Source organism: Lacerta agilis, chromosome 10 (assembly GCF_009819535.1).
Source record: "Lacerta agilis isolate rLacAgi1 chromosome 10, rLacAgi1.pri, whole genome shotgun sequence".
Lineage (NCBI taxonomy): Eukaryota > Metazoa > Chordata > Lepidosauria > Squamata > Lacertidae > Lacerta > Lacerta agilis.
The window spans coordinates 26404886-26476585 of NC_046321.1; the positions used below are offsets into that span (position 1 = coordinate 26404886).

Sequence of the window (71700 nt, forward strand, 5' to 3'; positions counted from 1 at the left end):
ACATGCCTCAGTGGCATATCACATGCTCCCAAAATTCAAGAATTTATTCAAGAATATATATTAATATATGACAATGGGCTCCATTTATAAGTTCCTGGGTAACCACTTTCAAGATTAAAATGCAGCGATATGCTTCCCACCCTGTGTCATAAATCTGGTTCCTATTACCATTTCCATTAGTTACTAGGGGCTGTACCCCTGCCCTCTTTGCTCACCAACCCCTTACAACTCACCAACCCCCCTCCCCCTTACAGCTAGCCCCCCTAAACCCACCCCCTTTCCTTATACTGCAGTAGCACCCAGTGAGGCGGTAAGGGTGGGGCTCTGTTGCTCTCCTGGTTTCCCAACCCTACAGGGTGGGGGTCACTATTGTGTATTGAGAGGGGGAGAGGAGAGTTAAAATGTAAGACCCATTGCCTGTTAAAAGCCTTATGTTCCCTTTCATTTTCTTTGATGACGTTTAACTGATGGTGTTGATGCTTTCTTGTTTTCAGGGACAGTTCAGAATTCAGACCGAGTGATGGCCATAATGTCCCTGAAGATCCCTCAGGGTCAGGTAGGCCTCCGAAGAACTCAGCACCTGGCTGGAAGATGCAGCTCTGCAGAGATCATTGGCTTGGCCTGAGTTCTGAATCATAGACTGGGGAAATGCAGGCCTATTGTCTTCCACAGAGCCTGTAGAAGGGTCTACACTTCCAATTGCTTCTGTTCCATCAGTATTGCTGCCAGACGATTCCCAGACACATGAAAAGTCCATGGAATACTTTTCCGGAGACTTGTGGGGGTGAGCAATGGCCTCACTCCCTTCTTTGTTCTCATCCTGTTTCACTTCTGATGTCACAGGGAAGCTCTCCACTGATGGAAGAGTCCTTGGACAATCTCCAACCTTCTGGTTTGGGACCTTTGCTTCTTGCAGAAAAGACTCACTCTCCTGGTCTGCCATGGTGCTGTAGGCAGGTGGCGGTGACCTGTTGTCCCACGTCTCATGGATCACTTTGTAGGAGTCAGGGTCGCTGTCCTCATTGCCACTGATCTCTTGAGTAAGAGGGTCGTAGGTGAAATACACCTTGCAGGGCTCAATCTCGAGGGAATCATCGGTGTGGAAGAAAAAATAGCCCCGGTTGGTAAAGCAGCTGGATGAAGAATGTCCACTAGTCTCTGGTGCATCCGTATTAGTAGGATGTTCCTTGGGCAGGAAGAGGCAAGGCTCTTGGTTGCCTTTCTGCATCACCTCAAGCACAGAAACATCCGGAACTGCTGCACCCAGGCAGAAGGAAGACATGGGCGCTGGTGAGGACAGCCACTTCTGTTGGTTTTAGTGGGGAAGCACAAAGAGAAAATAAAGGGTAACGTTCAAACAGCTGCGATGCCACCATCAAAGAAATAAGCAGAAGTTGAGAAGTGCTCCATTGAACTCATTCAGAATAGCTTTCCCTGATCTTTAATCCAGGGAACTGGATCCAGTTGGCAGGACCCACTTTGACGGGTGAGCTGTCCCTTTTTGTATAACACCCTGATTTCTAACTGATGCAGGGTGGTTTAAAAATATGTCAACAAATAATAAGTCCTGCTACTTACAATAAGGGAAGAGATGTGTTTCAGTTTGCATTTTCACATGACTCTACCAAATTTGCACTTCCTTGAAACAACATGTGGGCTGAAAAACAGCTCCCTCCTTCAACATTCACACTTCTCTGAATTTTGGGATGCAGTTCTCCATGCAAATAATGTGTACAAAAATGCATTATATTAAGGGAAATTGTACACAAACGTCAGTATATCAGGAGAAATGCACACTATTATTATTTTTTGTGGTGACTATTTTTTTCAATAGCACCAACGTGGGAATGTGGCAAAATCAACGTAAGGCTGAAAAAATATGAAACTGAGAAAAAAAAATTGAAATTGACGGATTAATCCCTACCACAGATATGCAATATCTGTGTGGATTACGATTTGTCTAAATTTACCAATAGCAACCTTCAAACAAACGAAAATCAGATTGAATACAAATATTACAATAGGAGGGACTGAGAGTCTTTGTGGTGCCACACAAAAAAACATGCAAAGTGAAATGTTGCAAGCTGCACTTAAGGTTGGATAAATGAGGAGCTTAAGATAAGCAAAAACTACCCATCCCGAATTATAGGCAGCAGTCTTGTCCTCCATCTCCTTACCCCCTCAACCTCCAAGTCCTCCTTACCTGGATATCTCCTCCATGGAGAGCAGTGAGAGATGGGAAGAACTCAGCGGGGTCTGGCAAATGGATCTTCAGCACCTTCCTTAAACTAAAGCAAACACAGCTTAGGGTGAGAAGGCTGCAAAGGGAATGTGGGTTTGGACAACAGTATAACTAAGCATAGCCAGGAATGGAGGAGGGTGGTGGACTAGTCGTGTGAATGTTCGGCCGCTCTTTAACCAGGCCTTTGGTTGATGGACATCTGATGCCCTTTTAAAGGGGGGGGGGATTATTAGGTTGTCTTTGTTCTTATTTTTATTAGTGGGCGTTTTATATTGTAATTTTATGTTGTGAACCGCCCTGAGATCTACAGGTATAGGGCAGTATACAAATTTAACAATTAAATAATAAAAAATTGTAATTTGTTCAATTGCAAAAAGGCAAAAAGGGTATTAACAGCAACATAAAGCCTCTGCCTAGTAGGTAAAAGACCCCTGGACAGTTAAGTCCAGTCAAAGGCGACTATGGAGTTGCGATACTCATCTTGCTCTCAGGCCAAGGGAGCCGGCGTTTGTCCACAGACAGCTTTCCGGGTCATGTGGCCAGCATGACTAAACCACTTCTGGCACAACGGGACACCGTGACAGAAACCAGAGTGCATGGAAATGCAGTTTACTTTCCTGCCACTGTGGTACCTATTTATCTACTTGTGCTGATGTGCTTTCAAACTGCTAGGTTGGCAGAAGCTGGGACAGAGCAATGGGAGCTCACCCCGTTGTGCGGATTTAAACCACCGACCTTCTGATCGGCAAGCCCAAGAGGCTTGGTGGCAGAGCCGTCTTAAGGGGATCTGCCGCCCTGGCGCGGCTATCCCTCCGGCGCCCCCGCCATGCCGCCTCTCCGCCGCCTCCCTCCCGCGCTTGCCGCCCCTTGGGAGGGGGGTGGGCGAGCGGGGGGTGAGGGGCGTGGCGCTGGAGCGGCGCGGGGCTCTGCGCGCCCTTCCAGCGCTTCCGGGATGGGAGGCGAGGGCGGCCGGCTCGCGCTCCCACTCCGCGCGCAGCTGGACGGCGCGGCGCTGCTGGGCAGCTCGCGCTGCATTGGGCGGGCGGCCGGCTGCACGCGGGAGCGCGAGCCGGCCGCCCTCGCCTCCCAGAGCCCCAGCTGGAGTGCTGGAAGGTCACGCAAAGCCCCGCGCCGCTCCAGCGCTCCAGCTGGGGCTCTGGGAGGCGAGGGCGGGCGGCTTACAGCCCGCCCGCCGGCGCGCGAGTGCCCGCCTGCCCGTGGGGGCGGGGGCGGGTTGGGGAGGAGGAGCCCGGTATGCCGGCGGGCTCGCGGGGGCGCCCCTGGGGCGCCCAGCACCCTGGCGCACCGCGCCACCGGCTTCTATGGATGAGACGGCTCTGCTTGGTGGTTTAGACCACAGCGCCACCCGCGTCCTTATTCTGAATGAAATCTAAGGACACATCATTTTCCCTCCTCCTCCTCAGCAACAACAGAAACAGAGGATTTGGATGAGATTTCTGACTTAGGTCTCAAAAATCTAGAGAAAACCTTGATGCCATTTTTCAGGCTGGTTCTGCCCATTCAGCAGAGTGCAGCGGTAGAAACATGAGGCAGTGGAGAAGACAGACTGTACTCCTTCAGACTGCACGTGTGGGGGGGTATTATGTCTGAAGATTCCCCTTCAGAAGAAAACTCCTTGCATGAAGAAAACTAAAGCCTAGGGAAGAAAGGTTCAAGATGAGTCCTTTCCTTGCTGAGCTAATTTTCTGCTTAGGAAGTGCTTACATCAAGGATCATTAAAAGTGGAATCTTCCAGCTGTAGTCAGAAGCTACAGCCCATTCTACCACCTCATTCCCAGCACATGCTGTTGATGTGCAGATTCATGCAAGAAGTGACCATTATCACAGTTTAGCTGTTGGCTAAGGAAGCATGGTTAGTGTCCCCAGATGGCAGAGTATGGAAGCAAGATCTCTGTTCTCTGTTACCGTTTTGATGCCGGTGATTTGCCCCTCAGGAAAATGGCGACGAAGAAGAGGGAGATGAAGACGAGACTCCCCAAAAGGGTGAGAAGAACTGGCAGGAGCAGACTTGGAGACGATGCATCCCCTACAAAGAGGAGGAATTAGCCATTCATGGAAGACAGTTGATTCCCATCTGAACCAAAGGAACAGGTGTATACAAACCGCCTCTTAAAATTATCCACCCTATTGGTGTGCAGAGACACAGAATTTCTCCAGGTGTGGGAGAAATTCAACAAACCAGGGTTGGTTCTTAACAGTGCTTGTTTCCTAAGATTCTTTTTGCACATGGTACTGCAACTGTGTTGTCAGGCTAGCCCCTTTCCTACAACCTTCACAGTGTCCTGGAAGAAGGGAGGTGGAATGGTTGGCATTAACACACACACACACACACCCCTACAGTGGAGAATATTCAGAAAAAGTTCTGCAAAGTGGCATTATTTTCTCTAAAGGGTTAGAAAAGAGAGGAAGCAATCTCAGAATTTTTCTCTGAAAAATGTTTTCTGGAAATTTTTGGCTCAGCCTTAATCCTCAGATGGAGTGCATGGATTTAAGGGTGTACAACTCAATGCATCCCTGCAATCCATTCAACAAAAAAAGCGGAAGGGAATATTTATACATGGGTGGCTAAAGCACTTTTTGTAGTGCTGCCTTGAATAATTAATAGCAAATAATATTTTGCACTTTTATTTTGTTGCTCTCCCCTTGCGAACACATACCTTGCTAACCCCTAAAGTGTCCCGGCATGGCTTCCAGATTAAAAGCAGATAAGTACAACAAGAAAAAAAATGAGAAGGGCCTAAAAATTGTACCTATAGAATAGGAATGGGGGACCTGTGGCCTGCCAATGTTGCTGGACTACAACTCCCATTACCCCTGAGTGCTGCATACTATTTTATGGGCAACCACAGAAGGGTTGGGGTTGTTTTTTTTTTTTTTGAATGCTTAATTTCAGCAAGCGGAGACTCAGGGGCAAGGGATCCTGTGGGCGACAGGAAATGCCCAGGGGCCCCATGTAGACAACCTTGCTGGAGTAAGTATGCTCAGGCCTGCAGCCTACGAGGATCAAAAAAGGTTTGGAGATGCATACTTTGAAGGGGGGAAATGTATAAAATTACACTTTTAAGCATGAATCTTCATGCAGTTTATTATTTTTAATGCAGTATCTCAAATTAATGTCTGAATGAGACTGAACTGACTTATGCGTGATCTTATGTGAAATTGACATAGGCTAAAAATAGCCCGATTTGCTCATTCCTAGAGTGGCAGGCTGTATGTGCAAAGGCCTGTGATAATGCAAGATGTTTTTACACTGACAGCTGCATTAGTCAAATTACAATGTTATAAATGTGTTATAACACAGTGGCACCAGATGGCGCTGCAGAGCTGAAATCTCAACTCAATATTTTTCCATTGTGAGCTTTAAAACGGTTTTTTTTCCACGGTGTTTACAGAGCGTTTTTTGAACAGCTGTGTAGATCTAGCCAGGGTGGAAAGTATATGCGTTTCTCGGAGATTCCCGCCCCCCCATGCTCCAGTACATAGATACACCCCTGATTACATGCTCAGAGCCTGTTTGACACTAAGTCCACCCCACCCCAAAATTTATAAAGGCTTTGGAATCCTTATCTGTCCCATTTTTCAAGTATCCTACAGGTTTTGTTCTGTGAGCCTTACCTTTATGGGTCGTCCATGTTACAGGCATGCTCCATTTGCTCCATGTGCTATTGTAAAAAGCCATGCTCGTTTTAACCTTCACACGAACAGCGGCCTCATACATTGTGTCGGGAGAAAGAGTCTCAAACTTCATCCACCTCTGATCCTGAATATTGTAGCCGAATTTGTAAGCCTGCAACAAGGAGTCAAAGATAGGGAATGGTTTTAGACCATGTGCACTCCTTGATTATACACAACATGTTTGTGCATTGCTGCCCTCTAGGAACATAAGGAGAACCCTGCAGGATCAGGCCCACGACCCATCTAGTGCAGCATTCTGCTCTCACAGTGGCTAGATGCCAAAGGAGAACCTGGCAATGGATGTAGTTCAAGGATAGTAGCCATTGATAGCGGGGCTCAGCCCCCTGCCCATCAATATTGAGGGGGCTGAAGTACCTTCCGCCCCCTATAGTTGGTGCCCCTGCATTCTCAAGAGGAGGTAGCATTTCTGCTGCACCTTTAAAATGTATCACTTTATTGTTTTGGATCTTGTATTAAAATGGCTTTCTGGGTCCAAGGAAAGGAAAGTGGACTGAAAATGAATAAACCAGATCAAATATTTGCCATCTATACAGATGTCTCCTCACGCTCACCTTGCTAGAATCTTTTTCTTTATATCGTATTTGGTACTCCACCTCATTTTCTAAATAATGTGAGAGAGCACAGAGCTTCCAAGTTAAATTGTAGGAAAGCTTGTCGTCATTTTCCATTTGGACGTTGCAAGGAGACCGCAGTCGAACTAAAGAGAACAAGAGAGGATCAGATTCAGCAGGTAACATTAACAAAGAAACTGCTGAGCTGGGTACACATTAACATTTGCTGTGGTTCCAATGCTCTCCCACCGCTGACTTTTGAACCTGTCTATACATGAAGTTACCCACAACTTATCCTGTCACTTCTCGAGAAATGATGTTGTTTGGTGCCTTTTCTCTGAAACCAGCTTCAATCTGAAAGGAAAACTTGAGCTGCACCCACTTGGCAGTTAAGCTGACGTGTGTGTATTTGAGACAGCCGTTGCACACGTGCAGATGACACCTTCACGACACCTTCAGGGGGGCTGCAGGGGCAGGGAAATCCAACAGGTAATGTGCACCAGGTGAAGGCTCTCTAGTGTATAGAACAGCATGCAAATAACAACTTGAAATGCAGACTTTTAAGCCTCTATTGTGTGCCTTAGCCAAAGGGAGCGATGAATGAATCTTTCAATTTCAGTTCTTCTCAGTTTCTGCTTTTTCTAATCTTCAGCTCAGCTCAAAACAGCTCCATGTCAATTTGCATTGTAAAAAAATCCTCCTCACGGAAATCTGCTAGCAATTAAGTGTGCATTTCTCCTACGATACAGAACGCATTGCCACATACTATTTTCCCTAATACATAATTTTTGCAAGCAGTTTCCCCTAACCCAATGCATTTTGTGTTATTTTCACACATGCATGCAATTTAAGAAAAAATTGTATATCACTTAACTGTAAATGAAACCTTAAAGCAGTTTGCTAAGACTATAAAATATTCTTTTTATTGTGTTTTCATGCACCTTTCCTACTAATAGACACAGTTTAATGCATTTCTAGGGGGTTGAGAGCTGCATCTCAAAATGTGGAGAAGTACAAATTTCTAAGGTTTGCTACACAGAATCATAGAAACATAGAACTGTAGAGTTGGAAGGGACCTCTGGGTCATCTAGTCCAATCTCCTGCAATTCATGACTCTCAACTAGATCATACATGACAGATGACCATTCAACCTTTGCTTAAAGACCTCCAAGGAAGGAGAGCCCACCTCCTCCTGAGGGAGTCCATTCCACTGTCCAACAGCTCATACCACCAGAAAGTTCTTCCTATGTTTAGTCGGAATCACCTTTCTTGTAACTTGAAGCCACTGATTCAAGTCCTACCCTCTGAAGCAGGATAAAACAAGCTTGCTCCATCCTCCATGTGACACCCCTTAGATATTTTAAAATGGCTCCCCTCTCAGTCTCCTCTTTCCCAGGCTAAACATACTCAGCTCCCTCAACCTCCCTCACAAGTCTTGGTTTCTAGACCCTTTATAATCTTGGTTGCCCTCCTCTGTAGATGTTCAAGCGTGTCAATATCCCTCATAAATGGTGGAGCCCAAAACTAGACACAGTACTCCAGGTGTGGTCTGACTAAGGCAGGATAGAACGGTACTATTACTTCCCTTGTTTTGCAAAGTGTAAATTAGGTAGGTTTGCATTAAAATGCAAGCTGAACTGAATGAACCTACGGCACTCCATATGTTGTTAAGTTACAATATCAATTATTATTATTATTATTATTATTATTATTATTATTATTATTATTATTATTATTATTATTTGTACCCCACCCATCTGGCTGGATTTCCCCAGCCACTCTGGGCGGCTTCCAACAAAAATCAAATACTCAGTCATTGGCTATCTTGGCTTGGGATGATGGAGGTTGGAGTTTCCCAATCCTTGTAGCAGGGTCTGTTGTAGCAGTAAGCCTCAATCTCTCAATGAAAACGGGCCTTGCTCCACTCTTCTCTGCATGACTGTCTCACAGATAGAAAATCAAAGCCAGTGGAGGAGCTAGCCCAGGTGGGGCCAGCTGCCCACGGGGAGGAGCGAGCCAGGGCAGGGCGTTCCACAGAGCCTCCAAGGAGTCTGCCTGCCTCCCTTCCACTCAGCCACCCTACAGCTGAGAGGGAGGCGGCGAGTGGACCGTTTGGGCAGCGAGGAGCCTGCACTCGCCTAAGCCACCACGTCTCTCCCAGGAGAGATGTGTGGCTCAGGCGCGCTACAGGCCCCACGGTGAGTGCCGCCCAGCATTTTGTCACCCCCCTCAGTGGTGACATCCAGGGTGGGCGCCCCTACTGCACCCCTTCCTCTGCCCCTGATCATAGCTACAATGCCTGCAGTGAGACAAACCACATTGTCCTCCCATTTAACTCACACCTGTCACTCATTACTGGAGGAACAATAAATGGAACATCTTTGCAGGTAGGGGAACTGAAAGAACAAAGTGTTTATTGCTGTACAGTCAGGAACCAATGCCACACCCCCTCTGTTTCTGTTGGGGGTGGGTCCCTTTACAGGAGTCACAGCTATAACAGCTATAGGGGAAGGGGAGAGAGAGAGAGACGTTTACCATTTACATTGCTCTCCCTTTTGACTTAATGTTTATTTGTGAAAATAATTTATAGACCACATTTTTATTTTTTTTAAAAAATATAGCAGGGTAGTGGAAAACATATAGAATTACAATGATATAAATAAAAACACCAATAAAATGTGTAAGGAGAAACATAAGAAAAGCCATGCTGAATCAGGCCAGTGGTCCATCTAGTCCTGCATCCTATTTTTACAGTGGCCAACCAGATCCCTGTGGGAAGCCAGCAAGCAGGACCTGAGCAGAAGAGCACTCTCCCCTCCTGGGGCTTCCAGCAGCTGGTATTCAGAGGCATTACTTCCACTGACAGTGGGCATACAACATAGCCACCAGGGCAAATAACTACATATTCTTTGGCAAAAGAGCCCTGCCCATCTAGGAAATGAAAGAGCTGAATGCTTGTTGATGCATGTTTAGGGGCCAGTGCGGCCCATCTTAAAGGAGTCACAGCCATAACAGGAGTGAGTTTATTGGGTTTGTTGTGGCTGATAATAAGAAGTTCCTCCACCCTGGCCATAGTACCTTGTCTGTCTCATTTACTGTCTGTTTGACGCCCAAGAACAAAAGATCTGATGGCGGGATAAGATACCACATGAAATGACAATATGGAATATGTGGTTGGGCTCAGTCCTACTCTTATCTTTGGCCCATTCTAAGTGATATGGACTTGGTGCACACACATAGTCCTTTCCTGACCTTGATGACTGCTAATGTCAAGTTAGTTACAAATAAAGCATCTCTTCTTTGCAACCTTATTTTGGTGCTACTTGGAAGGTGGTGGACTCTTGTTCATTGGAGGCTTTTAATCAGAGGAAGGGTGGCCATCAGCCATGGACTCTTTAGTTATGATTCCTGCATTGCAGGAGGTTGGATGAGATGGTCCTCTGGGTCCTTTCCAACTCTAAAATTCTATGATGCTACTTGTTATGGCTGAGAATTCATCCACCATTAACCTTGTCCTGAGGGTTTAGGTGCTGTGTGGCTGTTGCTTTCCACGAGTAAGTAAAATTTTATTACGGCCATTGGCCCATATCAAGAACAAATCAGACAAGCGAACAAAACATAGAATTTAAAACAACTTGACGTAAGACAATTAAAAAAAACACGAGGCAGCAAGACTGCAATTTAAACAATATCAAATCTAGCAACCCATCAAGAACAACATTTTACCTCAATTTAGTTAATACATATACAGCATAGGGATTCAGCTAAAACTTAATTTAAGAGTTGATTAATAACTTAATTTCTTCTTAATGATACTTAGTATTAGTTAAAGTATCGAAACTATGCAGTGACCCATTTCTCTTTTTCTGGGATAGGACATTTATCAAAAATCTAGCGACTGTAAGAGATCTACTCGGTTCCTCATCATTCAATAAATGAATTAATTTAGCCTCCTGGGTTCTATCAGCCTGTCCTATCAGAAGTGGGGACAGAAATCTAGACCGGGCTGCCGAATAAGCTGGGCAGGAAAAAAGTATATGCTGTAATGTTTCTACGGAACCACTATTACAGTTGCATAGCAATGAGATCTGGCCATTTGAGAGTCTGTTGTCCATGACATTAGAAGGAAAGGCATTAAATCTGGCCTTGATAAAGGCATACCTATGCGCCGCCACAGAAATAGAAGATAAGTAAGATGGTAATTTCGTTATTGGTGCTAACCCCAGGCTTGTTGGTGAACAGGTGCCACCTCCTGTCAGAATGTTAAGCTGGAGATCAACCTCCTTTAGCCTTATATTAACAGCTCTCTTGGCAGGGCCTAAATCCATTCCCAGTAGTTCAGATGGTGATAATCCAAGGGACACCAGTTTAGAGTGTAGAATTTTTGCCCAAGGGCTGGGGAAATTATCTCTCCAGAGACACTGCAGTAGATAATGGTTAGGGAGTCTATACCATAATGACAACCAATAACTAAACATGCGTTTCCATAGGGTGCTTTCAAGTGATGTTATATTCAATTCCAGACGTATCGCCGAGTTGCTTACACATCGGGGTAGTTTTAATAACCGTCTCAGGAACTGGTTTTGGATTATCTCCAAAGGGTTAAGATTTACAAAAGGCCCCCATAATGGGATCGCATAAGCCAATGTGGCGATCACCTTAGCGTTAAAGACTTTTAGTGCGGATGGGATGTGAAAGGCTCCATCTGAAAAGAAGAAACGCAAAAGCGCAAATGAAAAAGCTTTCGCTCTGTTTACTGTATAGGTGAGGTGTGCCTTCCAGACCATGTTATATTGCAAATATACTCCCAAATACTGGAATTTAAAAACTTGCTCAATAGGTGTTCCATTTATTTTCCAGTTATAAGATCTCCGACTTTTGGAGAAAATTAAAACTTTAGATTTGGCGTGATTTATCGTAAGAAGATTGGATTTGCAATATGAATCAAAAATATTTAATGCTCTCCTTAGGCCAACTCTAGAAAAGGATAGGACCACCGCATCGTCCGCATAAAGTAAAAGGGGACAACGATATTGGGCTAGACGTGGGGCATGAATAGTTTCCTGTGATTCTATCAATGGCGTCCTCATGTCACTAATAAAAAGATTAAAAAGAGATGGGGCAAGTATACATCCTTGGCGCACTCCTTTATTGATAGGAACTGAATTTGAAAGGTCGCCAGCAGGAGTAAGTCTCACCCTGGCAGCCGATCCGCTATGTAATTGGATTATCAGCCATAAAAGCCTTCTGTCTATTCCCCATCGGGCTAATTTTTCCCACAATAGTTCTCTGGGGATGCTATCAAAAGCGGCCTTTAAATCAATAAAGGCCGCACAAAGTTGTCCTCTTTTTGGGGAAGAGTATTTTTGAGCTAAGTGATGTAAAATTAGCACGTGGTCAGTGGTGGATTGATTGGGTCTAAATCCCGCCTGTTCAGAGCCAATCAATTTATTATCTTCCACCCATTTTGTAAGCTTTTTTAGCAAGTAACGTGCGTAAATTTTCCCAATTATGGACAGTAAACTGATGTTCCTGTAATTCTCTGGGTTTTCTGGTGCACCCTTTTTAAAGATCGGAATAATAATTGCCTCCTTCCATATTTTTGGAATCTTACCACTGTTGTTCACGGCATCGAACGTGATAGCTAGAACTTTTGCCCACCATTCTGCATGAACTTTTATAGGCTCCACTGGAATCAAGTCGGGGCCAGGAGCTCTACCGGTTTTAAATTCGGAGATGATATCTAAAATTTCAGCTGGGTCAATGGCTGGCCAGAGGGGGAGGTGGTCATAAAAATCGTCCTTTAAATTAATGTTGGTATTTGGTAAAGCAAAGTAACTCCTCAGATAATCTTCCCATACTGGAGCAGAGATAACTGTTAATGGGTATCGTCTGGATTTACTATTAACTAAAGCCCAGAATTGGCGGGAATTCCGAGACTTAGAGACAGCCACTAGTTCCTGCCATCGGTTCGATTGCCACTCCTGTTTAGCCCTTTTTTGCGTTTGTTTATACGCTATTTTTGCCTGGTAATATTCCTTAGGAAGCACTTCCGCTCCAGTGGCCTTGTATTCGTTATAAATGGCACCAAGAAGTTGCCTGGCTTGTTTACATTGGATAGAAAACCACGGGGCACCTATCTTGTAATGAACCCGATTAATCCGATGAGCGGGGACAGTAAAAAAGGACGTAAGGTCATTCAATAAGTTGGAAAATAGATTAATAATTTGATGATGTTGATGCAGGTTTGAACCAAACTCAGGATAAGATTGTATTACCGTCTGATGAAAAAATTCTGAATATTTTTGTGCCTGCGTTGCAGACCATTTAGATCCTTTGACTCTTATCGCCGCATTTATTCCTATGTAGGTAGGGTGCCTTTTTCCTACCAGTGCCCAATCAATCGACATTTTTGCAACTAAGGGAAGATGGTCGCTTAGTTGAACATTTTCAACTTTAAAATAAGAAAACTTTGGGAAAGCCTCTTTAGATACAATAAAATAATCAAGGACGCTGCTCATTGATGAACTTAAATGAGTAAATTCTCCTGGGATATCGGGAGGACAGTTCCCGTTTAGAACTGTTAAATTCAATCGTAAAATTAAGTGATAAAGGAGAGTGCCTGCCACATTCACCCTAGAATCTTTAGATTCCCTAAAAACATGGGTGGGGAGATCAAAAATTAGGTGGTCAGGTGTGATCCACCATTTAGAGTTACTAAGTGAGTCCCAGTTTGCTGCAATACGCGCATTAAAATCTCCTCCCATTACGGAGAGGGCGTTAGGGTATTTAGTATAACAGAAGGTAAGGTGGTCATCCAAAATTCCCCATCTAGAGTATAAATCTGCTGTTTGACCGCCTGGCGGAAAATATACGTTTGTAACTATTAACTCTACCTTATTACTTAAAATTAGACCTGAGATCGCGTAAGGGGGGGAGGATTTTATAAGAGTAAGTTTAGCGTGCAGTTTAAGTGAAATTGCTATGGCCAAGCCACCTCTGGCACGACCCCCTTTGAGTGATGGGCATGCAGGAAGTAAAAGAAGTTCATACCCATTCATTTCCATTAGTTCATCTTCCCATGTTTCTTGTAACAATATAATCTGGAATAGATTTAAAAACTTTAAGAATTCTGGGTCTGATTTTTTTCCCCTCCACCCAGCAATGTTCCAGCACAGAAATGAAAGTGTAGATTGATCTGTCTGGAAGTATGATGGTCAAGAAGGGAGGGGGAGGGGCTCAAGATTCATGGGATTTCCAGTTCTAATAAACTCAGTAATTTTCCTTTGACGCTTCCTTGGGCAGGTAATTTTATTTATAAGGCCCAAGGGGTCTTCTGTTGAGCCCATCTTCAGGCCTACTGATGTCTCAGAATCATCCCTCATTTGATGATTTGCCCTGAGGTCTGTTGGCTGTACTGGTTGCCTAGAAGGAGCTCTCTGCATAGGCACTGGTGTATTATTCAGCACTTTTCCTGATGCGGACGAAGATTCTTTCAGTGGTTGGGCTGGTTCAGCTGGTTCTGTTGCCGATTCGATGATGTCTATGGATGTATGGAGCCTGCTCACATTTGAAGAGAGTGGATGAATATGATTGCAAGGAGACACATCCATACGGGGCACTTTATATGGAGAGCCCAATTCGAGATCATTAAGCTCTCTCATTTTGTCCCAAGCAGATGTTGTGGCCCTATTGGCCTCAGAGGGATGTTTGGAGCTTGGGTCTGGTGGAGAGATTATCGCCTCCTGGTTATGAGAAAGTGGGTTCACCTCAGCAACCACCTGATGGCAGGGTGGAGTAGACACCTTCCCAACCCACAGATCCAGCTCATGATGGTATGGAGCACAGTCAGGGATGTTTTGTTTGGGTAGTTCCAGCTGTTCCTTCGTCAGTTTTGCCAGACAGAAACGAAGGGTATCAATTTTGTAGAGTATTTCGTTTTGAGCTTCTTGTGTAAGAGCACTATAAGAATGAAGTAAATTATTATCAAAGCTGTCAAGGATGATTCCCTGATTCACCGCATACATAGGTTCAGAAGAATCCAGCTTTTGAGGGACCTTAGCGGCCAAGTCAGTGGGATGGTTAACGGTTTCATCAGCCGAGATTATGTCAATTAGAGCGTGTTGGTCAGCCTTGTGTCGGAGAGAGTTTGGCAAAATTGCAGTTTGAAGAAAAAGTGGAGTTGGAGGTGCTTCATTTTTAAAATATCTTGATATTCTTACACCACTTGTGATCAGATGTTCTCTGCATTTATACACCAATTTTGCCAGTCCCCCGTCGCAAAATGTGACCACCGCTCTAGCAAGGAGTCCATTGAAATATAGATATTCCACTTGGGCCAAATCAGTAGGGTTATTGAGGATACCAGGTATGTAGATCTTTAGAAAGTTCAGTAGGTGAGCTTTACGCTCTTCTTGTGACAGAAGACCTGGGGGCTTAGGTTAGTTTGATAGAACAAGCTTGTTTTGGTACAACACCAATTTCCAGTTGTTATCTGTCAAAGTCCTCCTCTCAGGGGGCTTGGTTTTTTCTACAGATAGAACATGGGACCATGGGTCTTGGATCATAAGGTCTTGCTTAGAGTTAAGTGTTGGTCCAGGTGCTAAAGGTTCCAGGCATTTCAACGCAGCATCAGTGCGGGAATTTGTAGGAGGTTCTTGTTTGGATAGCTTGCTAGAAAGGTGTTTCTCAGTCTCCCCTCTGGACCTGGGGGTTGTGGTACTCTTGAGGAGATTAAAAAGTTTTTTAAAATCCATTTTTTTGTAGCGCCCTGCCTTAAAATTTTTAACATTTTTGCTCTTTTTAACATTAGGAGGTCTCCTTTTCAAGGCAGTAGTCCTGCAGGAACTCTTGGACTTCCTCAATGATTTGTTTTTGCAGGTGGTAGGGACAAAATTGTTGTTACTCAGTCCAACAATCACTCTGCCTGGTTCCTCACAGGAGGTTTTACAGATATCTGTCACTATAGTAAGGATTTTTGTGCAGGTAGTTAGATAGGATTTAATATGCTCAATGTCCTCAGTTAGGAGCATAAGCCATTTAATTACAGGTAAATCCTCATCATTTGTCTCTGTAGATTGGAACCATAAATCTTTTGGTGTTTTAGAGTTTCCCGAAGACAGTTCTGAAATTTGTTTTAACATTAATTCCTCCAATTTTTGGACTCGGGATAGTTCAGGAGGAGGTTGAGGATTAAGTCTCTGTTCTGGGAGCAATTCAGAGTCTGCACCAGGTGTACTAGAGGTTACTTTCAACTTTATCGACCCAGGGTTTTGACATTCCTCAACATTATCCTCTCTCTGCACTGCCACTGCCAGCCCTTCATTGTGGCTGAAGGGAAACTCCATACGAGAGGGGGGAGTTTCGGTTTTCTGCTGGTTCTCAAACAACTCCACCTTATCCCTCTTCTTGTGGAGCCGAGAGGATTTTAATTGCACTTCCCTTGAGGCAACTCTTTTGGAGAGAGGTCTTTGGTTACTCCTAGGGAAGCCTGAGGTTTTACAGCCACTCCGGGTTGTCACCATTATTTGATTGTTTACAATCAGGTTGGTAAGAATCTCACTTCAGTTCGTTAGCTGAGATAATAAAACAGTAAAGCAGGGAGTACATGCAGGGAAGATAAAGATGAAAAGCGGTCGCAGCTTTGGAAGTTTTCTTCTTAATTACCGTTCGGCCCCGACGCTCTCCCAAGTGGAGGACAAGAAAAACTCAAAACTAAAACTTAAAACAACCCCCTTAAAAACCTATGACTGAAATTTAAAACTCAATCTACACTTACTTAAACAAATAAAAATAAAAGTAAAACAAAGATAAAACCTAAGCAGCAGATAAAAACAGTATAAATCATAAAAACAGACCAGTAAAATACGGAGGTCAGAAGGGAGGATGTTGATAGTCCGCCATCTTAACTCCCCCCCCCACTTTCCACGAGTCTTTCTCCATATTAAGGTACACAAACAGCAACTGCATTCACACAATCAAATCCTGGTTTAATAATATAGGAACACAGAGACCATTGGTCCACTTAGCTCAGTATTTTCCACACTGATTGGCAGTGGTTTGGCATTCAGGCAAGTGTCTCTCCCAGTTCTATTTGGAGATGTGACCTTCTGCATCCATGGTCTATGCTATACCAATGGGTTACAGCCCTTCCCCAGGGATCTGCACAACTAACTTGCACCCACACATAGTCCAGTTGCTGCCACTTTACTCCTTCCACTGCCCAAGTAATGAAACAAACTCGGAACCTGCAGTAAAACCATGGTTTGTTGTTATGTGATAATTGGAAAAGTACGGCTATTGGCTTCTAAACAAGTCAGACTTTGGAAACCAACTTATATACCCTGGTACAAAGCTGGTTTCTGGATCTGGATTGTTTGGAAGCCATTAACCATAGTTCCCAGTTTTCATGTAACCATGCTTTCTGGTTTGTTTCTCCACCTATGCAAAGGAGGAACAATGCTGGAGCAAAGGGGCCATTAGTAGATGCATAGAGCTCAATCCCCAGATTTGATCATGTGAACCAAGGCAGGGCGCAGCCTTTGTTGTGTGTGTGAATATATATTTGGGGTTGGGTTTCAAGGACAGTTTGGGATTATAGCTGCCCAGTGGGTGCCTGTGCATTACAATGGATTGTGAAGCATCACAATGGCTTCCTAGAAGATGTATTTTTCCATCCAGGCAAGATTATTTGCCCTGAGATGAGCTCATCTCCTATTATCCACAGATGAACACTAAACTGGCTGTGTAGAAGCTGTCAAATGGGAGCTCAGGTGCAGTGAAAAGGCATGATATCAGAGTAGTCAACATGGTACCCTCTAGATGTTGATGGATTCGAACTCCCATCCGTCTGAGCTAGCATGGGACGAGGGGAGCTGTAGTCCAGCAACATCTGGAAGGAACCTTGTTATATGGTCCAAAAAGATAGCACAGTGCATAGCATCAAGAAATGTAGGCACTTTAAACTCACGGTTCTGAAAAGGACACATCCTTTGATTCTGCATCAAAGTCCAGTTCTGCCCAGTACGGCAATACACTTCCACAAGAATAGTGTGTGTAATAGTCATGTCAAATTTCTGAAGACAAATAAAAACATTGTTGTGATCATGATCAGTTATAGTATCATTAGGGATGTTGGAAATAATAGTTGGAAAGGCTGGTATCTATAATTTGAACCCATCAGCTGGTGAGTCAAAAATTCCTGATAGCTGTGCCACACCTGCTCAACCCACCACCCAGCTTCACAAATTATAACTGGAAGTAGCAATGGGTAAATGTGTTAGTTTTGGTTTCTCTCTCTCTGTTTCTCACTTTCCCAATTCAGTTCTCCACATTTCCATATCGCTTTCCTCCCCACCTCCCAAAGAGCCTTGATGAAAATTAATCAGCACTTTAGTATGAATTTATCCTAACACACACATTTTTATACGTAATTTTGCCTAACATGCACATTTTTACAAAGCAGTTTCCTATAATACAATGTTATTTTCATGAATACATGTATAGAATCAAAGAATTTGAGAGCTTGAAGGGACCCTTCAGGATCATCTAGTCCAATAAAGGACTATGCAGGAATATGTATCTGTCCCATATGGGGATCGAACCTGCAACCTTGGCATTATTGGCACCATGCTCTAACCAAGTGAGCTATCCTATTTCAGTTTGTGCATTATTTTGGAAAGTGCAAATTAGGTTCATCTTTAAAAGTGAAGTTAATCAATCTTCTTTTTCTCTCTCTTCTTCTTCTTTAGTGGTGAGTTGTTTTATTATGACATTAAATACTTTTGTAATTTTATGGATTGTGATTGTAAGGCCCCTTAAGAACCACTCTCATTGCAGAGAGGCAGCATATGAATGTAACAGATAAATAAAAAATAAAACACATATCCTAGGGCTCTTATATTAGTTTTCAGGCTGCAGTATAGATATATCCATAGAAGAATGGTATGAGGCAGCTGTGGGGAATCTTTGGCACTCCTAATGTTGCTAAACTACAACTCACATCAGCCTCACCAAGCATGGCCAATGGCCAGGGATGATGGGTGTTGCAGTTCACCAACATCTGGAGAGCCAGAGGTTCTCTGCACCTGATGTAGGAGGAATATCAGAGGAATGCTGCCACTTTTTCCTCCCCCTTCCAAGGAAGAAGGAGATAACTAAACAACATGGAGGGGACTAATGGTGGTATAACCTCTGGTTCCCAACATCCCAACAGTAAATAATTTTGAGTTATTCTCTGCTGCTGGGGCAGATATTTCAACTTTATGGCATAGATGCTCACAAAGGAAAAATAGACTAAAATTGTAGCAGAATCTAGGGCAGGCATAGGCAAACTTGCCCCCCCAGGTGTTTTGAGCCCGCCCATGCCTTTTCTTGATCTAGGGCATGGGTAGGCAAACTAAGGCCTGGGGGCCGGATCTGGCCCAATCGCCTTTTAAATCCGGCCCATGGGCAGTCTGGGAATCAGCGTGTTTTTACATGAGTAGAATGTGTCCTTTTATTTAAAATGCATCTCTGGGTTATTTGTGGGACATAGGAATTTGTTCACCCCTCCCCAATATATATATATATATATATATAGTCAGGCCCCCCACAAGGTCTGGGGGACAGTGGACCAGCCCCCTGCTGAAAAAGTTTGCTGAGCCCTGATCTAGGGGCACTTGAAAGACTAAATCATTGCAGCAAATGTATTTTCAAACTACTATAATGAGAGCAACAAACAGCTTCTCCTTGTTAGCTAGCATTTTCTTATTAGATTACCCACCAAAAGGTTCAGCTCACAGCTCCTGTTGGCTATACCTTGCAGTTGACATGTCTCCGGTCCTTTGTACCTGTCAGACCTGTAAGAAACAATTCCCGTGAGGTGCTCAGCTCCTCAAGCTTCATGTTTGGCGGCTGTTTCATACATTGTAAGGCAGGGCAGTGTGCATTACAGTAGCCCAATCGCGAGGTTAACCAAGACATGAATCATAGCAACCAAGCCATACTTGCTATGGCTTGCTCATGTATGCAAGCCTTGACATGTTCTTGTTGTCAGGCAATAAACCATTATGTGTGATGAACCAAGTCAAGTGCTAAATGAACTCTTAGAGGTTAGGGGGGGGGGGAGCTGCTATCTCCCAATATGCTTCTCCATATTCCAGCTGTCCTTAAAAGTACTAAAAGCACAGAGCAAATGATAAGGGATAGTCGAAACAAGATGGAACATCTCCTCAAACTGGTGGAGTAGCACAGAATACTGCAATAACTTTCAGAGGCAAACATACTGTAAATATTCTTTGCGATAACAGTCTTCCTTAGCTTTATCTGCACCACACATTTAAAGCAGTATCATATTAGTTTGAACAGACATAGCTTTCCCCAAAGAATGCTGGGAACTGTAGTTTGTTAAGGGTGCTGAGAATTGGCAGGATTCCCCTCACAGAGCTAAAATCCCTAGAGTTCCCTGGGAAGAGGGATTGATTGTTAAGTCACTTTGAGAACTGTAGCTCTGTAAGAGGGAACGAAAAGGTAAATGACCCCTGACAGTTAAGTCCAGTAGCAGACAACTCTGGGGTTGTGGCACTCATCTCGCTTTATAGGCCAAGGGAGCCGGCATTTGTCCGCAGACAGTTTTTCCGGGTCATGTGGCCAGCATGACTAAACCACTTCTGGCACAACAGAACACCGAAACCAGAGCAGCGCATGGAAATGCCATTTACCTTCCCACTGGAGCAGTACCTATTTATTTACTTGCAGTTTTTGGCGTGCTTTCGAGCTGATAGGTTGGCAGGAACTGTGACCGAGTAATGGGAGCTCACCCTGTCACAGGGATTCGAACTGCCAAACTTTTGATCGGCAAGCCCTAGGCTCAGTGGTTTAGACTACAGTGCCACCCGCGTCCCTGTAAGAGGAATAGGAGTCTCCTAACAGCTCTCAGCACCCTTTACAAATCACAGAACCCAAAATTCCTTGGGAGAAGTAATTGAAGTTTAAAGTGCTACGATACTGTTTTAAATGCATAGTACAGATGGGGCATGAGCTAAAAGGCAGCATATGATCCTTAAAAACAAAGACTGAAGAGAGTACAATAGTATTGATAGAACAACAAGGCTGTTCTTTATCATTCATAAATATGTTTCACACATTACTCACGTTGACTCAAGTTGAACCATGAGCTGGCATTGTGCTTCAGTGATATTTTTCATCGGGGTCCAAGTGCAAGAGAGAATCTCCACTGAGTCATAAAAGCAACCAAGACTCGAGGAATCTGTTAATGAAAAGGTGAGGCTAAATAGCATGGAGTTTCATTTGATGCTCTGTGAAAAATACTGAGATAGGATATTCTGTTTGGGGAGTATAAGAATGGTTTCACACAAGCTCAGAGAATTACTTTCATTTTGGGGCCCACCTGGACCTTGAATACAGGCAAGGACACCATCTTTTCCAACCAGAATTCCCTTGTCTTTGCCCACTGAAAACTGTTTTTAACGTTGTTATGAGGTTTTTTGGGGGGGGAGAGAGGAAGTAGGCTGCATGTAGAGGCCCTCCTAACCCCTGTTGTTAAAATATAGCCAGGCTAGCTTCCTGTTGGGGTGATAGCCTGGGTTATGGACCATTCAGGGAAACAAAGGAAAGGAGTTCTGTATGACATGGCAAATGGGTGGGGCCCCTCCTTCAACTCAGAGATAGTTAGAAAGATGAAGCCAGAGTCTGGAATTGAGTTGCAGTGATGTGAGCCAGAAGCAAAGCAGCAAGCCTGAGCAACATTTGATTTATTTTAACATGATGAATAAAATATTTTAAGATAAGGGGTTCAAATATTTTATAATTCATTTCTAAAAAATATGCATGGTATCTGATTATTCTAATTTCTGTGAGGACAAGCAATTCCTAGGTTACAAACTGAACTCTCCAATGCAAGAACAAGATACATTTCTTCCTTTAGGAGGTGCTGTTGTTACCAGAAAAGAAAAAGGTTTCAGTTTTGTTTTTGCATGCATGTGGTATGCATTGGTTGTGTTCCTCTTCACTAGGCCTCAAAGCACTGGAAGAAAATATAGAGCAACAAAAAGGGCCTGAAAGTATATACTTAATTACAGCTCAGAAAATGATTCTGATTAAATTTCGTGCCTACTCATTGAAACTTAGTCCCACTTCCTTCTTCAGTTTTTTTTAATGAGAATGTTTTTTTAAATACTGTGGAGAGGAAATATGAATAATTGTTACTTCTGGATTTTAAAAAATTGTTTTGTGGAGTTTTTTTTGTTCCACATAAACTAGTAAACAGTTCATGAGATTGTTGCTCCATTTGTTACAAATACAAACAAATATTATTTTAAAAGTAAATTCTGTTTGTAATAATTGTTTGGATACACTATTTTTCAACATGCTAGTTGTGATCATTTTATGCCCATTAAAATTGTCCATAGTTATATTTTATGTTTCTAAAGTAACAGAATGACTTTCAATCTGGGGAAGAAAAAAGAAGTGCTAATGTAGCATTTTTTTTCATTTTCCCCTGAAAATTTCCGTTTTTTTCTGGAAAAAAACAAACCCTGGGTTTTTCCCCGAGCTTCAAAATTTCTGGAAATTTTACATCTCTAGCACACTGCTCAGAGATTAGGGTGGTGTGCTACAATATGCTTTTCAAAAGGGCTTATCAGAGACATGTACAACAATTCCATCTATTTATGATATGGTACTACATGCACCCCAATCTCTAAGCAGTAATGGAAGTTGGGGTCTCTGTGCAAATTTTGGGTATGGTTTCCTTGGGGGCTTGTGGCGGCCTCTTCTTGGTATATGTATATATATGTATTTACACATACATACAAGCTAAGCATAAGGTTCAGAGTATTAACACTTCAACAGCTCTCGGTCCCCCATTAGGGTTCTGGAGGTCACCAAAGCTACTGCTTTGGATTCTCACAGAGAGCATATCAGGTCTCTATGTATTCCCAACTCTAGCTGTAAGAGTAGACTGCCTTTTATTCATATACACACAGCCAGGAGATTCACACTATAGCACAAGAGGGACATTTCAGATTTGGTAACCCTAGGGAAGTGTTGAACAAAAACGAATAAATTGGAATGATGTGTGGACGGTTCTGCATAATGCCACCACTAATGTAATACTATTGTGGCAACGACATTTTGCAACATACATCTGCAAAACCCCACACCAGCCTGGAGGGGTTGTATATGAGGGCACATTATACTCAAGACAGTAACCTTCCTCCAATTACTTAGGGTGTTCACAGGACTTGCCTTCAAAATAATTCCATTCATGTATCTTGCAAGGGAGATAATATATGCATGCCACAACAGAAGCCAAAATGTTATTATATTATATGGTGATAGAACTCACAGTTTATTATTCTACCTGTTATATGCTGACCCATGAGAAAAATGGTTAGCATACATCTTTCTGCAGTGGGTGGATCAAACATCTAACAAGATTGTGACAGAGTGATTATTAGATGAACCAGTTTTATAGAACTTATCATATGGTGCTGTCATTTGTCACAGGTGCCAAGAAATCACATGCACATTTTTAAAAAATGCATTTTATTAATGGCTTTTACAGAGTTCAGTTATATGAGCAGTGAATATAGTAGATATGGATTTTATCAATGACGTATTTTTGAATGCTATTGATTTATATCATATATTGTTGTTAATTCTGCAGAATGACTTAAGTGATGTTTGCAAAGGCCTTTGGCTATATGCAACAAATTTCATTACTATGGTAGGGGTGTTTGGGGCTTTTCCACCCTTCCCACATTAACTGGACTGCTGAAGAACTCCTGCTGTGGAACTTCAGTGCATGGCAGACAATTTCGGGGCCTGCTTTCTGGCACATTTGGGGAAACCTAAAGGAACCACTCTTTGCATATTCTGATACAAATCAGTCTGATCCTAACTTCCCTGGCCAGCGTGTGGATTGGAATAAAGCTATCCAGCTCACTTTTCTGAAGGCTGCAACTCAGTTTTCAGTTCAAAAAGGAATATCAAAATATGTTTTTAAATGTATATTTTGAGAGAAAATACATGTTCTATAGCTAGTTAAATAAATAAAAATGTTGTGCTTTGTTTTTAAACATTTGTAGCTTAATGTGAAATAGATTTATGCGGGAACACAGTAGAAGCTGTTGTGGTGAGGCAGAGCCACCCTCCCAACATCAGTGTCACTGCTGCCTACCTGGAGAAGGCCCAGGTGCAGCAGGCTGCAGACATGGTGCAGAGATACCGGTGAATGCCATCAAGATTGACAGGATGTAGAGCAGTGCTGGAGGGCTGGTCTTCATGACTGCAGAGTGAAACACTGATGGAGAAAAAGTGGCAATCAAGATGGAGTCCCAACAGCAAGCATACATATTCCCAGTGCTATTTTTCTAGAACTCACCATGAACACCTCCCTCATTCTCTTAGAATGGCAATGGCACCCACCTGAGAGGTGCCGAAACTGAGTTCCGGTGAAATCTGACTGATAAAAAGCCCTGCATGTTTATTTGCTAGGGACCAGTCCTACCATTAGGCAGCATGAGGCAATTGCCTCAGGTGGCAGGTGCTAGGACAGGGGTCCCCAAACTATGGCCCGGGGGCCGGATGCGGCCCAATCGCCTTCTAAATGCAGCCCACGGACAGTCTGGGAATCAGCGTGTTTTTACATGAGTAGAATGTGTCCTTTTATTTAAAATGCATCTCTGGGTTATTTGTGGGGCATAGGAATTCATTCATGTTTTCCCCCCCAAAAAATATAGTCCAGCCCCCCACAAGGTCTGAGGGACAGTGGACCGGCCCCCTGCTGAAAAAGTTTGCTGACCCCTGTGTTCCCTCCTGGCTGTTCCTCCTTAATCCCCTGTCCATTCCCCTCTGTTGAAGATCAGAGCTGGGACTCTTCTCAGCCTTTTCAGCTCTGCTGGCTGTTCCACTGTTGGTGTTGAAGTAAGATTTATATGCCAGTCCAGTTCGCTTCTCTACATTGAATGAATTGGCAGCGTCAGTATGCCCTTTGCCTTGGGCAACAAAATGTCTTGGTGCAGCTCTATTCCCTGTGGAAGGGACTTGACACACATGCGCGCGTGCACACACACACATATTAAACAGATGTGAAACAGCAAAATACTATGGCTCATACTTTCCTTGGGTTTTCCCTTGACCCCAGATTATCAGAAGATGACACTACTCCATCGATTAGGCCGATATTCAAATGTCTCCTTTCCTGGTTGCATTTCTCAGTAATTATAGACTAATCAGCAGTGATAACATTTAAACTTGCAGTGGAAGATTTCACAATCAAAGGCTGACTCAGAATGACTGGTTCAACACCGCTAAGAGCTGTATTCACTGTATTCTCACAGGGAGCAAGTCATGTCTGTGTCCCTTTTGGACTTAGGTCCAGGACTCCAGTGTATTTCTTTCATTCACAAACACCGATCTGTTGACATAATATCCAGCCAGGTGATCCTTTCTAACAGGATCTCTTACCATATGTTTCCAGGGCAACAAATCACCTGTACTTGGCCATCTCCTTAGTTACTCAACAGCCCATCATTCCAACAAAATGGAATCTACCAGGCTAACCTTGTTGAATCGGTTTGACCTGCTTAACCATCTCTTTTTACAACCAATTTCATAAGCGGCGGCAGGGCCCTACGCCCTCGCGCGCCGCCGCCATTGAAGAGGCCGTTGAGCGGCCCGATCCTGGGGGCTCCTGCCACCCTCTTGGGCTTAGAAAAAGGGGAGCCACTACCTACTTGAATTCCTGGAGAATTCCTGAATTCCCGAATTCCCGGAGAACCTGTGGGAGAGAAAAACCAAAGGGGCATGGCTGGGCGGCTCCGGCGCTTTTACCTGGCCCTTGACCCCACCCCCAGCCACTGTCCTTTGTCCACCCTGGCCGGGGGCAGGCCCAAGGGCCCACCTGAGTTGGGGGAGGGAACCTGCCCAGGCGATCCTGTCCAGTGCCGCAAACCCCGCCCACCTGGGGAAGGGAGGGCAGAAATTATTGAGAGATCATCCAGAAGCCCCCAACCTATTATAATATCCATTACAATTATAATACATTATAATTTATTTCTACATATGTCCTACCATTTTCTTTACATGAAAGCATGATACCCACAAGCATTAGTAGAACTTGTTTTATGAAGAGAGGAGAAGTGTGAATAAAACTTCTGTTCCTTGAAGAACTGAGCCCATGGCTGACTTGTAAAATGAGTACTGATTTCAGAAAGATAAGAATCAGATTGTAAGAATTGGCTTCCTAGATCACACAAAGGTTTAGCCTAGCCTAGCCTCCTTCCTCTAGAAGTGGCCAGCCAGATAAGCAGGGCATGCTGGAGTTGGTGATATTCCACTGTTTGTTCCCAGCACCTGGTGACCATACTGCTTCTGAACCCAGAAAAGCCATTGCTTGCCAAGATGGGTAACAGTCATGAACAGATTTATCCTCTATGAGTTTATCAAAGTCTATGCACATGTATATGGGAGCAAAGGCCTTTAGTTGGGTTTCCTTCCAAACAAGCATTCACACGCTTGTGCTGTCATCTGTTTTGAGGCCTCAGTTCATTCTGATAGGGCGACAATGTGTTCTTACTCTACAAAGGAGAGTCCTGCATTGGAAGAACTTCAGAAGACAACCCCGTTTGTAGGGCTGTCTGGTCCAAGTCAAGCTTAGAGATAACGAAGCATAAGAAGAGAGAGCAACAGCCTTGATCATATAATCATAGAATTGTAAAGTTGGAAGGGACCCTGAGGATCATCTAACCCAATCCCCCGCAAAGCAGGAATATGTAGTTGTCTCTCATGAGAATCGAACCTGCAACCTTGGCATTAACAGCACCACACTCTATCCAGCTAAGACAGCAACTCAGTTGGCACATGGGCAGCAGACTGAGCAAGCATACAGGTCACCTGGACATAGTCCTCCAAGCTATGGTGAGATGTATTAGATTATCATATTTATGAATCTCCATTTATGCATATAAACAGGGCTTTTCTTCAGCCAGAACTCACCAGAACTCAGTTATGGCACCTCTCAGGTAGGCACCATTGCCATTATAAGAAAACAAGGGATGAGTTCACGGTGAGTTCCAGCACCTCTTTTCTAGAAAAATAGCACTGCATATAAATTGCACACTTTATGCAAATAAAGAGCATACCCTCTTTTCTTTTTTTGGTGACGTGTAAGTGGTCACCCTACATTTGCAAGAAAGGGGGTGAAATTTATTCCCAAGAATTCAGCCACAGTATGTCAGGAAGCTGGAGCATTCATCTATTCATCTGACTAAGTCCCCTTGAAATAAATGGATTAAATGAATTTTGGTTAGCTTAAGTCTCAGTGTTCCCAATTGGATGTGCAGCACAATCGTACACATTATTTACTCAATGAGGTTTACCCATTAGCGAGTGGGAAACTTAGGCAGGGGTCCCATGAAGTTAAGAGCATTTGGAGATGGGACCAACTGTATGGCAGGTCTCCTTTTGTGCGTTGCCACAATAATTGAACAAGCACTCTCAGCCATGCCGAACCTGTCAGATCAAAAGCTCACTTGAAAAGCTTTTCTCTCTTTAAGTCATCCCTACACAGAGAACTGTTTAATACCTATGTACTTTACCTGGCTGTAAAATGGTGATCTTCGTCTCGCAGTCTCACGAGTCAGGTTGGAGTTGCCATGCCAAAGGCTGATTGCCCAGTGTACCCCACTATGAGGACAGCTGGTTTGGAATTCAGCCTGCTGCAGTGAGACCACTACCCTACAGAGTAGGTCGTTGATGGAATCGGAAAGGCGCGAGTTGTCAGCAGACAGCGAACTAGCTCCCTCTGATACTCACTCATTTCTGGTACTTACTCTCTGACACAGGAAACTGCAGCTCCTTTGCCATCTCAGAGCGAGATGAGGCCCTGAAGTATCAATAGGGCTCGCAAGGCCAACAGTGAGAAAGCCCCAGACCACACCACATCCCACTTCCTGATTTGTAAAGGTGATGTGTACGGGTGGGGAATCGAGTGTCAAAAAGCATCGAGCATAGAGTAGACTGAAACGATTGATAGATAAGAGACAGGCCTCTCCCCCCCATAGCCCCTTGTCAGGCTTGCATGGCCCTGGCAAGGGAGGAGGAGCCTCAGTTATACCCTCAGCCTGGAAGCCAAGACAATACTGTCTGGGGGCTCTGGAGGTCTTCTGCCTCAAGCCTTTGTCCATCCTTGATCAGGTCAAATGTCCATCTAGTGGTTGTGCCCAACCACATGCCTCTGGGAAGCGTGAACATAAAGCATGGTGCTCCTGGCCATTCCTTTCTGTTTGTCCTAGGATCTAATAATCAGACAATGTTCCTAACCATCTGAGCAGTTGAGCTCTTGACTAAGCTGCCTGGGAAGGTTGAGGTTGAATGTTTCCAAGAAGAGGCTAATGTTTGTTACATAAGGTTTTAAAGGGTGTGGGGCTCTTGTTTCTGTGTGATTCAAGGACACATATCAAGAAGTGTCAGCACTTCAAAAGACACATATGCATATGTGATTGACTGAGTCAGTTCTGAGCCGGGGCTATCCCCATTTAAATGATCTGCACAAAGAAGTTTTGCAATGACTAGTTCTATTTACTTAGCCTGTCAGCTGCAGTACTAGGACCAGAAGATCCCAGGAGTCCTCCTTCTTGTGCTCTGTTTACACATGCACATTGTTCATTGCTTGAGAAGTGCATTGTCAACTGAGGGGTTTTGCATGTGTGAAAGAACCATCACAGTTCAAATGGCCACAGGGGCTATTAGCCAAGAGGCAAGGCAAAAAGAGAATAAAAACACATCACTTGTAGCCAGAATGTCCACATCATCTCCAACTCAGGCCACATCTGCACCACACATCTAAAGCACTGGGCTTCTGGGTCCTCCACAGTGCCTCAGAGCAGCTGATCAGACAGACCCTCACCACCTCAAGTGGGAACTCCCCTTCAGCTGCATGTGAAAAGCCTCCATTTCTCCTTTAAGGCTGGGTTTGCTGTTCTACTTGCTACTGAAGCATCAACTTAATCTGCTCCAAGAGCACTGCTGTTCCATCCTCCATTTTAACACTTACCTCACAGGTCTTCTCCCAGGAAACAATATTCCACTTCTAATGTCAGTGCTATGTGCGCCCTAGTCTCTCTGAGTGGTGAAAGACATCATGGGTGCTAGCGTTTACCTCAGCTTCAGTTTCCTTGAAATTAAGGTCACTGGAGTTGGCTCTCTTGTCTTTTAGGTATATGGTTTTATTTATGCATATATATAAGCTGAGTTGTGGCAATCATGTTCCAGCAGCTCTTGCTCCCCCATTAGGTTTCCAGCGAGGCCCCCAAAGCCATAGCTTTGGTTTCAGTACAGGGAGCAAGTCAAACTTCTGTGTCTTCTCAGCTACCAGCTCCAGATGAGACTAGCCCAGAGTAGCCCTTGGCTCATCGTTCTTTATGGCAACACATCTGTACTTGGCCAACTCTTTAAAGGTAAAGGTAAAGGTACTTCTGACCGTTAGGTCCAGTCGCGGATGACTCTGGGGTTGCGGCGCTCACCTCGCTTTACTGGCCAAGGGAGCCGGCGTACAGCTTCCGGGTCATGTGGCCAGCATGACTAAGCCGCTTCTGGTGAACCAGAGCAGCGCACGGAAACGCCGTTTACGTTCCCACATGACCCGGAAGCTGTATTCCGGCTCCCTCGGCCAATAAAGCGAGATGAGCGCCACAACCCCAGAGACGTCCGTGACTGGACCTAACAGTCAGGGGTCCCTTTACCTTTACTTCTAAGCAAGCATGTATTCCTTGCATGATTATTCAGGGAAAGCCAGACAGAAGAGATGTATTCTCAGTAGAGCTTTAAATTTATTGCACAAACATGCCCATAAAGATAGAGACCAGAAGTTGCCCCTCTGCACACTGCAAACCGGATAAATTGTTGCAGGCATTACACACATGTTACAACTTATTATATAGGCTGCAACAGAATGCTTCTTTCAAAGTTAATTCCACTGAGGGGAGAGGATCCCTGGTGACACCATGGTGGGCCTTTGGGGACACATGTGTACCCGTAAGCACCACATTGGTAACCCATTATATAGACATATATTAGACCTACCGTATATTGCAAACAATACATACCCATCCCTAAATCTGCTTCTTACCCCTTCCCTGAAAAACAAACAAACCCTAATTTCTCTACAATTCTGTTTGTACTGGCTCATCCCACTTTTGCAAGGATTTTGGAAGAGCCAATAACATACGGTAAGCACTCTGAGATACAGAAAATGTTTTTCCTCTCACCTTCCAAACGTGAGACAGAATGGTGCTCACAGAGGTAAGTTCACGCATAGCAGTGCTTGTGCATTTATTTTTCGGCACCTCTCCCTCCAACAGCGATCTCGGTTGGTGAGTGCCAATAGGACTGCAGTCAAAACAGAGCCACTGTGAAATGAGAGGGAGGTATTTGCATGTGTATAGGAACCCTAAGCCTTGCAGAAGTAGGAAAGGTTTGGGGAGGGGTTTAAGGGGCAAACTCCCCCCCCCCCACAACTGCCCAAAGAGTACTGAGCATGCTTGGTGACCACAGAATACTTTCATGGCTTTCCCCAAATAACCCTGGGAATTGTAGTTTATTAAGGGTGCCAAGAATTGTTAGAAGACCCCATTCCTCACACACAGCTACAATTCCCAGAGTGGTTTAATAATCAACCCCTTTTTTGTGAAGAAAACTGTCTTATTGCTGCCCTCAGCCACCCAGTGCAAGAGCAACTGAAAAAACTACAACGTGGAGGCTTTTTAGCACCAGTAGAAACCGGTACTTCTTGGCACGGCATCAGGCAAACGTATTTGCATTGACCCAAAGCCATTGAACCAAACACTGAAGAGATGCTACTACCCTCTACCCGCAATAGATAGCATATTGTCATAACTTTCAAAAGCTAGAATCTTTTCAGTCTGAGACACAGAAAGGATTTTAGCATGCAAGACTAGATGAAGATTTCTGGCTGCTTACTACCTTTGGATGGCTTTGTATACCAATGGGGATTAGGAGAGCTCCATATGTGTTTCAGAGGAGACTATCCCAAGCACTGAAAGGGCTTCTTGGAGTGAAAATAAGAGCAGGTAATAATTGTGCTGCTCTCCTTCCGTATTTTGGATTGCTATGCAGAGTAGCCAACTGACCAGAAAGCACATCTGCTCTTGTGCCTTTAACACCAGTTCGATTTGCAGGACATAGCAGGCAAAGCTCTGCAAGCTGTGCAAAGCACAGGAGCGAAGTTGGGTTAAAAGCAACAGTTGCAACTCTGTGGGTATGTTTATGCATTGTTTCTTAGCATTTCCAGGAAGCTCTTTTCCATAGAACAATTGTTTCAAATTGAGCGCAACTCAGCAACAATATGCACCACTGCAGTCGCAGCGAAAACCCCCAAATAAGGACCTGTTTAGACTCTGATGGTGGCATCTATTCATAACCACCTCTCTGGACAACCTCCTTAGGCTCTTTGGACCTTGCAGTTGTTCACAGTCTTAGAAACCTCCCGGACCTCTGCTGCATGAAACTCTTTTCAGAAGTGATGTGACTCAGATTCTGAATCCACCATATCAAGGAACAGAAACCCGGGAGCTCCCCCCCCAATCATTGGCCTTTAATTACCAGCAATCAGTACATCAAAGAGCTATGCAGCCTGAACATTATTTGATAAAAAAAATATGCTAGAAACCTAAAGATCAACCTCACAGCCCGGCAAAGCTGGATGAGCACAGTAAGTGCTCAGTTTGTGTGAGATTGTCTGCTCCAAAGTAATGGCCACCATCTTGGATAGCTATAAAAGAGGATTATACAAATTCAGGGAGGATAGCGCTATCTGTCAGAGGCAGCGTGCCTTTGTATACCAGATGTGGGGAATCACAAGTGGAGAGGGTGCTTTTTTGCTCAATTCTTGCTTGCGGGTCTCCCATGGGCATCGGGTTGGCCACTGTGTGAGCAGGATGTTGGACTAGATGGGTCTTAGGCCTGATTCAAGAAGGCTTTTCTTATATTCTTTTGATGCTTTGGAAAGTATTTTTGGAGGCTGGGATATAAATCTTATGAAAATATATTAAAATGCACATAAATAATCAAACCATGAGATGTACATACTCTTCCCAGCTCTTTTCATGACTAAATTTCCACTCAACCAATATAATAAGTGAATCCAATGCTATATGGAGTGAACAGCTCTTTGGGGGAAAGAGTGACACCACCTCTGCATGCCTCCTGCTCTGCAAAGCAATGACCTCTGACCTCTGGTGAAAGTTCCCAGTACACAGGAATACCCCATCACAGGGCTGCTGTGTTTATGGAGTCCAAATCTTTTTAATCTGAAGTTTCAATACCTTGTGGTTTGTTGTTCCAAATACATGAATAGGATGTTCACTTCTCTGGATTTAGAACTACGACTGAATTGTTTGTTATTTGCAGGTAACTGGCTAGAAGTTTGCTTTTCCTGAAGCTCAAATTTGACAGCCCAAGACCAAAGGTTTTATGAGCTGCTATTTTAGGGACACCTTTTCTCTTCGCAGTTACCCTTCAGAAAAGCAGCCAAACAGAACACCAGTGTGTAACATCATTAAGGAGGTCACTGGCCTCTTAATACCTGTATTGACCTTTTGAATTTGTTGAATTCCTCTCCCTCCCTCCCTCCCTCCCTCCCCCCTCTCTCTCACACACAAACACACCTCTTTGCTGCAGACCCTGGGAGGAAGAGCGTGGGTGGTGGAGGGGGCTGTGGTCCCCATGTGTGTGAACTAAAGGCGGCCAAGGCATTGTAGCTAAAACAGATAAAGCGGAAAGTAACTGCAGTGTGGTGTGCATATGGGGCCACTGGCTTGGTGTTTGCGTCAATGACCGTTTCCGCTTTCCCTTTTACCTTCTCATCTGGCCATCTCAGTTTCCTCCCCTACCATATCTCCTCCACTATAGTCACTTCTAAAATTCAAAAATAACTGAAACCAGGTACATAAATAAATATGTTTGTGCGGTGACGAGTGGGGGGGGGGAGCAGTGCCCCTTATGTACATGCTTACACCTCTTCTACTACTTTTCCCTGTCTAAACCTGACATATTCTTGCTTTTCTGCCTCAGAATCTCAAGGCATGTTTTTCTCGAGCAGCTTCTGTAAGCATTGTTGCTTTGGTGCGAGTAGGATGGGCGAATCTGTCAATTTCAGTTTCTCTCCATATCTCATGTTCCCAATCTTAAGTCCAGCTCTCCACGTTTACACATCAGCCTGTGGTTCTTGTTTTTAAGGCCTCATGAAAATTCGTCACTGCAAGATCTCACTGGAAGAGGTCGCAGCCATGTGACACCAGTGGGGGTGTGTGGGGTGTGTGTGGCACCCATGAGGGCACCACCTTGCGGGATTCTACCACCCATGGTGGCTGCTTCAGCTTGCCTAATGGGAGGGATAGCCCTGCTGTGTCCCTACCCACCACTCGCACGTGGCCCTTGGGAGGTTGCCCGGGAGCCAAAGTGGGCTGAGAAAGATCTCCCACCCCTACTTCATGAGTCCCTCTATCCAGTCTACTGTGAAGCCAAGTACTTCTCCTCCTTTCTATGTCTTCCTGCCTTGCGTATTTCCTGCCCTGGTGGGTGGGTAAAGTGGAGCACGATGTACTTGACTCCTCCGGTAAATCAGGCTCAGGGGAAAGGTGTCCTGGAGGCTGGCCTCAGTCTCCGTGTTGGGAACTCTTGGACTCAGGCATCTCATCCACCTCTGCCTCAGAGTCATGGCAACTTCCTCACAGCTACACAGGAGGGAAGGGTGGCTGAGGCTTGCAAGCCTTGTGACTTTGTCTTACTGGCAACTGTTCATGTGAAATGTCTCTCTAGATGAGTGGGGAGAAAGCTTTTTCAAGAGTAAGAAACTCTTACAATTTCACATTTCTGAATGGTTGAATACCTACTGTACTGAGCCATCTTTTCCTGTTATGATTTTGCAATGAAGACTGGGGTTTCACTGGCTTTTGAAGTCAATAACTGCCACTTCACCTGCTAGCCACTCTTCCTTGCCCCCTCTCCCATTGATACCCATACTTGAGGTCTTAATAGAATTGGACAATGTGCTATCCAAACTGAGCAGAAGCAAAGCCCGGGAATCTCTATATTTGTTTATCCATTGCAGTCAGAGTTTGAGAGGCAGAGTGAGTGAGTGAGTGAGTGAGTGAGTGAGTGAGAGACTACTGTAAAACTGAAACCTAAATAAATAATGATCCAGATCTGGAAAATGGGGGCCCGTGCTAAAGAAGATAGTGGATTTCCAACACAACTTCATAACACCTTAAGACGCCATTTAGACTGGCACTTTGTTCCCACAATGGCCAACAAGATTTCTATGAGAACTTGAGTGGAAAGTGAATGCCTCTCATACTGTAGCTAACATACAGCCATCAGTGGCAACTAACAGCCTTACCTGCTGCAAAATCTTTACAGGTGGGTGAGGTATGCAGCCTAAATTGATGGTGCCTGCTAATCTTCTGGAACAATCACTTATTGTGTCTGATGCATCTTTTACATGCCTCATTGGTCTTGTTAGGGTGATAAATAATACTAGTAACCTCAGGCAGAAAGGGAAACAGGAAGTGGGCACAGACCACCCTAACAAGCAGGCAGTGTTGGCGGAAAAGAGTTGCAGGCACTGAGCCTCTCCAAGCAGGAGAACACATTATGCCTATATAAGCGGTAGGCTGGGCTGCTCTGGAGCTTAGAGCTGCTACCAGATTTCGCTTAGAGTGAAAATCGAGGCAAGCCAGGAGGTTCCCACTCGAGCAAAATGTCCAAGAAATGTCATACGCCTCCATTCCATTGAGAGATTTTCAAGGCACAATGCAGGCAACAAGTTGCTTGAGCAGAATATCTGAGGAATTTTGAGGGATGCTAGAAGTTTCACTAAGACGTGTGACATCTTAGTGGTGGGGGTTCTGGGGTTTTCTTTCATTTTCACACACACGAACTTTTCTCACATGCTTCAAGGGCCAACAAGAAACAAGTTGGTCTGGACTGCAAAGATTTCATATCCTCTTTCCATTCTGCTAGGCTATTTTTTCCCTCCCAGCTCACAGATGTACTATTGAATTATGTTAGCTGAGCCCGGGGTTGCTGGCCGTTCCAGAGTGGGTGGGTGGGGGGTGAGACAGGCCTCCCATTGCCCTTTTCCATACGACTGATAATTCATTTAAGAGTTTGCAAAGTTTCCCCTAACTAGCAGTAAGGTTTGGAAGCAGGGAGGTGGGAGGGCAGTACCCAGAAGGCAAAACAAACGAACAAATGGAATAGCAGCCAGCTGGCAATCCTAAATCAGCCACATCACACAGCTGGCCTGGAAACACAACACCACATGTAGAGAGAGAGAGAGAGAGAGAGAGAGAGAGAGAGAGAGAGAGAGAGAGAGTGTCTTTGAGAATCAGGAGAGCAGAGGAGGGAGGAATTCCTAAGTGTGCCTGTTAAGAAGTTGCTGAACAGACAAGGGGATTTTCTTCCTCCTCCCAGTTCTGATCCTCCAGTTCTCATTGTGCTGTGCCTGCTCTCCTTTCAAGATGCAGACCTGAGCCGCCTTCTCCCCTGGCCTCAGTCACTGCCTTTGCCCCCACCCCTTTGCAGCTGGGATTTTGAAGTTCTGTTTTCAGTGACTCTTTGTTTTGTTTTGGTGTTTTGGCTTTGGAGTTCCTGCCCCTCCCTTCCGAGTTCCTCTCAGGGTTTTCTTTACATCTCCACTTCTCTCTCTTTCTTCCCTTTTCACACGTGGCAGTGGAGAGAAAGAGAGAGAAAGAGAGAGAAAGAGAGAGAGAGAGAGAGATCCACAGTTTCTCTCCAGCTGTTCTGCTCTGGGGCTGAGTGTGGCATCCTGTCACCATTCTTCCAGCTGCAAAGACAGCTGGCTTGGCTGGTGTTTTCCCCATTTGCCACTTTAAACCTGTGTGCAAACCGCAAATCACCATAAAAGCGACAAAAAGGAATCCAGTTGAAAGGGCAGCTCCTGAAACAGAGCCCTTTCAAGTTTTAAACGGTGCCAGAGTTGCTCTAAAACAGTTAGGCTGGGCCAGGCAGTCCCTTCTGAGGTGTATCCTCTGTTTACACCAGCTGCACAAGCTGGGAACAAATAACAGAATGGAGGATAAAATTAAAAATATATATATTATCACTTCCAGGGCTTTTTTTCAGTGGGAACTCATTGGAACTAAGTTCTGGTACCTCTCAGGTGGGTGCCATTGTTTTGATGTTTGATGCTTTATTATGTTTTATATATTCTGCAAGCCGCCCAGAGTAGCTGGGGAAATGCAGCCAGATGGGCGGGGTAAAATAAAATAAATATAGAACAAGGAAGGTGTCAATGGTGAGTTCCAGCTCCTCTAAACCACCAAGCCTCTTGGGCTTGCCGATTGGAAGGTTGGCAGTTCAAATCCCCACGATGGAGCGAGCTCCCATTGCTTTGTCCCAGCTCTTGCCAACCTAGCAGTTCGAAAGCATACTAGTTCAAGTAGATAAATAGGTACCGCTGCAGTGGGAAGGTAAACGGCATTTCTGTGTACTCTGGTTTCTGTCACAGAAGCAGTTTAGCCATACTGGCCACATGACCTGGAAAGCTGTTTGTGGACCAACGCCGGCCCCCCTCGGCCTCAAAGGGAGATGAGCGCCACAACCCCATAGTTGCCTTTGACTGGACTTAACCACCCAGGGATCCTTTACCTTTTCCAGCTCCTCTTTTTTCTAGAAAAATAGCACTGATCACTTCAAAAGGAGGCAGGTCTAGGATCCTACTTGCCACAATTGCCAACTATGGGGGAAATAGCAGGTAAAAAAGTAAAATGTGGGTCCCATGTCTAAAAAGACAGAGGAATACTTGCATGAGATGTGCAGATGGAAATGTGGTGAGGAAGTGCTGGTGAAGCCTCAGTAGGCTGCACATGTTGATAAGAACCAAATGGTCAAGAGACCACAGCTTTACGCAAATAAGGTGTGGTCAGGTGTTTCTCAAAGGTTTCAAACAAGGAAAGGTTTCTACAACTGGAATGCTGAATGACACACCATAAAAAGGCATGAGAAGTGAAACATAGCTGTCAAAATTCCTGGAGTATACCAAGAAAAAAGTGCACCAAGAACTCTGGCCATTAAATTTCAATTGTGGGGAAAAATCCTACTCACAAGTCAAAAATCAAACAAAAGTGTATGTATTCTGAAAAGAATTACAAACTTAAGCAAAGAATGCAAACTATAACAAACAATACAGCTTCAAACTCACAATGATATGTGTGGCACAATAATTCGCTACAGTATAAGAATGCAAAAGTTTTTAAGTAACAACAAATTCATATTAGTCCATACTCAGAATGGCCGTTTCATGTATTGAGCCGAAGAGTCGATTCTGGGTCAAGAACCAGGACAGGGCCCTGTTTCGATGTGGACACCTTCGTCAGCTGGTAATATCAAACAATATATAAATTTACATTCAAATTCTAAATTATAAGTTTTATAAATTTTATATACAGCATTATGCGACATTTGGTTCCTTACCTAGTTTTTTAGGGGTTGTGTTAATTTGTAGAACTTGTATGAATATATCTTGTAATTTCTATGATGTAGCAACTGAAAATAATGAATATTAGCAATAATTACATGTTTTAAATCGAATTGAAAATTATAAAGCACCATATAATCATTGGTGCACTTTTTTCTTGGTATATTTAATAACAAAAATTCCTGGAGTGACAACATAGTTCTCAAAATGTGACAGGCGTGCCTGGCGTGCTCTGGTCCATGGGGTCACGAAGAGTCGGACACGACTGAACAACAACAACAACTGTATCCCGATAATGTCTGATCAGGGATGATAAGATGTTTTGGACCAAGTTTGGATCAGGTTTGGGAAGGTTGATGTACATAGTCTCACCCCCATCCTTTCTTGCTAGATACATTTTGCAAAGTTCAACAAAAACAAGAAAAACCTGTTTGACCGGAACTGAGAGTGGGATAGGGCTGCCATCTTGCAACCCAGACAATAGAAACCCCTGATTCACTGGGAGGGAAGGTAGCTCTGATGTCTCCTACCTGCACTTGTCACTCACCTGCTGCCATCCCTGCACTGCCAAGCCGCTTTCCTAAGTGTGCCTCCTGGTAGATGCAGAAGGGAGAAATCATAGAGTTGTTGTGAAGATTGACCCACTTCCAAATGCTATAGTCAATGAGCTCCTTGGAGGAAGGATGGGATAAAATGCAGCAAATAAATGGAAACAGCTGCATGGCAAGTGGAAATCTTTCAAGCCCAGCTTCCCCATCACCCTCATGCATGAAAAATGTTCACCTGCTGAATTTCTCCCTGTTCTGCAACTAGGGTGTGCATGCACACGAAAGCTCATACCAAGAACAAACTTAGTTGGTCTCTAAGGTGCTACTGGAAGGAATTTTTTGTTTTGTTTTGTTTTGTTTTGACTATGACAGACCAACACGGCTACCTACCTGTATCAAGGGCACCTGTAGCTGCTTAAGTTCCCTCTTTTATATATCTGCTAAAGACTGAAAAAGGAGGAACACTGTCAGAGACCAGGCTGAGGAGTACTGCTCTGATGAGTAATGGTGGGAGGCCCCCCCCACTCCTGACCAGGATCCTGAAGCTGCCCAGGAGCAGTGGAGCAGTAGAGATTTGGAACAGTGGTTTGCAGAGGGGCATGGTTCTGAAGACAAAATTTGGGAAGAACTGGGGGGTAAGTAGCAAAGTGAAGAACTGGAAGAGAGAGAGCTAACAGACTCTCTCTTGCTGGAAATTGTCCAGCCTATCAGTCTGAGGTGAAGTAGAGCAAGTAAGGTGGTTACACAAAAAGCAGGGTGGTTGCAAGATCAGGTGGAAAGATGGAAGTGACTAGGAGGGAAGTGGGTGGAAACCTTAATTGGGAACACCTTTATTCCGAGAATGGATGCTTTGATTATTAAAGACTCTTTAAATGGTAAGGGACTCATTTTGCTTTGTCCTGCTTATCTATGGCCAAAGGGGGTGGGGTGGGGAGGAAGCTGAGTCCCTGGATCCTGATACACTATTCCATTTGGTTAGACGCTAAGTAAGTGTACCACAGCATTGATTTGACATGTCAACAAGGGAGGAGGAACAAGTTGGCTTCACCTGCAGTGACCCCCTCAGCCACTCCAGGAGGTCCAGTAAGGGGAGGCCTTCTGCATTAAGTGAGGTGAAGCTATTTGCTTCGGGTGGCAGATCCGCCCCTCACCCCTCCCCACTGTTGGGCTGTTGCCAGCCCTCCCAAGTCTTTGCTCACTCTACCAATGCAGACCTGTTGCCCTCGCTACTGCCCTGCACCCTTGCTGCTGCTGCTGCTGCGTTGTGGCGGTGGCATGGGCACAGTCACAGGTGAGGGTACAGTCATAGCGGCAGGACCACCAGCAGCATGGGCACCATGGCAGGGAGGGGTTGGGGACCTAGATCTTTGGGGGGGGGTGGGAGAGCATTCTCACAGGGTGTTTTGCCTACAGAGAGTCCAGTTCTCCCCAGTCGCCACTGGAGATGGAGGATGGAAGGTGGAGGCCTGGCCCCAGACATTTTGCTGCTTAAATCGAAGGATAAGATGCCTGAATCAAACCAAATTGCCTGCGTCTTAGTCAGTGATAGTGACAGGACATTGCCCTGCTACCCCACCTGAAGACAGCAGAGCTTATGTGGTTCAGGGCAGGCTAGCTGCAAAGGGAGCAGTGACCTGGGGCTGCCGCCACTCTCATTCACCACATCTGCCACCCGAGGTGGCTGCTTCATTCTGCCTAATGGTAGGACCACCTCCTGGGGAATTAGGGTGGGGGGATATTTAAAAGAATGTGCCTTGGTTGCCCAGCTTGTGAACTGGCAATCCTGCAGCCAGGTGGGCATTGCCTGCTGTCTCTTCCTGTCCATCACTCATGTCTTTGTGGCCTCCGCCCCCCCCCCCCACGCTCCGACCTCTGCCACTCTTTTCATGGTCAAACAATGTCAATCTCTTTTAAGAACTGAACAGTGGAAGCAGAACAAATTATGCAAAGCAAATAGATGCAAATGTCCTTAATCTGCACAATTTATTCTTAGCACAGAATGTGGATTACTTCGGTGAGGCGTAAGTCCCAGCCTTAGAATTAATAAGGAAGTGATTTACGTGTGATTTGCTGAAGCCAGAAGAAGGGATTCCGTTCTCCAGGAGCACTACCAGAAAGCCCTGCTAGAAAGCAATATTGGAAACAGAGGGAAATCTCAATGCAAGAAATATGGGGCCCACAAAAAAAAACATGCAAACCAGGAATGTACAGGCTAGGCGTGTTTAAATTTGCATACTTTCTTTGTATCCCCTTGTGGGTTTTTTTGGTAATTTGAATGGCATGATTTTCTATGTGAAAGCCAGAGTGGTGTAAGGGTTAGAGTGTCGTACTAGGACCTGGAAGATTGGGGTTTGAATCCTCACTCAGCCATGAAGCTCACTACACCTGAGATCCTTCAGAAGATAAAGGTGGGATATAAAATAAAGTAAGTTTCTGTTATGACAGCCTATAGGCAAATGTGGGGTGGGAGAAAGAAACGGATACGAGTTCTAATGGGGAATGGGGGTGCATTACACCACCCGGCTGACAGAATATCTTAATTAATACACAACACTTTCTAACCCCTATAGCGCATTTCAAGATGTCCTGGCAGTCTGTTCTTGCCCCGTGCCCAGGACATGCCTTCTTCTGCCATTTGGTTCTGTGTGCACTGATGATGGAAAGGCTGCCAACTTTTCTTCCAACAGAGTTCCTGTGACTTTAGCAGCTGCCCGGCAAGTTAAATGCAGAGCTTTTCTTGCCATGAAGTGATGGGGAAAGCTTCACCGTTTAAATTGTTTGTTTGTTTTTGTAACTGTTAAAAGGTCCAGAAGTCTTGCCCAGACTTGCATATAAGTTTACAAAAATTGCTAGTCTTCAATAAGCAAATGAATGAATGAATGAATGAATGCTAGCATAGTCAAGGTGCTGTGACCCTCTTCTGCCAGTCCACTCGTTCATCAACATGCAATTCCTTGTCGCTTATGGTGACCAGGTAGTGCTTAAACGTAAGTCTGGCCTTGTTGGAATATGAAAAGCTGGCAGAGCAAAGGGGAGAAGTTTTGAGGTCTCGGAAGGCACAGCAGCGCTGCCCTCTGCAAAAGCACGCTGCTGGCCACATTAAACACTGCTTTCCTACACAGCCAAGAGCCCCAGCTAACACCTGTCTTGGGCTCACCTTTCAGAAAACATCAGCTCTGCTCTAGCTCTTTGAGCAGTGCTGGATTGCTGGGTCCAGCAGTCATTAAAATTTCTCACAATGCCCCAGAGCAGTGGTTTTCAACCAGTGTGCCATGGCACCCTGGGGTGCCTTGAATGATGGTCAGGGGTGATGCGGGCAACACTGTCCTCTGTCCCTCTTTCCTTCCCCCTAATACCCTCTTGCATCTCTACCTCCCAAAGTGGTTCGTTGCAGCAGCTCTGGCTATAAGCTCCCCAGACGAATGGTGCTTCTGGGGCTGGCCAGGGGGTGCTTCCCATGTCCCCGTGGGGCAGTGTGAGGAGGCACCTCTCTTTAGGGCAGGAGGGGGCAGCTCAGAGACCGGGGCAGAAACTGCAGTTGCCCAGAGGACTCCCAAGGAGCGGGGAGAAAAGAGGAGGCTGAGGGAACACTCCATAAAGGAGGGTGTTTGAAAAGGGGTGAGGGGCTGCTGGCTCTGCAGGCAAGGGGTGACACAACTGGGCTCCTGAGCCCCACAGGGGTGTCACAGAAAGAATGTAGCTGGTCAAGGGAGCTATGGACCCAAAGAAGTTGAAAACCTCTGCCCCAGAGTGATGCCTTAATATAAGTGGGGGCTAGACTCAGTTGTTTGGTGCAGCTCAGAGCACTGCTGCAACTGTTGCCTGATAAGCACCCCCAGGATTGACTTTGCCCAGGACCTGCTCAAACCTGGAACTGTCCCTGGCTGACCTAGCCAACATACAGGTATATAAGGCACCAAACAACTTCTGTACCAAGAAGAAAGCTCTTTCCTTCTAGAAAGTCTATTTCTGTTTGTATAGATTTTTATCAGATTTACAGCTTGTAAGAAAGAGGAAACCACACATTGGGGTCAGTATTCGGAAGGCCAATGAAACATGATACCATCAGCCAGGTTTTGTTAAACAAAGTGCATGTGTGTTTTCAACATCAAAAAGGGGCTCAAAAATGAGGGGAGAGCAACTTTCTCCTATCTTAACATCCTGAGGCCCTTTACCTCAGGCATTTCTCCCCTAGTCAATTACAGAGTTGGGTTAGGGGGAAAGGGAATGCAGGTGACAGTTCACAGGGAGGTTAGGCGAAAGAGGTTTCTTCTCAGTTCAAGTTATGCCTGCTAACTGAGGTGAAGGACAAAATGATGCCCTCTCTTCTCCTTCCATGTACAAAAACAAACTGGGCTGTTGAAGCTTCCTTCAACATGAGCAGTAGGACAGGACTTCCTTCAACACTGGCAGTAGACAAAGAGCATAAAAGTGTCAGAGCCCTGCTGGATCAGGCCAAAAGGCCATCTAGTCAGCATCCTGTTCTCACAGAGGCCAACCAGCTGCCTTTGGGAAACCCACAAGCAGGACATGCGGTCAACAGCAGCACACTCTGCCCTTGTGATTTCCAGCAACTTCAGAGGCATTCTGAGTCCAGCAGCAGAAGCAGAACCTAGTCACCATGGCTGGTAGCCACTGATGGCCTAAACCTTCATGAAATTTAAAACCATACAAGTTGGCAGCCACCACTATCTCTCATGGAAGTGAATAATCCCATAGTTTAACAAGGCACAGTGTGAAGAAGAACTTTATTTTGTCTGTCCTGAATATCCCAACGTTCAGTTTTGTTGGATGTTCCTGAGCTCCAGTGTTATGAGGGAGAAAAAAATTATCTCTGCCCACTTTCTCCTCACATACAATTTTATACATCTCTATTGTGTCCCCCTCTTGAGGCTTACTTAAGAATATAAGAAAAAGCCTTGCTGAGTTAAACCACAGACCCATTTAGCCCAGCATCCTGTTCTCACAGTGATCAAGCCTCATGCCCAATGGAAAGTCTCCTCTGTTTACATGAGCTGGGGTTGAGGGAATATAGGATATTTCGGTTACCCTCCCACTTCCTGTCACATTATTTTGGAGCTATTTAAAAACACTTGGCACTCCTGAAAAGAAATTCAGAAAGACCTTTGTGTGTTATCCTTGATCCTTCGAGCAAAAGCAATTCAATCTGACTTGTTTTATTTCTGCAGCTTGTCGAAGCCCTTCACCCACAGCCATGAACGAGATGCCCCAAACCTTCCCTTTCCCACACGCCCTTGAATCAAACCCCACAGCTCTTCCCATGTAATCATTTTCAAAGCTTGTAAAAGTCGATGTGGAGATTTTGTGGGTGTGTTTTTTCTCTACTTCCAGTCCCTAAAACCAAATTGACACACACACAAAACCCAGAGGGAAATGCCGCTGTTCCTAGCCAATTAGAAAAAGGTTCCTGTTCTTCCATGAGACTCTTATTTCCAGCTTCATAAGTGCTAATTATAGGGCCAAAGTGTCAATCAAGTGGCTTTGCACTCCTCTTTTCCAGTACTTCTCTAGTGACCCCTGCAGGTTGAGTTTTGTGAAGGTCATTAATTCCAAGTTACAATCAGAGAAGGAGAGTGAGAGATGGAGCAGTATTAGTGACTCCTGACCTGATGTCACACAGCGGGGACCAGGGAAATAGTCTTAACTTCTGAGGCAAACTATTCACACTAAAACAAAGACTCAAATTCTGTGTTATGGAAACCCAAATTCTAGAGTTTAACCACACAAGGCACGCAGTTCTGCATGCATATATTATTATATTATATTATATGCATATAAAGTGAATTTGCTTCCCCTCTTTCTGCAAGGAAGAACATTCTGGTCCAACAGCCAGTTGCCCCAGGACTGCAGAATCAAAGGGAGGCATCCTCTTGCCTCTCCCACCAAGCAGGGCAGCAAGGGCCTCTGGGAAACTGCACCCTCTGCCTCTGAGGCACAACACAGCAAGGGGAAAACCAGCCTGGCCTCACCTATCAGCCAGTTGTTTTTGTTGTTGCTGTTGTGATATGATTGTTAGGTGTGCTCTGGATCCTGGAAGGATGCAGTTAACCACTAAAACCAGATATTTATCAGGTGACTAGCAACAGAAATACTGGTCTAGAAGCTAAATGTTTTGCCTTCTGCCTTATTACTGATAAGAATCAAAATATGCTGTGGTGAAGGTGGCAGTTATAGAGCATTTAGCAGTGTGGCATTTGTTGTGGCTGTGTGATGTGAGCTGTTATCCTCTCCAAGCCGAGACCATGTGGAGTTGGAAGCTATGCCAAACATCTGATTAGTTTCTGAGATTCAAGAAGAGCCCTGCTGGATCAGGCCCATGGTCCATCCAGTCCACCATCCTGCTCTCAAAGTGGCCAACCAGATGCCTGTGGGAAACCCAAAAGCAGGATTTGAGCGCAAGACCACTCTCCTCCTGCGGTTCCCAGCAACTGGCATTCAGAAGCATTACTGCCTTCAAGTATGCAGGCAAAGCATAGCCATCATGGATTTGTCTTTCAAAGCCATCTTGGTTGGTGGTCCATCACATCTCCTGCAGGAGCAAGTTCCATAATTTAACTTTGTGCTGCATTAAGAAGTACTTCCTGTATCTTCCAACCTTCTGCTTCATTGGTTGTCCAAGAGTTCTAGGGCTAGGAGGAAGAAAAACTTGTCTCGATCCACTTTCTCCATGCCATAATTTGGTAAAAATTCTATCATGTCACCTCTTACCCACCTTTTCTCCAAAGTAAACAATGCCAGATGTTTTGAAACATACAGATGCCTATGCATGGTTACCCAGAAGATAATCCCAATGAGCTGAATGGGGTCACTCCTAAATTAACTTTCATGTTATTTACTTTTATCCTGCACTTCCTCCAAGGAGCAGCTTTCTAGCCACACACCATCTGTAAGGCAAGTAAGACTGAAAGGCAGTATCTTGCCAAAAGTCAACTTTTGAGCTCATGTTCCTGTTGAGCAACAGAACCCGAGGCTTCCCACTTCCATAAGAACACAGGAAGCAGAGTCAGAGCATTGCTCCGTGTACTCAGGGCTGTTAGCTCACAAGGGTTTCAGGTAAGGGCCATTCCCTGCCCCATCTGGAGATGTTGAGGCTTGAACCCGGGACATCCTGTGTAGGAAGCAGATACTCTACTTCTGAGCTACAGCTTTTCCCCAGTTCCAGTCCTCCAGCCATACCTCTATACCGGGTCTCCCCTCTTTTTAGAAATGCCTCTCTTTTGCAAAGAAACAAAATGTTCAATTCTTCAGCAGCTAAAAGAAGAGCAGAAGTAGAAAGGATGTAACGTGGCTCTTGCACAACACAGTGTCATAGCTGCTTCACAGAGAAACAGGGTGGGAATGAAAGGAGAAAAACCATCTCAAAGTGCAATAAAGAAGTTTTAATATTTAGGAAAATACACACAATCACACACACAAGAAATCTGGTTGGGTGATTTGGGTTGTCTACAAAGCACCATAAATTCCACAGTCCAATATGTCTGCAATATATCTCTCATTAAGCACCAATTATTCTCCAGGATCCTCGTTTAGCACCAAAGGAGCTTCTTTAAAAGTCAGAAGCCTTTTTTGCACCAAAAAGCAAGCAGTAAACACCGACACACCACACACTGCCTTATTGGCTTTAAACGCAGAGCTTCTCGGTAGGAACATTTGAGAGCTCTGCTGACATTGGAATGGAGGCAGAGGCTCGAGGAATTCAGAGCTCAGGTCTGGAAGCGATTCAGTGCTAGAAATTCCTGCTGCTCCCTAGAGAGACACAGGGACGCCACGCGTTGCAAATATACAACAGCTGGTTTCTCCGTTTATGCCTTGCAGAGAGGAGGAATTTGGTTCCTTGTCTAATCAGTCCCGGACTTCCCCATCTAAAGAAAGCCCCCTTTCCTGACTCTTTCTCATAACCTTGCTCTGCAGGGCTCTCCATGGGGGTCAAAGCAAAAATGTCTGCCCCCACATAGCCCTTTGCCCCCTGAGAGCTCTGCTTTCCTATCTGCTGTCTCTGCACACATGGCAGTGGGAGAGGCTGCAAGTACGTTTGGCAGGGCGTGTGCAGATTCACAGCTTTTGCATAAAAAGTCGCGGCTAAACATTGCACACAGCCATGTGCCAACTACATAGCCCTTTAGAAACTTCAGAGTGCTATACGCAAAGTACCTCTTGCAATAAGGGCTGGGCGATATATCAATATATTGTCCAAAACTGGAATGAAACTGATATCGTGGTATCGGTTTCATAATTTTTGACCTGGCAATATATCGCGAATCATGATGTGTTTGTGTGTGCTATGTGAAATTCACAATGTGGGAAAAACCGTGAAGCCAGCCAATGCCTCTACATAGCTCCATCCGTATTTCAGACATCGTGACATATCAGTACATCACGATGTTTAGCTGGTGATATATCATGATGTTGAAAACCAGATATTGCCCAGCCCTATCTGCAATCCTGGCAAAATCCCTGTAAGGCTGATCGGCAATATCATCCCTATATTACAGGAGGGGCAGGGTTCTGGATGAGTGAAAGTAGCTTGCCAGTGGGTGGGAAAGGGTTTTTGCTTTTGCTACCTTCTAAACAGGCTGCAGCTTGCTGGATATGCATGTCAGGGAACTGTGGGGGGCTACCACCTACTGTGCCCACATGGTAGTGTGGGATGTAAAACGCAGGAGCAGTCAAACACAACATTGCTAGAGTGGACATAGAAAAGGGAACTCTAGGCCAGCCAGTCGGAACTTGCTGTTTCCCCTGGGCTGGGATGACTTCCTCTGCGTAACAGGAGATGGGTGTGGTCTCACCTGGGCAGGTAAACACAAAGCCACAGGGACCACACTCCATCTTCCTCTCTCTTCTGGATGCCGTTCTCAAAGGAACAACACCACTTCCAGCCAAGAGAACACAAAGGGACTGTTTTTCCCTTATGGAACAGTCTCCTGAGTAAATGTTACTTTTACTAAGTTTAAGCCTGCCTCTGGGATCCAATTGTGAACAGATGATTTCTCGTGAGTAAACGTTTTATGCTTTATAGAAGACTGTGTATTGTCTTATTTTGAGAGGGATTAATGGGGAAAATACCAGGACATTTATTACAGAGGTTTTAACAAACCTAAGCAAGCTATCTGCTGCGTGTGTGTTTAAAAGGGGAATGAGAACTCTGCTAATTTCTGGGACTTGTAAACACAAGTTGGAATAGGATATCTTAAACAATATATCCTCTCCTGCATCCCAAAACATTCCCACAGGTAGTACAAGGTGAATAGAGAAATCACCTGCTACTCCTTTTTCTGATGAAGAACATTAAACCTGTCTTCTCTCGAGTCAGACTGTTAGTCCATCTAGTCCAGGACTGACTAGGCCAGCACAGCAGCTTCCCAAGAATTCAGACAAGGTGTCTTCAGCTCTGCTACTTAAGATACTTTTAGGTAGACATGGGGAACTGAACCTGGGGCTTTCTACTACTGAGCTATGGTCTCTTTCCTACGATGGACAGCTACCCGTTCCCTGCTTTATTCCGGACTACTTCCTGATGAATTGCCTGCAGGAATAGGAGCTAGTCAGTGCTGTGCCACTGCCTGCCATATGACTTTCATTTTTTTTAAAAAAGCAACCCAGGATTAATGTGCTATATATTATTAATAGTGAATTCATTATCTTTGTTTGGATCATGATGTAGAGCAAAGAGCAGCCTCAATACCCAAAAAAGTGTTAGCTACAGAGAGTTGGGCTGGTGATACCCAAGGTTTGCACAGGTACACATTTTTAAAAGGAAAAAATCCTAAAGACTGGGCATGCTCAATGGGCAGAGAATACTGACTAACTGATGGAAGGGGGGGGTGGGAATGGAAAAACAGGAAATAAGGGCACGGAATGGAGTATCTTCAAAATGGGTAGGGGTGGCTGGTTGGAATCTTGAACAAAAGCACTCTACAGTGTAGTAGAGGCAACGGCACTTTAAAGCACGCATGACTGTGCACATGCGCATCACTGCAATCTGGAAATGGCTGGAAAAGGGGGTGGGGATATAATGGGGTGCAGTGGGCTCTGCCAATGTGTGTGTGTGTGTGGTCATGAAAGCAACCCCCACACAAAATGATAATTGCCTGTACATAGGTGCAGGTCTTACTTATGAGAACCAGAAAAAATGTTCCTCTAGAAGCCTTCTTTCCATTGATGTTTGCCCCAGCCTGAGCTGACCTATTTCTTCAACACTTAAGGCATCATCAAGATTAAACCAGTCTAGGCCCATGTTCCGCATATGTGCAAATGGCCCTGCATGGCAATGGCAAACAGAAGTTTACAAAAAGGTAGTTTGCACCATTCCTTTCTTTACACTTCCCTGTATCTTTTGCACGCCTATTTTAAACCATGACTGTTCAGCTGACAAGCTCTAAAATCACAGGCTACAATCCAGTCCACAGTCGTGTAAGCCCCATTGATCTCACGCACAACTTGTGGGCTGGATTCTGACCTTTGTGTGCACAGCCTACTGAGGAGATCTAAGTTTCAGCCCACAGAGCTACAAAACCTGTTCAGAGACGGGCATGGCAAGCACACAATGGGTGGGATTCAGAGTCAAGCTATGGCGATTGCTCCATCAGAGAAAGCATTTCTGCTTGCCAGGCAGAATTACCTTCCCCTCTCTCGAAACAAAATAGAAAATTCTTTCCAGTAGCACCTTAGAGACCAACTGAGTTTGTTCCTGGTATGAGCTTTCGTGTGCATGCACACTTCTTCAGATACACGTGCATGCACACGAAAGCTCATACCAAGAACAAACTCAGTTGGTCTCTAAGGTGCTACTGGAAAGAATTTTCTATTTTGTTTCAACTATGGCGGACCAACACGGCTACCCACCTGTAACTTCCCCTCTCTGCATGGGGTTCTCCTGACCCTCCCAACCAGATTTCAGGAGAAGAGGGAGGAAGATCCCATTGCACCAGGGGAACTCATTGTGCAAAAATAGTGGCTGCCAGGGTGTGTTTAGCTTGGAATTTATATGAAGATGTCACTCACTTGAGACTGCTCAATTCAGCTGTGTCCTTCACGTACAACAAGAGCACTTAGGGCATGCTGGTAAGGAAGCACCAATATTCCCATGAGGGAAATGTCTGGGGTAGCAGGTGTGAAGATTTCATATAACCTAGAAACCCCAGCTCTAACCTCATGACCTCGTCTGAAAACAAGCAGACTTATGAATCGGTCAGCAAAACATTTCCCTTGAATGGATGGTCGCTTTCGATCCCAAACACTGCTTTCTTCCGTCTTAATTCTCTAGTGAAATGGTCTTCTTGAATGGCCCCGCATTCTTTGGATGCTTCCAGTCCTTCTGTGTATGATTTGCAGCAGCTTACAGGCAGTTTTGAACAGTAATGCTTAGGAGGGCAGCGGAGGTGCTTGAAAGGCAAGCAGCTACTCAAGGCTGGGCTTGATCAGGTAGCCGCTGAAGGTGATGTAGATGTCCACGTTGTCGCTGTATATGGCGTTGTCGCGCTCTCGCTTGTAGAGGCGCACCCAGACCTCATCGTTCTCCCGCAGCTCCAGCATCAGGCTTTGGCTCTGCATGATGCTGCGGTCGCTGGGCTGGGCGTAGAGGATGACCTCTTCCTGGTCGTTCCGCATGACGTGCATGTAGGTCTCCTTGAAGTTCCAGGTGTGGACGTTCAGGCTGAAGAAGTACAGGCCAGCCACGTAGCAGTAGAACTTGCCCTTGAACATGTCAAAGTGGCTGTAGAGGTTCACGAAGACCGTGTCAAAGATCAAGGCCTGGTAGCCTTCGCTGCTGTGGAGCGCCTTCTTGCGGCCGACCGAGAAGGCCGCATACTGGTGCTTGCAAGGATCTCCGGGGGCACCCATCTGCCCCTTGCTGCCCTTCGGGCCCTGGGCTCCCCGTTCACCCGGGGGCCCCTCTTTGCCCCATTTCCCAGGAATCCCAGGTTCTCCTTGATCTCCTTTATCTCCTGTGGGGAGAGAGAGAAAGAGAAAGGAGGGTTGTGGCAAAGGCTTAGGACACCCACGGTTTGGTGGGTGGGCTTGGAACCCTCCCTTACAATGTGTTTCCATGCATTTTGCAGCATCCTTGGCAGTGATCGTGATAAAAGGATGGCACACCTCCCAGTGAAGGAGGTGGGCTGTGGAGAAGGATCTGTGATGGAAGGCAGGGCAAAAGCAGCAGCTCTGTCCCACATGCAAGGACAGCTGGAGAAGGAGAGTCTTTGGAAGCCCTCAGAGATAGGAGATTGCAGCCAAGTAAAACATATGCTACCACTAGGGGACTTTCCTCAATTAGTTGCATGCTGGCAACCTCTGTCTGCTTTGCATTTGGCCTGAAGAGGATAACTTTTGGTCTTGGGCCTGAACTGATTCCTTGGACTTCTATGGTTCTGCTACAGACAGATGAGCAACCAGCATTGAGGAATGTTATTTATGGGCAACTTTAGTTACAAACAAGCTTGTACTGGGCTTACACACACACACACACACACACACACACACAAACACACTTATACACACACACAAACAAACACACTTATACACAATCATGTTGTACATATTCAGGGGAATGTGAATTGAGTGGTTAATATGTGTAACAACTGACCGTTGTGCACATTCATCGGGTCTCATGGAGAATGTTCCCATTGGGTCAGATTCATTTGAGTTGCTGTACTTAGGAAAGCCAGTGCAGTGAATCTCACTAGCTCCCCCCACCAACATTTCCTCCCTCCATACTGTGCAGGGGTGGAGAAGATTGATTTATCTGGCAAGCTGAAAAGGTTGGGCTGATGGAACATAGCCTTAGTGTGACATTAGTGTGACAATGAATTCTACCCATAATCCTTTCATGAAGAGGAAATTGTGCACTTTTAAGGGTCAATGTGCCTAATTGCCAACAGACATTGGGAAATGTGCATATCTTGATTGAATTTTGTACATTCTCTGGCCAGTATGCATAATCCCCAACAAGCCTCATAGATTGACTGGGAAATGCGCACAATTTCCTCTTCATGGAAGGATTATGTGCTCTCCATGAGGCCTGGTAAATGTGCACAATGGCCAGTTGCTTTGCACATTAACCACTCAACTTACATTTCTATATATGTTATATACACGCAAGCATATATATATATTAACAACCAGGGCCGTCTTAAGGGGATCGTGCGCCCTGTTGCGATGATCCCTCGGCGCCCCCGGTGGGCCGCCTCTCCGTCCACCTCCCTCCAGCGTTGGCCGCCCCTCGGGAGGGGGGGGGGCGAGCAGGGAATGAGGGGCGTGGCGCTGCAAGCCGCCCGCCCTCCGGAGCCCCAGCTGAAGTGCTGGGAAGGGCGCGCAAAGCCCCGCGCCGCTCCAGCGCCACGCCCCTCATCCCCCGAGGGGCGGCCAGCGTGGGAGGGAGGTGGGCGAGCGGGGGATGAGGGGCGGGGCGCTGGAGCGGCGCGGGGCTTTGCGCGCCCTTCCCAGCGCTCCAGCTGGGAAGGGGGCGGGTTGGGGGAGGGGGATCCCGGTATGCCGGCGGGCTTGCGGGGGCGCCCCTGGGGGGCCTGGCGCCCTGGTGCACCGTGCCACCCAGCTCCTATGACGAGACGGCCCTGTTAACAACAATTCACATGAAAGTTTACAGGCAAAATTCAAGTACATCCCCCAGCCCATTGGGAAGCTTAAAATATGATTTTAGGCAGTGAGGTGATGCTGGGAGGAAAGAATGAAGGGAGAGGAGTAGCAGCTGAATATGCACTTACCCTTCAGAATGGTAATGTTGATATATGGACGCACCTCTGGAATAATATACGGCAAGGAGTGGGGACTGTTTCTGACAGGACTGGCCTCAGAGGAGCCAGGTGCATCCAGGGAATCACAGCAACGTTTGCAACTGTTCGAGGTGATGGTGACTTCTTGGGGACCAGACGCATCAGCGGGAGCCCCGAAAACAAACAGTGGGAGTACAAGGAAGACCAAAGGTACTTGCATTTGGATGGTTTCCATAGTGACCTGGCAGAGAAGAGAAGGAAACACAAAGGGAACTGAAATCCAGAGGATGTGAAAGGGCAGGGTGTTTCTGGGCCTAAAAAATACCTCAGAAGCAAGGAGAAGGTAGGGCAAGCAAGCAGAAAGAAAGAGGAGCGAGAGCGAATCCTCTTCAGAGAGGTGCTATACCAGTCCTTTCAGGTCTCAAAAACATGGCTGACTGCCTGTAGTCATGAGGGAACATTTGTGATATTTTGGGGGGTTTGAGGAGATGGGTTGGATAAACTCTTACAGCAGGGGTCAGCAAACTTTTTCAGCAGGGGGCCGGTGCACTGTAGGGGGGGGGCTGGACTATATTTTGAAGAGGAAAAAAAATATGATGCAAGAGCCCCAGGAGCCCCAGTGGCTGCTTACCTGTGTCTTGCGAGTGGCTGGGGCTGGCGACGGCGGGACGATGAGTGGCGCACAAAAGGGCTCCGGATAGGGGCTGCTTAAAATGGTGGCCGCTCGAGTGCTGCTGCTGCTGCTGGCACCCAGAAAGCCCAGTCCCCTTTCTCCTCTAGGCAGGGCGGAGAGAAGCCGCCGCAGTATAAAGAGAGGGAGGCAGAGGGAAAGAATGTGTGTGCTGGCAATCCACGCAGTGATTCCCGGACCGTCTGCAGGCCGGATCCAGAAGGCAATTGGGCCTGATCCGGCTCACGGGCCTTAGTTTGCCTACCCATGTCTTACAGTGTGTATGGGGGGGGGTATTCAACTGCGTTTTTACTCAGAGTAGACTAATTTAAAAGTCTGTTAATTTCAGTCTACTCTAAGTAAAGACTTAGTTGAGTATCACCCCACCAATGTAAGAGTTTATACAACCCAACCTCTCAAGCCCCCTTAAAATACCAAATGTGTTATTCTCTTATGATTAGAGGTTGTCAGTCATGTTTTTGAAACCTGAAAGCATTGATATAGCACCTCTGTGAAGACGATTCTCTCTCTCTCTTCTTTCTAGGTATTTCCTGTTTGCACAGATGGTAAATTACTCTACAGCAAGTGACACGGTTGTTCCTTCTGCACTCAGAGATGATGAATAGCTCCTGTGGGCCATAATCTTCTGCATACTTCCTCAATGGACCTTTTCTTTTGAGTAGACCTGCACAGGATTGCTCCATTGGTTGTACAGAACATGTGGTAGAGGTGATACATCTCCAGGAGCTTGAAAGAAACAACTTGAAAACCAGTAATTCCTTCACAGGCCAACGGAAAGCTTGATAAGGGCAAGAGGCTACGTATGGGCAGAACAGGATGTGATGTGGAAGATCTGTGGTTGGATTTCTCAGAGTCCTTTGACTTCATTTAAAAGCACCCATGGGAGTGGGATTTGGATCAGGGCTGCAGCAGTGGGGGAGAAAGAGATCAACTTTCCCTGTTGTGCAGTCTCTCTGATTTACTGCTGCCATCAGGCATTGTTATTAACCACAGGGACCTTTATTGTTTCTGTATCTTCCTTATGCTTTTCTGTTTGTTTACATCTTTATTTAAGATGGGGAAATAGTGTGGATTGTGGGTGGGAAGGGTAGTCCCTCTTCGCCACCCTGCAATCCAGATTCCCCCTCCCCCAGCAGTTGCTTTTAACCAAACAAGAAGACATAAAGAGATATTAACCACAGACCTTCCACATTACATCTAGTCTTGTTGCTATACTTTACCATGTCAGCTTTAGAAAGGTACCATAAGCTGGAAAACAATAATATGTGCTAATGTACACCTTCCTTATATAATAACTTCCTTAAGTTACCCCTTTTCACCACCATTCTTAAGCACCCTGCCATGACTACAGGCATCACAGTAATTACAAGGGGATATATCCCTCCAGGGTGACTTAACTGAGAAGTGTTATTTATAGTGATCCTGAAAGATCCCTCCCATTCAGGGAGAATTTTGGATGAACACAGCTCATCCGGTCAGGAAGGCAGAGTTTAGATTGTTAACTGATCTTTCTTCCTTGCCAGAAAGTTTCCTGTTCTAAAAATGAACTCTGAATGTTAAAAGTCTGGTTTGTATGTCTGTGTTTAAATCTTATGAACATAGTAGCATAGGAAGCTGACTTATGCCAAGTCAGATCCATCTGTCAATCTAGCTCAGTTCTGTCTACACTGACTGGCAGCAGCTCCCCAGGGTTTTAGGCAGGGGGCATTCCAATCCCAGCCCTATCTGGAGATGCCGAAGATTGAACCTGGGATCTTCTGCATGCAACAAAGGTGCTCTCTCACTGAGATGCTGTACCAATGAGCCCTTCTCCCTATCAATTTTTAGATGGGGTAGTCTGGAGGAGACTCTTGAGAGTCCCATGGACTGCAAGAAGATCAAACCTATCCATTCTCAAAGAAATCAGCCCCGAGTGCTCACTAGAAGGACAGATCCTGAAGTTGAGGCTCCAGTACTTTGGCCACCTCATGAGAAGAGAAGACTCCCTAGAAAAGACCCTGATGTTGGGAAAGATGGAGGGCACAAGGAGAAGGGGGCGACAGAGGATGAGATGGTTGGACAGTGTTCTTGAAGCGACTGGCATGAGTTTGGCCAAACTGCGAGAGGCAGTGAAGGATAGGCGTGCCTGGCGTGCTCTGGTCCATGGGGTCACGAAGAGTCGGACACGACTGAACGACTGAACAACAACAACAACAAAAGTCTGTATGCAATGCCCACCCTATCCAAACATCTGAAAGGATGCTTTAATTTCAGTCTGCACATGTGTGCAATTGAGAACTCCAAATAATAGCCTGCCTCAGTTTTTTGATCTGCAAAATGGGAAGAAAAGCTGGAGCAAAACAAACGCCCAGAACAAAAAACAAACACCCTCATTCAAAGGGAAGTTTTGTTGCTTGACAGGGAATTTGCACATTTTTTAAAAAATACTATTTCTGCTAGGGATGGGGAAGGAGAGCAGAGCTCCGTTTCCGCTTTAGCAAACCTTGCCTGTAAAGACCTACCTCGCTTGCGTTTGGGAAAGCTGTCTAAAAGGCTTCTGCCCTCTGGTGAAGCAGCACCCCTTGCATTTGAGAGAAGAAGAAGAAGAAGAAGAAGAAGAAGAAGAAGAAGAAGAAGAAGAAGAAGGAGAAGAAATAATCCTGGATCCATGTGTTCTTTTGACCCCCCCACCCCTTTGGAAGTTTGCAGAGCGGCTGTGGAAGCATGAATATGCAAGCCTTGCAGAAGAGGCGGTGGGGCTGGCACGGCTGGAGCGCGAGGGGAAGGCAAGGGCTGCTGCTGCCGAGGCATGTGCGTTTGATTAGGGGCGCCCGGGCTGGAGTTTTGCAAGCAAAGCATGCACACGCACGCGCGAGCGCGCAAAGGTGACACGGAGGAGGGAACGGGGGGCTGCAAAGGGGCGGAAGGCCAAGGAGTTCTTCTCTGCCTGGATCCATCCCCCGGGACACCTAGCCCGTGACCACCAGCAGGCTCACCCTGGAAGAGTGGCGCATCGCCGCCGCCGCCGCCGCCGCCTTTCAAGATCCCTGAAAGTTTCCGCTCCTCTGCTTTGCCGGTCAGTCCCCTCTGCACACTGGATCCCCTCTGCTAGCCAAGCCAGCCCGGAGTCCCATGTCTTTAATAGCTTGTTGTTGGCAGAGGCAACTCAAACCGCCGGCACAGCCCGCCTGCGAGGCTCCCGTCCCGTCCCCTTTCTCCCCTCCGCGTTTGGGCTCTACGGCTCCAGCGGGTGTTAGGTTTCTACCGCGTTAACTCTTTCCTCTGCAAAAAAAAGAGCAGATCCTGCCTCTTTTCCTGGCTCCGTGCCTGCTCATCCCGGCCCCTTTGCTGGGCCCGGTGAGAGCCAGAGAAAGGGCAGAGGGGGGCATGTCTACTTGGGAGTAAGCGCAGCCCAGGGAAGGGAGTGAAGGGATTGCAGCCTGTCCTCTGCTGAACAACAGAAATGGATGCCAGCATCGTGCCAGCATCGGGAACCGAGGTGAATTCAGTCGCTGTGAAATCTTAGCATCACCCACCCAAGAGGAGATGCCTCACTCCAAAAGATTTGCACTACACTTTCTGCTGCTAATTGTTAGATATAGATGTGGCTTTAGAAAGAAACAGCTCATCACAGTGGGGAAGGTGAACTAGGTGGCCGGTGTGGCAGCTCATATTTTCCTGTCCAGATTCCACAATAGTGATGTGGGTTTGGCAGTTAGCTTAGCTGGTGTGTTGTTGATAATGCCAGTGTCATGGGTTCAGTCATCATATGGGCCTCCTGCATTGCAGGGGGCTGGACTAGATGGCCCTTGGGGTCCCTTATAATTCTACAATTTGATGGTTCTAGGGTTTGGTCTGGATGATATCTGTGGGTACCATCTAGGCCTGTGATCCAGTGTATGTAAGGTTAGAATCCATAAGAGGAAGCCTGCTGAACCAGTCAAACCAGCTCCTTTGTTAAGATCATGGCCTTAGCCCAGGGACCAGCAACCTTTTTTCAGCAGGGGGCCGGTCCACTGTCCCTCAGACCTTGTGGGGAGCCAGACTATATTTTGGAAAGAAAAAAAAAGAACAAATTCCTATGCCCCACAAATAACCCAGAGGTGCATTTTAAATAAAAGGACACATTCTACTCATGTAAAAACACGCTGATTCCCGGACCATCTGCGGGCCGGATTGAGAAGGCGATTGGGCGATTGATCTACCCCCTTTTTTGGGGTTCAGGTGCCTGTTATAGAGTAAGCTCTGTTACCATAGTGACAAATGAGTGGGCCTTTCTCCACCTCACTTGTCTAGATGCCTCTTCATCCTGAGCAAAGTGGACCAGTGGTCTGATTCAATAAAAGGCAGCTTCTACTAACATGTGCAGAGGAGGGTGACCAAAATTATCAAGGGGTCTGGAAACTAAGCCTTATGAGGAACTGTTGAAGGAGCTGGGTATGTTTAGCCTGGGAAAGAGGAGACTGAGAGGAGATATGATAGTCATCTTCAAATATCTAAAGGGCTGTCACGTGGAGGTTGGGGCAAGCTTGTTTTCTTCTGCTTCAGAAGATAGGACCCAGGACCCAAACCAATGGATTCCAGTTACCAGAAAGGAGATTCCAACTAAACCTCAGGAAGAGCTTTCTGACAATACAAGCTGTTTAACAGTGGCACGGTCTCCCTTGGGATTTGCTGGACTTTCCTCCCTTTGTGGTTTTAAAGCAGAGGTTGGGCCATCTGTGAGGGATGCTTTAGTAGAGATTCCTGCATTGCAGGGCATTGGACTAGATGGCCCTTGGAGGACCTTCCAACTCTAAAATTTTATGATTCCTCCAGGAATTTCCCCCATGCCTTTTAAAAGCCATCTAGATTTGTGGCCAATACCACATCTTGTAGCAGTGAATTCCATAGTTCAGCTACGCACTATGTTTTGACTGCTCTTATCTTCTACCATTCAGCTTCACTGTATGAACCCAGGTCATGGTGTTGTGAGAGAGCAAACAAAGGTTGTGTGAATTGTTTCTTTCATAACATATCCTGTTGGAGATCAAGATCAGGAACCTTTTAATGTTGGATGTGTGCAGTTAAAGTAATTTGGGGTGCAAGCTGGCAATAGTTCTCACATTTTGGCTATCATATTTGGTAGACTGGCTGGGCTAATTCATAATAAGTATCGGGAAAGGCTAGGCAATATGTTTGCCATTGCTCAAGTATTAATGGCTCAAAATGGAAGGAAACAAGAATTTCCACCAGTAGAGGACTGGAAATAAAATATATATGGCACAGACTAGAGTGATGTTGTATAAGATAATGTATTATATTAAAAAATGTGGGAAGCATGTGTGACAATAAAAGACTCTCTGGATTGTTGGCAGAAGCTTATTCAGTGCTGAAATCAAACAACAAATTACAACAATGTTGGGAAAGAAGTCTTGGAAATGATTTAAGTTACTATGACAATAAGCCAATCTATTAGTAACAGCAGTAGTATTGAAATAGCCAACAGATAATGCAATTTAAATAAAAATGCGTGTATGTGTATGCATACATACAACTGCTATTTTCAAAAAGATAATACTATTTTTTTAAAAGAAAAAATGAAAATAATTTCTATCAACACTGCAGTCTCACTGAAAACTGCACAAATGGCAGAAGTATAAGGCATTCATTCTGTAGCTCAGCATCTATGCATAGAGAAGGTCCCATGTTCAATCCCTGGTACCTCCAGGTAAGGCTAGGAAGAAATTCTGGGGAGCCACTGTCAGTCCATACTGAGCTAGAGAGACCAATGGCTTATGATCTCTTTTCCTGTGTTGATCATGGCGCAGCCTTTGCCTTGGGCTGTCACCGACTTGTCTTCTTTGATAACAGAGAGACCAGCACCTACGAATGCAAGTCTCCCTTGCAATATGGTGCCAGTCATCTTCTTTGCAAGACCTATTCAAGAGCTGCAGAGCATTCCCACCGACAGCCTTCCGGGTAGAGACAGCCGCTGTTGCTGCTGTGCAATACTTTAAAGGGCCCAAGTGCATGGTAACATTTAATGTATGCTCTCTTAAATGCTAAATTGGATTTGATTTTCCTGGCTTTGCACCCTCCTGTTTTGGCAACAAGCAAAGAGAATCGCATTCTAGCCAGTTGGAAATCCCAACCGGAGGCTTTCCTGGATTCTCCTCCCAAAAACTGTGTGAGAGGGTTTGCTGGGTCCATTCCTGGCTGAGGCATATGAGGGAATTGATTTTTGCTTGCTTCCCACTGAAGGCAGAACAGCAGCATCAGCAGGTTTACTGTATCTCTCGAGTTATTTGAGGAAAAGCTGGAGGATGCCTAACATGAGGCTCTGGAGCGGACAAATTGTTTCCATTTGTTTAGATTAGGGAGTTGGAGATGGCTGCAGCCAAATCTGGGTTGCTTCTCACAGCTTGGCAGGAAAGCAAAGAGCACAGAGGAGCAAACGGAAAGTCTGGAGAAGGAAATGGGGTGGGGAGGGGAGGGGAGAACGGAAGGTACTGGGATGTTGTTGACTTTTAATTCTATCATAAAAAGCCATTTCTGAAAATGGAGTGGGTTTTATTTGCATCCCTGGAGCAAGTGTGGTCCTCCCCAGCCAATGGTGGCTGAGATGTGAAGTTGTGAACAAACCATGATGTTCCAAGTAGTCACCCCAGCTCTGCTTCTGGTCTTCCTGTGTCCTTCGCTAGGTCATTCCATGTCTTGTGATGCTTTGATTGCTCCTTAAGGAATTCCCCAATGTGTCTGGAGGAGGAGGGATGGCGGTATCGTTCCTCTTATTGTGTTCCCCATTTCCTCTGCTTGTCCCTGGCTTTCTCCCTCTGTCTCTCCACCTCCCTCCCTCCCTCCCTCTCTCACACACTATGCCATTTCCAAGAGAATTCCTGCTAAATGCATACAGTACAGCCATATTCCGCCTTCTGCAATTAGGCTTTCAACGTTAGGGTAAAACTGACCCTTGAATCATCTTCTTGTCTAGGGGAGCTGCACCTCTTGGCAGTGCTGTTACAACAACGTCTCCTGCATCCCCTCCCCAAACCATTCTCCATCAATTGATGAGGGAGAAATTGCATTCAGAAATACCGTAACCAAAGGGGTTATTTTCAGTGGTGTTATCATGGGTGGTGTGGGGTTTGCTGTTGTTGTTGTTGCTGCAGCCCTTTCCTTACTTTCAAAGCGACCAAAGGGTGTTTGTGAGTGTCCTTCCTTTCACCCTACAAAGCATTTCCCCAGTGGTCTGTACTCTGCAGCCTCCCAAGGTGCCCATGCTTCAACCAAAGCCCAGGGGAAGACATTGTTAGGTAACTCCTACCATAGGGCTTTTTCAGATCAGGAAGCACAGGTAGCTGGGGAGCCTGCAGAGAGGCTGGGGAAATGTTTACTGGGAAAGTAAAATACACACAAAACCCTGTGCTGAAGTCCTAAAGAAATTATTTAGTGCCCTGAGAGTGATGCAGAAAAAAATGGAAGCTTCTTTCATGCAGGGAAGAAAACCGATGAGAAACTGGAGGATAGATTTTGGCAGAGCATTAGCTTTTGGTTTCAGAAGTGGGCACCCAGTTTGCCTATGACATTACTCATATGTGCTGAGCCTCTAAACTTGGGTACGTGTGTGGGGGGAAATCAATGGAATCTTGCTATATACATAAAAAGGGAATGCTGTTGTCACGCAGCCCCCATAGGAGGATTTGTAGTGCCTCATCAGAATTCTGGATTTGCAGGGGAGGGGAGCCAAAGAGAAGGCAGATTGCACAAGAGCAGAGGCTATGGTATGGGAGTGAGAAGGGAGGCACACAGAGTGAGGAGGAGGCATGGATATGCGGGTGAAAATGGGTGCAAAGTGGGGCTGCAGAAGAGAGAGCGGCTTCAGAAATGAGGTTGGGAAGGTGAAAATTGAGCTTAGGAAGTGGAAGGGGGGGTTGGTAGGGGGCTGGCAAGCAGGGTTGCAGGCTTTGGTAGCCACATAAAGGTATAAGCAACCGGAATGATAAGATTACATTTCAAGAATCTAGTGCTTGCACCCGGAGAGGGGGTGTCACTTTGGTGCACAAATGCAGCGGTTTGACTTCATCCCTTGAGGTGCACTCTATTGTCTCTTGAGACAGATAGATGCAAACAACAACATGTGACATTGAATGCATTTTACATTGAATGTGCATGGTTGTTGTTTTTTAATTGTACAAAAAAATAGCTGCTGTGGGTGATGACAACAATTATTGAGACCAAAAGCAGGTTTGGTGAGGAGGAGTTTAACTTTTCTGCTCCTGCTGCACTTCTGAGGAAAACCCTTCCTCTGAAAGTGCTATTTTCATTTGGAGGAAATTTCCCTCTTAGATCCCCTCAGCAGATGCTATTTGTGTCCTCAAAAGCTTTTGTGATAATTGTAAAGACGTTTCTCAGATCATGTCTAGATCTTAAACGTGAGCACCGTGTCTCAACAGAATGATGGGTGTTATCACCACCGAGTTGAATGGCAGATCGCTAATCAAATTTTCCAACTCGCTTCTGAGAGTGCAAAAATAAATGAAATGGCACAGGCTAAACAAAGAAAAGAACAAGATCACCCTGACATATTCTAACACTCCTGCATGCTTCTTGCAGGGGCTTAGTTGATTGCTCTGAAGGTAGGGAAAATGTGGTGAGCTAGCCATGAAACTACCATATGTATGGACTATGCGTTAAATCCAGAGAACCAGAGGCCAATTCTGATTCACAATAATAAAAGGGGTGGGGGTGGGGCAGGAAGCTCAATGTATCCCTTTCCCCAGCATCTGGATGTACTCTAAATTAAAGAAGGAAAATACAATACGAGGGAGGATGCTTCCTCTTGGAATAGACAAAAATCCCATGCATAATGCATAATGAGAAAGGCACTGCAGAACATTTCATAATGGATGGAACAGTCATCCGCCGATAATCTGTGGAGGCCTGTTCAATCCATTAAGAAGTTTTTGATGATTCAATATTAGGCATGTCAAACAGGAATCAAAGAAAGCAAAGCAGAGAAAGGAAGATGAAAGTAAGCACAGAAAGATGCTTTTTAAAAAAGAAGTTGGATAACACTCTGCTAAAACAAAACATAGATGGAGAGAAAACTTACCCCTGGTTAAGAGACCAATCTCAGAAACCACTGTTCATTTCCTAGATTATTTCTTCTTCCTCTTCTTCTGCGTCTCCTCCTCCTCCTCCTCCTCCTTCATCTTCTTCTATTTCTTAAATTTCTATACTGCCCTTCATTCAAGGATTACTGGGTGGTTTACAATATAAAAACACAAAAATACAAAGCATTGTAAAAAAAAGAAGAAGCAACAACACAGTATTATTATTATTATTATTATTATTATTATTATTATTATTATTATTTAATTAATTTCTGACAGCATGTCTTTACCACAAAAGGCTCGACCATGGGCAGGGATGTCAAAGAATTCTGATGAAAACTGCCATGGGATGAGAAACTGCTAAAGTTTTTTTTATTCGTTCCATGCCTGGAATGGAAATCAATCTCTCGAATACGATCGGTATTTGCTGCTGTTGTTGATTTCAGTCTGCAAACGATACTTAATTGATGGTTTTCCCTTCCACATTTACATTATGTTTCCTTTGCACTGAAATGAATGGGGGTAGAAAAATACATATACATAATTTTATTTGTATGCCGCCTTTCCACAGTTCAAACCATGCTCAAGGCAGCTTACAAACATGAAAAAATACATAACTACAACATAAGAAAAGTAGTCATTAACAAGAAATGAAACACTAAAAAAAATACACAACCAACTGGACAATTTCCACATAAACCACAATAAGATCTAAAATAAAGATTCAAAAAACAACTGCAACAAATCTCCCTAAACAATACCAAAGTGCAAGAGTCTGTTCAGCAGCCTTAACTTTTGTAGTTGGAGTCAGTCAAGGCTGTGCCCCTGCCCCTGCCCCCTGGCCAGGTGGGAAAAAGACCTGCAGAGCAGGGAGCAGGTCTTCCAGGACTGACAGATAAGATACATAATGAATTAGGTGAGTTGTGTAATTTTACTTCATTGGACAGCGAGATGAATAACATTTTTGGTGGAAGAGGAACTGCAGCAGAACAGAAGTAGTGCTGCATGCAACAAATAGACGGCAGAACAGAAAACAATTGTAGCCCAAGTCATGGGCAACAATTCCTTTTTTTAAAAAAACAACCATGTGTGTGTGTGTGTGTGTGTGTGTGTGTGTGTGTATAAAAACCCTGTGACCACCTTCTAAGTTTAAGTAAGGTAAGCAGCAATCTCTTGAAAATTTCAGCAAATTTTCTCCCTGCCCATCATTTTTTAAGAAGGGCTTAATTTCACCCCCACCCTCTCAGCAAATGGTTGGAAAGGTTTTTTTCCCCTCTTTCTTTCTAAAATTCACAAGTAGTAGAGAGAAAGTATGCAAAACCTGTTCTGATAATCCAAAATAATTACTTTGCTGGCTTTAGATTTGGTTAAACATGCCCAAGATTTCACTCTGCAGCTTAAGATAAGCTTTACAAGGGGTTGGTTTCCAGAGTAAAAGGTTTACAATTTATAACCACAGTAAATTTTTGTTAAACAGGCAAAATATTATTCTTTACAGGATAAGCTTTATGAGAGGTTGGATGCCAGAATTCCAATTTTAAAGCATGCATATCTTCTCAAAGTTTGAGATGTCACTGACCCCAGCTTCAGTGCTGCCTCCTTGTTTGCAGAGCTAGAAGACTGGGGCAGAGAGATCAAGGGGGAAAGCGGGGAGGGTGGAGCTGTAAATTATTTGCTGTTTGTGAGACTAGATAGAATGTGTTTACTTCTTGTGGGGCATGAACATAAAACAGGCATCTTAATAATTGCAGATTTCATGCTTTTTGTTGAATGAGTGCATTTTTAAACACTTTAAATCTTTTCTTAAACTAAACAGGGTTCTTAAACAAAAAAAAAAAAAATTCCTTGCAGTAGCACCTTAGAGACCAACTAAGTTTGTTATTGGTACGAGCTTTCGTGTACATGCACACTTCTTCAGATACCAATGCACACAAAAGCTCATACCAATAACAAACTTAGTTGGTCTCTAAGGTGCTACTGGAAGGATTTTTTTTTAAAAAAAAATTGTTTCAACTATGGCAGACCAACACGGCTACCTACCTGTAACTAGGGTTCTTAAAACTGAAGATAAGTGTATGCCATGCTTTTCTCAGCCTGAGTGCAGTTCCAGCACCTCTCAGGTGGGCGCCATTGTAGGCCAGAGCTCCTCTTGGCCGCTTCTTGCCCCAAATGAGCATTTCAAGTCAAAACGGAAGCTGATCAGCGCATGCGAGTGTACACTTTTTTTTAGATCTATGACTCCACCTAGCTCCTAGCCGCTCCTAGCTCCTTCTAGCCACCATTGGTAAAGCTATGGGGTGGGGTGCTGGACATGTGTTTGGTGGTAGTTATGGTTGGATAAATTGAATCTGAATCCTGAAAATACACAGGTGGTACATGTTCCAAGGTATTGAGTCCGGGAGGCGGTGTCGCAGCGCTATCAGGCATGGAATGTCCAGAGTGAGGAATTAACTCTTTATTTTCAAAACTACGCTTACAAGTTAGGAAAAGGCAGGTCTATCAGTTATACATCTCTCAGCTACTCCTAGGTGTGGTAGTTGAAGCAACAGAGAGGCCCCATTCCAACCTAAGCTCCTGTATCTCCCCTATCTGAGCTGCGTGCAAGCCAGTGGCGGAGCTTCATACTCCAGCCCCCGGGGGCGGGGGGTGGAGAGCAGGCAGGGGCAGGGCTGGTGCGCGTCCTGGGGGCATGGCGTGCCGTCCGTAGGGGCAGTGCTGTCAAGTATCCCGTTTTCCCTGGGATTCTCCCTCATTTCAAGCAGTTTCCCGCTGCTCTCTCTTATTTTTTATTTCCCTTAAATTTCCCATTTTTAATGGAACAGCTCCTCCCCTGCTGGCCAGGGACTGGGTGGGAAGACCTCGCCTACTTGGAGAGAAAAGCCTCAGCCCTCAAAGCAAGTGGGAGATGTTTCCCGTGCTTACAGGGGGGTGTATTCCTCCCCCTGCATCAGCCCCTATCTGTTGCTGCCGAGCCCCTCAGCCGGCCAATAGGGTTAGCTGGCGGGCGGAGCCTGGCTGCCTTTGAGCAGCTGCTGCTTCCTGTCCTGTTTTGATGGGATCAGACAAGAAGACAATGGGGCTCCATCGCGCGGAGCACATGGCTGCCCTCCTCTTTGCTCCACTCTGAGCCCGAGCCTGCTTGGAGTTTACATTGCTGCTCCGCCCACTTTTGCTTCTGGCTCCGCCCACCACTGACATGTGACTGTCCCCGGGATAGGTGAGACTGCTGATCCCTTATTTTCTAATCTGAAACTTGACAGCTATGCGTAGGGGTGTGGTGCCCAGCACAGGTGGGGGAGCAGCCATGATTGCACCCCGCCGGGATCGCCCTGCTGGGGGCGGTGCGCTCCCCCCGCACTCCTCTTCCTCCGCCAGTGGTGCAAGCAGGTGAAGATTCCACCTCCTGCTTCAATCCTTTCCTCTTCCTGGGAGACAGTGGGGCAGGAAAGGTGGTGACAGGAGCAGGAAGTGTGGAAGCCCTTGACTCTCCAGCAACCTGACCTATCTCTCTCTCTCTCCCCCCCCCCACTCCTGCAACTGTTCCTCACTCTCCAACCCTGCAGCTTATCCTGCCTCTGACTCTCATCTCCTGGCTGTTACAGGCTCCCCCCAAATCTCTGCTCCCTTCTTCCAAGTCAGTCTCCAACCCCTCTTCTCCCAGTGCCCACTCATCAGAATCCAGCCACACTCCTCAGTGTCCAGCCAGTCCTTGACAAGTGGGAAGACAGCTTGTTTTGGGTAGAATTACACTCCACTGGAAGGAGTAGGTTCATAAATTGGAGGTATTCCTGGAACCAAAATTGTCACTTGAGGCCCAGGTGGTGTTGGTGGTTTGAGTGCCTATTCCCAGCCCTGGCTAGCTTACCAGCTATGATCCCTTTGGGACAGAGATGACTTGGGCACAGTGCTCCATGCTCTGCTAGCTTCCAAATTGGATTATTGCTATGCACTGTAAATGGGTTTGCCCAGAAACTTCAACTAGTTCAAAATGCAGCAGTCAGATTACTGGCTGGGCTTGCCTTTACCATTTCCTGAGTGGTTTAACAGTCAATCCCCTTTCCCAAGGAACTCTGGGGATTGTTGTTCTTTGAGGGGAATAGGGGCCTGTTAATGACTCTCTCAGCACACTTTACAAACGATAGGTCCCAGGATTCTTTGGGAGAGGTTGTGACCTTTTAAAGTGGTATAATAGCGCTTTAAATCTATAGTGTGGATGTGGCCCTTGACTGATGTCGCTCAGAAGTGTATGTTTGGGGCACAATATGGAAGTCCTCCTTTCCTCAGCTCTACCCCACAAGCTTTGCCTACGAAGCCTAGTTGTTTATTTCTCAAAGTGATTGAGGTGGAAATAATTCTTCCTGATAGCAGGCACCCCCACCCAAGTCAAGAAACATTATTTTATACAATAGGCTGACTTAATTTTCGTCTCGGAGATGAGGTGTTTCTTCTGTGGAGCAGCTACTTAGATGGGTGACCCTGACACGGTGCCATTGTGAATCTGCCTTAAAGGCTTTCACTGTGATGACTTGCACACTTGCCAGACTGGAGCCTGTCTACTTTCCTCCACTCTGCTGCTCAGCTGTTTGGAAGTCTCAAGACAGATTGTCTGATGCAAAGTACAATTATTCCCAGTTTGTAGCTACACCAGGTTTTAAATTTCGGATTCCCATATTTTGACCCTGGGACAATGCACCTTTCTGGGTTGGGTGCCTGAGGTATTCCACTAGTGAAACCTAAGAGTTGTTTGACAGTGGAACAGAATAGAGGTGGAGGACGCTTCTTCCTCACCACGTTCTTTACAACTTCTGTCATGGCTTCCTGACCGGTGGAATGGGGCGCATCCCATATATTAGATGTGCATCTCTATTTGAAAAATTATATCAGCACCACTATCCTGACTTTCCCCCAAAGGATTCTGGGAATTGTAGTTTGGTGAGGTCACTGAGAATTCTCAGCTAATAATCAGTAGCCCCTCACAGAACTACAGTTCCCTAAAGAGAGGGGATGACTGTTTAAACCGGTTTTAAGTCTGTAAGTGTAGACATACCCAATGAACCAGGAGCTGTTTACTATGTAAAAACTTAATTATCTTTGGTGATGATTAAGCTCAGATATTGGATTCTGGACTTGGAAGGGAGGGCTTTCCTCTGAATTGCATAAATGCTGAAGGGGAATGTTTGTTGGTGTTTGGATTATGGACCTCTGTGAGTGAATGGCTCCTCCTACAGGAGAGCTGGGGAATTGCATGGAGAGAGAGAGAGAGAGTTGTGTTGGGGGACACAGACTATCACTTTCCTCATTCTATAGCTTTACACTATTAGCTCAGGACATGGACTCCAAAGCAGTTCACGGAAGCAATCCCCACACTTGGTACCAGCTTTTGACCTGGAAGGGGAACCCTCTTGACCCCTTGACTTTTACTTCTGCATTGTTGGCTTGAACATGCACACAGCCCAGTGATCAAGATCTGTGGCATGCTGGGATCCAGGTGTGAATCTGCTTATATCTTAGACTATAGTACAGCAGCCATATTGAAGTGGGGAATTCACCCATGTTGGGGGATTTCATTGGGATGTCCAGTGAAGCTGAATGCCAGAAAGGTCAGGGCAGGCACACAGTGCATTGGCAGACTATGAAATTTGCCCCCACAAGTGGCATACCCTCCAACATTCCTCAGACAGAAATAGGGACGTTTCTCATCCCACCACGGAGCATTTCCTATCAAAAGGAGGGACACAGCACGCACACCCTCCACCGTCCTGAGAAAACCCCTTAATCCTGATTTTTATTTTATTTATTTTATTCTTTGGTAGATTTAAAAAAAAAGAACTCTCCAAAAAAGAAAAGCACACTCCAATAAATAAATTTTAGAAAGGGGCAAGATTAGACATGAACACACAAAGCATAAAAAAGACTTATTGAGCTCTGCTCCGCTCTCCCTTTCATCCTGTCCAGGGTGGCCCTGTCCTCTGCCTGCCCTTCAGATCCAGTGAATCATGTGGGGCTGGGCCTCAGTGGCGGCAGCCTCTCCCCCGCCTCTCCCACTCTCCAGCAGCTGCTCTGAGCTGCCCAAGGGAGGAGGCTGGCCATGGCATCCATGGATAGAAAATGGGGTGCTCCCTCACAGCCACCACTACCATTGCCACTACTCGGCATGGCTCATCCACCTCACCACTCAGGTCCTGCTTCCCACAGGGATCAGGTTGGTCATGATTCTGATCCAGCAGGGCTCTTCTTACATTCATTCTTATGTTTGAAACTCTCCCTGTCCCACCCAACGAAAAATAGAACTCAACGGTCTCATTTTATCTTTATGCCTTCCACTTCTTAGTCTGCTTCTTTAGGCTTCTGTCAATTAGGGTACGCCCTCCTTTTATTCTATAGTATTATTATTGAATAAATTTGTTATATATCACCCTTCCTCTGTAGATCTCAGGTCGGTTCACAACATAAAAATGCAAGATGAGAACACAAAATACACAATGAGAACAAAACAAAACACTAACCCCACCCCATTGGCAGTGTAGATTAGAAATGGAAATGAACTGATGGAAAGTCAACAATATTTGAGTAGATCAAGGACCTCCCTTTCTCCTTTGCTATGTGTTCACACAATAATATGCACACACTCATATGGAGGATTGCAATTGTAATTGACCCACCCTTTGCCCTTACATCCAAGGGCAGGTTACAGCATTAATACACAACATTAAAAACAATTAAAAACAACTTACAATCATAAAAATAAGATGGGTCTTCAAAATGTACACATCAAGTGTCAAAAGCCCAGGTAAAGAGGTGTGTGTATCCAGCATCCTCTGGAAGCTGTATAATGAAGGTGCCTGACACAGACACACCTCTATGGGGAGGGGGTTGCACAGCTTAGGGCTCGCCACAGAGAATGCCCTCTCCAGGACACCCCAAGCCTCTGTGGGTGGAGGAACTACTAGGAGGGACCCTTCTGTTGACCTCAGCCCCTGAGAGGGTCTGCAGGGAAGGAGGTGTTGACGTTTCAGATATTTGGGGCCTGAGTCATTCAGGATTTTAAACTCCAACGTGAGCACCTTGAATTGGCTCTGGAAATGAACTGGCAACCTGTGGCTGCTGCATTTTAGACCAGTTGAAGACTATGAGTTGTACTCAAGGGCAGGCCCACACAGAGTGTGTTGCAACAATCCCATCTGGAAATTAAGCAAAGCACGGGCTACAGCGGCCAAGTCTATGACAAGTAAACAAACATGTGGAAATGAAACACAATCCAAGCTGGCTGATATGTGTGCCTAAAACCATGTTGCAACCCTGTTACCTGTTGCGTAGGCGAGATCTGTTGCTGGGATATGGACCCCGAGATAAGAATCTTTGAAATAACACCTGAATCTCCGATGGTGCAAACAATCTCGATATCTAGATAAGAGGCCCAATGCAAACTCGCTGAGGTTAATGGGGAGATGGAGAGCGATAACCCAAGTTATTTGATTTGGTTTGGCTTTGGGATCATGGATATAATGGTGTAGAAAACTATGTTCGCACTCTGTGAGCAAATGAATTGTTATCCCCGGGAACAGCTGCATCTGTGGTTGAGAACAGCAGTCACAGGACGTGCTGTGCAGGAGGACCTCAGTCTGCAAACACCTGTTCTTGGCTAAGCAGGGCACCTGGACACACAATTATCCCCCACACAAGGCATGCACTGCAGGCATACAGTTGCTGGCCTGTGCATGCCATGGTAAGACACAGAACCTATTATTTTTCCAAGTTAATCCACTTGCATTCTGTCCCATAGGTATTTTCTGAAGGAGTTTGCCAGTAGCCGCAGGTGGGGTGGTGTTGCTTAAGTGGCTTCCCAATGTGGAGGTTGCTGCCAGTTATGGAGATGGAGAGGAATGAGCTGGGGTTGGCTCTGCTGCTGTGCTTGCACCATGCTGACTTCCTCACCCCTCTCAGTTACCGACAGCAGCCTCTGTGTTGGGAAACCAGGTGAGAAACGCCACTCCAACCTGCTCCACCAGCTGCTACTGGCAGCTGACAATGAAAACCCAACTCAATCAGAGAATAATAATAATAATAATAATGTAGTACACGGTCCATTTTGTGGTAGGCTGAGAGTGGTCATGTGCAGGGCTGGCCCTACCATGAGACAGAGTGGGGCAGCTGTCTCAGCTGGAAGATGCTGAGAGGCAGGGAGAAGACACGGTTGTAGTGAATTTCCAGGTATTTAAGGCACAGGAACTATCCAATGAAAAAATGTTGGCAATTCTAGTAGATGTACCAAGTCAACATTATCACAGAAAAGAGACTGATAGGCAACTGCGGCAAGAGGAACCTCCAGTGCCAATGATTCAGTGGGAAGAGATATGACTACAATGCCCGATGTGCCACACCAACTACACAGCACATATCTGTGCCTGCCTGCACTGGTTGTTCTGGGTTATGTGCTTCTGTGCTGTGTGAGGGCAGGCAAGCTGTGTGCGGCACTAGCATAGCCTATGCTTGAGAAAGTACAGAGCGGCATGCTTTCGTGAGCAAATATTTGCATATTATCCACTCGTCCGAGCAGACGAACCTCCCCGTGCCTGCTCTGGCTCTGTGGACCCCTCGCTCATTTCAGAGGCGTGTGCCGTGCATCCGTGCAGCTGGTTTTCCACCACATCGGAGCCGCAGAGAGAGTGCCGGCAGCCCAGGCCTTCCCCCCTCCTACTGACGATAGCTCGCAGTGATGGCGAGTGTGCGAGCAGCCTGCGCAAGTGATTAAGATGCATCGCCTTGTAATAGGCCTTATACCAAGTCGACCCCCTCCTCCGCTCCCTCCCCCGCTCCTTCTCTCTTCAAATCTCTTTAAAGCCCAGCAAAGGTCTCTTTTTCTTTTCCCTTTTCTCTCTCTCCCTCCGCCTCTCTCCAGACGCCACAGCCGTGGCTTGAGGGGCTATAGAGGCAGTTGTGAAGGGAAGGAGACGTGACTGATTAGTGCAGTGGGTACATTCAGCCGAGGGTGTGTGTGTGTGTTGGTGGTACGTGGCGTTTGTGCTGCGTGGGTGAACCTTGTTTGCATGGGAGGGCTGTGTGTCGTCGTTTGCGTGGGCGGCCGTGCTGTGGTGGGCCAGCTGAAACTCTAGGTGTGTGGAGTCGCAAAGTAGAGGCCTCTCTTCCTCTCCAGCAGCCACACAGGCAGAGGCTGCTTTTGCCTTTAGAATTTGGGGGACGTGTGTGTGTGTGTGTGTGTGTGTGTGTGTGTGTGTCTACTTCTTCCTATGCAACCTGACTGTGATCAAACAGGAGCTGCGAAGAGGCACTGCAGGGGCTGGTGCTCCAGCCGCAAGCCTTACAGCTCTGGCCACTGTGTGACAGCAATGAAAAACACTTTGCCCCCTGCGGGGTCTGAAGAAACCTCTCGTCTCTCCTACTCTGCACCTGGAATTGGGGGAGAGAAATCCATTTCCACAGCAGATGAAACAGATGCACCAAGACATGCCCAGAATGCAACTCCAATGCTGCTCTGTGTGCGATGCTCCTCTGCCGTCATCCCCATCGCAGCTTTCTCTTGCGCAGTGCGCAAGCCAGACACGACTCTCAAGGCTTTTTCAAGCTGCAGGAGCAAAAGGCAGGTGGGCTTTGCTCCCTCCCAGGGCCACGAAGAGCCTGAGTTCAGATTCCCACCCCAACCCTCATGCTTCCTCACCTCTTCCCAAACAGAACAGCCAGTGGGGTTTCATGCAATGGCCTCCAGCTTTTTCCTACTCAGTGTCAGTCTCCTGTTACAATGTGGGATCCACTTGTCCAGCCCGATCTGGGGCTTTATTTTTATTTTTTTAAACTGCTGAGCTCATAGGGGTTTATTGCCTGGTGAACATGCAAAGACATTGCAGCCTTAACTTTCTAAGATCCATGTCAGGAGTGGGAAACTTTGCTCCTCCAGATGTTGTTGAACTACAACTGCCATGAGCTGAATAAGTGAACACCGGCAATTTCCGCTCCCGTTTTCATAATAATTTGACAACCTGGGTCTTGTAGAACCTTAAAGGTAAAGGTAAAGGGACCCCTGACCATCAAGTCCAGTCGTGTCCGACTCTGGGGTTGCGGCGCTCATCTCGCTCTATAGGCCGAGGGAGCCGGCGTTTGTCCTCAGACAGCTTCCGGGTCATGTGGCCAACATGACTAAGCCGCTTCTGGCAAACCAGGGCAGCGCACGGAAACGCCGTTTACCTTCCCGCTGGAGCGGTCCCTATTTATCTACTTGCATTTTGACGTGCTTTCGAACTGCTAGGTGGGCAGGAGCTGGGACCGAGCAACGGGAGCTCACCCCGTGGCAGGGATTCGAACCGCCGACTTTCTGATCAGCTAGCCCTAGACTCTGTGGTTTAACCCACAGCGCCACCTGGGTACTGCCTAATAAATAGATTGTGGCACAAACCATTGTAGGTCAGAGTCCACAACTCACTTCTGACCAGTGGCCAAGCATGATGAATAAATGTAGTGGCAAGAAGAACCATGTAACAGATGAGCAATTGAAGAAAGACAATTCCACTCTCTAGTGGGCTGGGCATTCCCAGTGTCTATTGAGACCAATATCCATCATGTCAGGGTTGCTAAAATTGATTAC

General features: G+C 45.7%; 2 protein-coding genes across 2 annotated transcripts; both read right to left on the reverse strand.

Moving 5' to 3' along the window:
- Positions 1-285: 285 nt before the first annotated feature.
- IL2RB (interleukin 2 receptor subunit beta) lies at positions 286-27356 on the reverse strand. Its single transcript, XM_033163295.1, has 10 exons — positions 27114-27356; positions 23693-23815; positions 20644-20758; positions 19274-19349; positions 17480-17585; positions 6511-6656; positions 5879-6050; positions 4169-4289; positions 2204-2288; positions 286-1306 (listed from the first exon to the last, which is right to left on the reverse strand). The coding sequence occupies exons 2-10, from the start codon at positions 23796-23798 to the stop codon at positions 509-511; spliced, it is 1725 nt and encodes a 574-aa protein (XP_033019186.1). The 5' UTR covers positions 23799-23815; positions 27114-27356; the 3' UTR covers positions 286-508.
- A 21471-nt stretch (positions 27357-48827) lies between these two features.
- Positions 48828-55246, reverse strand: C1QTNF6 (C1q and TNF related 6). Its single transcript, XM_033163004.1, has 3 exons — positions 55005-55246; positions 51330-51579; positions 48828-49553 (listed from the first exon to the last, which is right to left on the reverse strand). Exons 1-3 carry the CDS (start codon positions 55020-55022, stop codon positions 49006-49008), a joined length of 816 nt encoding a protein of 271 aa, XP_033018895.1. The 5' UTR covers positions 55023-55246; the 3' UTR covers positions 48828-49005.
- Between the last annotated feature and the right edge of the window lie 16454 nt (positions 55247-71700).

Bases quoted from the DNA above. Each gene is read 5' to 3' on its own strand.
- C1QTNF6 (XM_033163004.1), bottom strand. The intron at 49,554-51,329 runs GTAAGTGCATAT...CTCTCCCCACAG, and splicing joins CAACATTACCATTCTGAAGG to GAGATAAAGGAGATCAAGGA.
- IL2RB (XM_033163295.1), bottom strand. From the start codon at position 23,798: ATGAAGACCAGCCCTCCAGCACTGCTCTACATCCTGTCAATCTTGATG. The intron at 4,290-5,878 runs GTAAGGCTCACA...TCCTCTTTGTAG, and splicing joins AACATGGACGACCCATAAAG to GGGATGCATCGTCTCCAAGT. The intron at 1,307-2,203 runs GTAAGGAGGACT...TAAAACCAACAG, and splicing joins TCCATGGAGGAGATATCCAG to AAGTGGCTGTCCTCACCAGC.